Source organism: Nuphar pumila, chromosome 2 (genome assembly GCF_984573655.1).
Source record: "Nuphar pumila chromosome 2, dmNupPumi1.hap1.1, whole genome shotgun sequence".
Classification (NCBI taxonomy): Eukaryota; Viridiplantae; Streptophyta; class Magnoliopsida; order Nymphaeales; family Nymphaeaceae; genus Nuphar; species Nuphar pumila.
Window position 1 is genome coordinate 136552425 of NC_143250.1, and position 72089 is coordinate 136624513.

Here is a 72089-nt window from a genome sequence, read left to right on the forward strand (position 1 = left end):
TAGATATCCATTAAATTCAATTATTTTTCAGATTCTATAGCAAAAAAAAAAATATCCACATCGAATCATAAATGGATATCATTTTGGCTTACCAGATCTGACTAAATAGAGTCGGATTAGGTAGATATATATCAATAAAATCCTATCCACTGACAACACTAGTGCAACCCTACGTAGTTCCCACTCATACAGTACCTAAATACGATGATTCAAACCTTGAACAGGGTTCACAAGAAATTTATCCAAACTATGATATCTAAAAAAATATTAAATTCTAGGAAAAAAACAAAAAGTTGTTGAAATTAAATAAATTAAAAAATAACTCATAATTATCCCAATTTTTAAATGAACTGCCTAGCTCTCTAGACCTCTCATTTATTTATAATGAGAAATTCCTAATGTTGATAAACCTAACTTCCAGTAAACTCTAATTATGATAATTTTATGTTCGTGATTAACTTCACAAATATAAATCAATTATTTGGATCCAATATGAATTACAAGCTATAAAAGCAACCCAAAATCGAACTAAAGGTGACTGTGGATCCAAATAGATTCTGAGAATTGGGTATCATCCCACTCCGACTCCTTCAACATGGGGCCTTAGGAGACGTGTCACATGGTTATAGTTATGGACATATTTTTTAACTTTCAACATGATTAATACATAATGAAACATTATACGGGAGATCCATGTGACTTAGCTTAGGTGGTACTGACTGGTTTGGTGTCTTAAATAAGAGTGAAATAGCTCCTATTACCATATCGTGAACAAATTGAAACAGGTCAGATCCATGAAGCACTAGGGGTGGGCATCAGGCCGGGTCCAGCCTAACCTGTTTTGGTCTGACCCAATCTTAAAATACATAAATGCTTGACTGAAACTATGTGTTAACGAGAGAATAACAGGTTTCCATGCAACTAATTTCTAATTAGTGCGGTAAATAGTAATAATTAACAAATAACAAGTTCTCATGCAACTAATTAGGTAAATAATAATAGTTATTCAAATTACTATGTAATAGTTAATTTTTAAAAGTTTTATATTGTTAAAAAAATTTAATAAATAACTTTGGCCTATCGGGCTAGCCCAGTAACCTGGAGGCCGGGCTCAGTAACCCACAGGCTGGCCTGGGCCTAAAATCATGGCCATGATCGGTCGGGTTCTGGCTGCCAGGCCGGTTGCCCACCCCTACGTAACACTTTAGTGGTGATTCAAAAATTTCAGAATTTTGGAAGGACTATTTTCGGAATAACCATGTTCATTGAGCCAACTTAAACAATTGCTCGTACAACACCAAGTTGTGAACTCAAATTAACACAAGCATCAAGCTCCCCAATCACATTTATCCTGTCGAGAGGCCAGAAGATGGTGAAGGTAAGAACAGTTCAGGAACTTGGATGCATCGCCCAAACAGGACCACCAACCCGCACTAACAAGAGAGTGTCAGCTGGAGGTGGGACCGGTTCTCCTGCTCCAGGACATCCAGCAGGAGTGGGTCCACCTTGATGCGGCCATGGACATCGATATGGAATCGGTGGGCCCACATGAGGAGGTCAGTGGACCCCTGAATCCCGACGGAGGCGGTGAGCTCCATCTCGTGGCAGGCGACGTCGGCGAAGTGGTGGGCAATCTCGATGTCGTTGAGCCTCGCTGGGAGGTGGAGGATCCGGCACGAGTTTCGTCGCTGCTCGCCAGCGCACACGTGCGCCTCGTCAAGGAGGGAGCCGCGGTAGGAGATGGCCATGGTGGAGGGGGAGTATCGGACGGACACGACGTTTGGGTTCGTGGCGTGGATGTAAAATTTATTTTTTATTAACTTCCTATTAATTGTGGCACATGTGTTTATTAGGTTGATAAGAATAGAGTTAGTTATTAACTCTAATTGGTTAAGAGAAACAGCTTTTTCTTCTTCATCTCTATTTTGATGGAAAGTGGAAATCACGTAACCAATGAAGAAGCGGTCTTTTCTCTACCCTATAAAAGTAGATAACTTCCATCAGTTATGTACGTATGAAATTAAAGAGGGTGAAGAAAGAGAAACCACTTCTCGATTTTAATTTGTTGCAAGAGCATCATCATTGCATTGGAATGCATTGGTAATCCTTGAAGATTCTCGATCATTTTTCTCTTCCACAAACATGGATCGAGGTATTTATAAATTATTTGTAAAGATCATGAGATTCCAAGATCCTAAAGATCAAATATTCATTTCAATATAAGATTTGAAGTCTTACATGTGGTATCAAAGCTCCGTTTTGAGGACTCATGATTTTTCAATAAATGAAAATTTTATATATATGAAACTCATATATAATATATGTTGAATAAAATTCTTTATGTATGTGCATGAAAGAAGTTATTTTGATGTTCTTCATGCTTCAACGCAATCATGTGAATATATACTATTTCATGTGTTTCATATGCAATCATGCAATAATGCAATCACGTAGATGCATGTGTATGTTTCATAATGAAAGTGCACTAGGATCGGGGCAACGAGCACTAGACGGGGGGTGAATAGTGCTTTTAAAAAATTGTCTGCGGAATATTTTATGATTTTGCAAATCTCAAAGCAAACACACAAAGAACACAAGATTTTATCCTGGTTTGGTCTACCCCGACCTACATCCAGTCCCCAAGCAAAACCCGCTTGAGATATTCACTATCAACCTTATAAACTACAAGATCACACAGACCATAATTGGTCTCACTTTCAGTAACAACCCTACTGAAAGCAAACAACTCCTTTACACCAAGGAGTCCTTCTTTTTAAAGAAAATAAGTAACAACTTACAAAACAACCTATGAGCCTTTCTTTTGAATGCAAATGAGATGCAATTGGCTTTTGAGGTTGTTGAAATACTCTACTCACAAATTCACTATCTCTCAAAGTGATTTGAGTGAAAAACTGAAGTGAAAATATCACGTGAGTGAGAAAACAAATACTTGAATGAATAGGAGTGAAAAGCAATAAGTAAATGATTCAAATCGATTGAATTCTTATTTTTTTTTTTTTGTAAAATGCACTCATATTTATAGTTCAAAGATTCCATACGTTGAGAGTATGAAAGGGTGTCAAAACTGTCCATTTCGAACGATCAAAACGTTTGAAAAATGAAAAGACACGCCTTTTTTGAAGTTTCAGGAAAACGACAAAATTAGTCGACTGAAACATCAGTTAGTCGACTAATAGTTAGTTATTAGTAGACTGGCAGTTATCGTCGGTCGACTGATCTGTTAATCGAGCCGTTTGAAAATCTGAACTTTTAAAACTTAGTAGACTTGAGAAAAGTTAGTCGACTGATAATATCATCAGTAGACTGAAAAACCTTTTAGTCGACTGCTGCTAAAATCTTCTGAAAAACAAATATTCTGTTTGGTCGACTGATAAAAAGCATTAGTCGACTGCTGCTAAATTTTTCAGAAAACACATGTTCTGTTCAGTCGACTGATAAAACCATTAGTCGACTGCTGCTAATTTTCCAGAAAACAGACATTCTGTCCAGTCGACTGATAAAACCTTCGGTCGACTAATTTGACAAAAATGACTTTTTTAGAAAATATGGCGCGAAAGGATTAGTCGACTGGTAAGTCTATTGGTCGACTAATAAACATGAAAATTTAAGAAAAGAGTTTTATAAAAAGATTTTCATGAGGGTTCTTTTTAGAAAAGTTTTTCTAAAGACTTTTAAGGTGAAATGCAACCTAAATATGCACTCTAAGTAAGGCTCTTACAAGAATCTAAGACTTTTAATGAATTAAACATTTGCACACTAGTCTTCAAAGATTCTTTATCGAATTCTTCAATTTCTTCATAGCCTTGGCTGAAATGCAGTTGATTCCACTTGCTTATCATCAAAACCTTGTACTTGAAGTATCATGTATGGCTTCATTGTCGTAACAATCTCCCCCTTTTTTATGATGACAAACTTAATCAAAGATGAAGCATTTAGATGCATAGATGGAGATTTTACTCCCCCTATCAATATGCTACAAAACATTAAAAGTTAGCACATTTAAAGCACATATATCACATATTGATTGGTTTGCATTTTCATTCATCATTTCTTCATGCATTTAGAAATACATTAAATACATTCATTCAAAGCTTTCTTTTTCTCTTAATTTTGCATTTCTCACGCAAGATCTCCTGTAATGTAATTGCTATCATCTTTTTCTCCCCCTTTGTCAGAATAAAAAAGAGTAAGGGCAGAAATAGCATAAGCAAAATAGAGATACAAGTTTAAAATGTTACAACCCATAAAGTATGAAAGTTCAGACAACAAAGATTAGAAAAGTGAGTTAAGCAAATCCTTGATTGAAGTAATCTCTTTCTGAATCGAAGATAGTTGTTGAGTTACATCTTCACGAAAAGTGTGTTGATGCAGCTCCAAAGCTTCCAATCTCTGCATAACTTCATCATGGTCTTGATTTGTCGAAAATTTCTTTATTTTTGCATGAGATGAAGGTGTCGCAGAAGGTGAAGGTTCAAAAAATGATGGTTCATTAGGATCAGATGGTTCAGTTTGATCAACATTTAAAGGAGGCAGATATTTAATTTTCATTCTTTTAAAAATTGTTTGATCAAAGAACTCTTTTTGCTCAATGTATTTTTCATTTGTTAAAGGAACTTTGAAATGTCTAAAAATACAGGTTAAAAGACAACCATAAGGAAGAAATGGTTTTTGTTTCCACAAGTTTGTAAAATACACATTGGTCCAGTTGACAGAAATATTTCCAAATAAAACATAAAGAGCCGTAGATAGATCTGTGGAATAATAATCAAAATAACCAGTTTTGGGTAGAACATTGTGGGCAAGGATTCGTCCAGCAATGCGTGCACGAGTTTGAAGATTAGTATTTTTGAAAGGAGGGCATTGAGGTGCTCCTGGAAGAAGAATTTGTTCAAAAACTCTTTCATCATTTAATTCAATAGTGTTGAAAAGAGTGTCTGAAGATGGAATTTCAAGAATTTCTCCAAGTAATTTCGAATCAAACTTGATTTCAACATCACGAACAAGAGAGGACAAAACTCCAGTTTCATGATCCATTTGTAAATTCGTGTAAAATAAGTGAATAAGAAACAGATAGTGAAGGGTATCTGCACAAGCATCAAAAAGATGTGAAATTCCAGGAAATAATTCTCTTATTTTGTAACGAGAAAACAAGTGAAATAGAACATTTCGGCCTGGTAAAATAGGTAGTGCAGAAATTGATCCAAAAGTATCATAGAGAAGAGGATTGCGAAGTAATCTTAGTGAAAAACCATGTCTTGAAGAAGGTGTAGGAGGAGGAGAACCTAAACCTTTTGCAAATGCAGACTTCGTACGAGGCATGGTTAAAAAAAATAGAGTTACCAAAAACAATGACGGCTTCCAAATGATTTCCGGCAGAAGTAGAACGCTGTCTGGCGATGTGAAACAGAACCAGAGGAGGATATAATGGCTGACGGTGAGTGAGAAGTCGGCCACAAGGGGATTCCGGCAATGCACTGTCACACAAGAGGGTTCCGGCGTGTTTTGAAGATGCACCAGTTACTGCAGGAGGATTCCGGCGTTTCAAGATCATGACCAGAAGACTCTGGCGTCTCTTTGTTACGGTAAGAAAATCCCAGCGAAAATGGGATCGAACGGCACTCCGAGGGTTTTTCGGAAGAAAGAGAGGCAAAAGAGAAAGAGGGTTTTCGTTTTTAACGGTTTCGTTTTTAAGAAAAATGAAAAGATACGAAAACGAAGTGAAACGATGCTTATTTTAAAAAGAACGGGTGTTTTAAAAATCCAAGGGGTATCGGGTCCCTTCATTTAAAAATTTTAAAAAATTTTAGTCGACTAAATCTTTATCGGTTGACTAAGAATGTGCGACTCATTCTAAAAATATCATCAGTCGACTAGAAATATATCAGTCGACTAATATGGTATGATACATTCCAAAATTTAAAATACCAGTCGACTAGAATTTTATCGGTCGACTAATATAGTGCGATTTTGAGATTTTGTTCAAAAATCAGCATTTTTATAAATCCAAAAATGAGCAAATACCTAGTTCTCTCCTAATTCTCATAAAATCTTCATTTTTAAGAGGTTTAGTGAAGATATCGGCATGTTGTTCTTTAGTGGAAATAAAATTTAACGAAATATCTCCTTTTAACACATGATCTCTTAAAAAATGATGTCTAACTTCAATATGCTTAGTTCTTGAGTGCTGAATAGGATTTTTCGAAAGATTTATAGCACTAGTGTTATCACAATAAATAGTTGTTGTGGAGTAATTCAAACCAAAATCTTTTAAGGTCTGTTTCATCCAAAGTACTTGTGAACATGCTAAACTAGCCGCTATATATTCTGCTTCAGTTGTTGAGAGTGATACTGAATTTTGCTTTTTACTAAACCAAGAGACTAAGGAATTTCCTAAGAAATGAAAAGTTCCACTAGTACTCTTGCGATCAGATTTACTTCCTACAAAATCTGTATCACTATATGAAACTAAATTAAAGGAATATGATTTTGGGTAAAACAATCCAAAATCTGAAGTATCTTTCAAATAACGAAAAAATTGTTTTACTGCAGTTAAATGTGATTCCTTTGGATTAGCTTGAAATCTTGCACACATACAAACACTAAACATAATATCAGGTCGACTAGCAGTTAAGTATAATAGAGATCCGATCATACCTCTCTAGAGCTTAGTATCTACACTTTTACCATTTTCATCTTTATCAAGAGAAGTAGTTGTACTCATAGGATTCCTTCTTGATTTCGATGAGTCCATTTCAAATCTCTTGAGAAGTTTTTTTGTATACTTAACCTGATTGATGAAGATTCCTTCTTCAGTTTGCTTTATTTGAAGTCTAAGGAAGTAGTTTAATTCGCCCATCAAGCTCATTTCAAACTCTTCCTGCATAGCTTTAGCAAATTCTTTACAAAGAGAATCATTAGTAGAACCAAATATTATGTCATCAACATAAATTTGTACAATAAGAATATCTTAATTAAGATTTTTAATAAATAAAGTGGAGTCTACCCGACCAATGGAAAAACCAGATTGTTCTAGAAAATTTCGTAGTCTTTCATACCACGCTCTTGGTGCTTGTTTGAGTCCATACAAAGCTCTTTTCAATTTGTAGACTTTTTCTGGATATTTCTCATTTTCAAAGCCTGGAGGTTGCTCTACATAAACTTCTTCATTGATGTGTCCATTTAAGAATGCACTCTTAACATCAATTTTATATAACTTAAAGTTCATGTAACTAGCAAAAGCAAGCATCATTCGAATTAACTCTAATCGAGCCACTGGTGCATAGGTTTCATCAAAATCTATGCCTTCTTCTTGATTATAGCCTTGTGCCACTAGCCTTGCTTTGTTACGAATGACTTCACCATTTTCATCCAGCTTATTTCGGAAGACCCATCTTGTTCCAATTACCGGATGATCCTTTGGTCTATCAACTAGATCCCAAACATCATTCCTAGTAAATTGGTTAAGTTCTTCAGACATGGCCAAAAGCCAAAATTCATCAACACAAGCCTCATTGATATTCTTTGGTTCTAATTTAGATATGAAAGCAGCATTTGCAATATATTTCTCTAACTGCCTTCTAGTTTGGACACCACTCTTTATTTCACCAATAACTTGTTCATGTGGATGATTAGGAACTTTTTTCCAAACCGGTTGAAGAGGAATATTTTCTTCAGAAGTACTCTCTATCAAGGGTTCTTCTTGAAGTATTACTTCTTCTCCTTCGCTTAGAGGTATAACCTGCTCACAATTCTCATCAAATGCAACATGTAAAGATTCTTCAATACAAGATGTTCTTTTATTGAAAATACGATATGCTTTACTTCTAGAAGAATATCCAAAAAATATTGATTTATCTGATTTTGAATCAAACTTATCAAGATTATCTTTGGTATTTAACAAGAAACATTTACTACCAAAAATTTTGAAATATGAGATCTTTGGTATACGATCATAATACAATTCAAAACATGTTTTATGTAAAATTGGTCGAATAAGAACACGATTTAAGACATAACATGTTGTATTAATTGCTTCAGCCCAAAAGTATTTTGGTAAATTTTTATCTTGAAGCATGGTTCTAGCACATTCTTGCAAAGTTCTATTCTTTCTTTCAACAACTCCATTTTGTGGAGCCGCTCTAGGAAAAGCAAAGTTGTGAGATATACCATGTAAATCACAAAACTTTAGAAAAGATTCATTTTCAAATTCACCACCATGATCACTACGAATTTTAATAATAGATGTAGATTTTTCATTTGTAATTCTTCTATAAAGTTTAGAAAATTTTGAAAAAGCATCATTTTTGCTTTTTAGAAAAATCACCCATGTAAACCGAGAATAATCATCTACTATAACAAAAGCATACTTGCTACCATTCAAACTTTGAATTCTAGATGGTCCAAATAGATCTAAATGTAAAAGTTCAGGAGGACGTTTTGTTGAAACTATATCTTTTGATTTAAAAGAACTCTTGATTTGTTTACCCCTTTGACAAGCATCACATAAGTGATCCTTTTTATATGGTATTCTAGGTAGGCCTCTTACAAGATCATTCTTGGATAACTTTGAAATAATTTTAAAGTTAACATGTCCAAGTCTCTTGTGCCATAACCATTGAATTTCATTTGAAACAATAAGACATTTTTCATTAAAAGAGGGTAATTCATCTAGATATAGTTCATACACATTGTTTCTTCTTTTACCTTTAAAAATGATCTTTTTAGATTAAAAATCAGAAATTAAGCATAAATCATTTTCAAAAGAAACATGAAAACCTTTATCACATAATTGACTGATAGATATTAAATTATGCATTAAACCATCTACTAAAAGAACATTTTCTATCAAGGGAAATTTTGGATTACCAATATTACCAATACCTATCACTTTTCCCTTGTTATTGTCACCAAAGGTGACGGTTCCTCCATCCTTATTTTGGAGGGTGGAAAATAACTTCGGCCTTCCAGTCATATGTTTGGAACAGCCGCTGTCCAATATCCATTTGCTCCTTATGTTGTGTACCTACAACAAAATCAGAAAACAGAGCATTTGACCCCTTTCTATTTTCGGGTCCATGAGAGTTAGTCTTAGGAACCCATATCCATTTGGATTTTGGTTTCCTTTGATAATAAATATTCTTTCTATAAAAGGATTTAGAATAAACATGTCTAGAATAATCATATCTAGATGCATTTCTATTAGAACTAGAAAGTTTAGTTTTATGAACAAAAGGTTGAGAATAATGTCTTTGATTTTTCACCACATAGTTTGGTCTATTTTGAGTATCAAAGAAGCTATATCCCAATCCGGTTTTATTAACCGAGCATCTTTGAGAACCAAGAAGTTTTTCTAGATTCTCTTGACCATTTGTGAATTTGGTCACTATAGAAAGAAGATCATTTGACTTTTCTTTAAGACTAGATTTTTTTTTTTGTAAGAGATTGGTTCTAACTCCAATTTCTTTTATCTCAAGTGCTTGGCAAGAATTTTCCTTCTTGAGATCTTCTATTTCTTGAAGTAACACTTTATTTTGAGAGTCAAGAGTTAAATTTTCAGTTTTTAACTCTTTATTTTTAGAACTAAGACTCTTAAATTTAGCATATAAATCATTAAATGCTTCAAATAACTCATCATAGTCAAATTGACTTACCGAATCTTCTTGTGCTACAAAACACATGTTGGCGACTTCTTCATTTGATTCTTCATCGGAAGAGGAGTCACTATCATCCCAACATGCTTGAAATGCCTTTTTCTTCTTGAATTGGTCCTTGGGCTTGAATTTGAGAAGAGGACAATCTTTCTTGATATGTCCTGCCTTTTTGCAGTTAAAGCATTTTACTTCATTGGGAATGGAAGAATCTGCTTTCCTTGCCTTTCTTTGAAATCTTCCCTTTTTGATGAATCTTCTGAATTACCTTGTGATGAGGGCAATATCTTCATCTTCATCTTTATCTTCTTCTGAATTTTCTGAGTCAGAAGTAGCCTTAAAAGCAAGAGATTTCTTCTTAGGCTCTTCTTCTTGTCTGTCTTGAAGTTGGACCTCATATGCCATTAGGTTACCAACTAAGTCTTCAAGAGTGAGAGTATTGAGATCATTTGCTTCTTCAATAGCAATGGTTTTTCTCTCCCATTCAGGAGTTAAACACCTTAGAATCTTTCTTACTAAATCCACTTGTGAATATTCTTTTCCAAGGGATTTCAAAGTGTTAGTTATATCGGTCATTCTAGTTACCATGTCCGATATAGATTCATTTTGCTTCATTTTGAACAATTCAAATTTATGAACTAAAGAAGCAATTTTAGATTCCTTTACCTTTGACGTACTTTCGTGTGTCATGAGAAAAGTATGTCAGATTTCATTAGCTGTAGAGCATTGAGAGATGTGATTGAACTATACCTTGTCAATGCCACAATATAATGCATTCATTGCCTTGGCATTAAGTGAAGCAGTCTTCTTTTCTTCATCGGTCCATCGGCTGAAATCAGTTGATGGAGTTTGGTACTTTTCTGAAACAACTCTCTAAATATCTAGATCCATGGATTGCAAGAATATTGTCATTCTTACTTTCCAGTATCCATAGTTTGTTCCGTCGAAGAGAGGAGGACGAACAGAGGAGCTTCCTTCTTTGTGCTGAGATGTTGTAGTTGCCATGCTAGATGATGGTCAAATCAAAGTAATAGCAAACCTGTGCTCTGATACCAAATGAAAGTGCACTAGGATCGAGGCAACGAGCACTAGAGGGGGGTGAATAGTGCTTTTAAAAAATTGTCTGCGGAATATTTAATGATTTTGCAAATCTCAAAGCAAACACACAAAGAACACAAGATTTTATCCTGGTTCGGTCTAACCCGACCTACATCCAGTCCCCAAGCAAAACCCGCTTGAGATATTCACTATCAACCTTGTAAACTACAAGATCACACAGACCATAACTGGTCCCACTTTCAGTAACAACCCTACTGAAAGCAAACAACTCCTTTACACCAAAGAGTCCTTCTTTTTACAGAAAATAAGTAACAACTTACAAAACAACCTATGATCCTTCCTTTTGAATGCAAATGAGATGCAATTGGCTTTTGAGGTTGTTGAAATACTCTACTCAAAAATTCACTATCTCTCAAAGTGATTTGAGTGAAAAACTGAAGTGAAAATATCACGTGAGTGAGAAAACAAATACTTGAATGAATAGGAGTGAAAAGCAATAAGTAAATGATTCAAATCGATTGAATTCTTATTTTTTTTTAGTGTAAAATGCACTCATATTTATAGTTCAAAGATTCTATACGTTGAGAGTATGAAAGGGTGTCAAAACTGTCCATTTCGAACGATCAAAACGTTTGAAAAATGAAAAGACACGCCTTTTTTGAAGTTTCAGGAAAACGACAAAATTAGTCGACTGAAACATCAGTTAGTCGACTAATAGTTAGTTATTAGTAGACTGGCAGTTATCGTCGGTCGACTGATCTGTTAATCGAGCTGTTTGAAAATCTGAACTTTTAAAACTTAGTAGACTTGAGAAAAGTTAGTCGACTGATAATATCATCAGTAGACTGAAAAACCTTTTAGTCGACTGCTGCTAAAATCTTCTGAAAAACAAATATTCTGTTTGGTCGACTGATAAAAAGCATTAGTCGACTGCTGCTAAATTTTTCAGAAAACACATGTTCTGTTCAGTCGACTGATAAAACCATTAGTCGACTGCTGCTAATTTTCCAGAAAACAGACATTCTGTCCAGTCGACTGATAAAACCTTCGGTCGACTAATTTGACAAAAATGACTTTTTTAGAAAATATGGCGCGAAAGGATTAGTCGACTGGTAAGTCTATTGGTCGACTAATAAACATGAAAATTTAAGAAAAGAGTTTTATAAAAAGATTTTCATGAGGGTTCTTTTTAGAAAAGTTTTTCTAAAGACTTTTAAGGTGAAATGCAACCTAAATATGCACTCTAAGTAAGGCTCTTACAAGAATCTAAGACTTTTAATGAATTAAACATTTGCACACTAGTCTTCAAAGATTCTTCATCGAATTCTTCAATTTCTTCATAGCCTTGGCTGAAATGCAGTTGATTCCACTTGCTCATCATCAAAACCTTGTACTTGAAGTATCATGTATGGATTCATTGTCGTAACACATAATACATATTATTTGATTATTCTTTTATGCACTCACGTATATGCATAAGAAGGGAGCTTATTTAATGATTTTGATGCGGGATTTGTTGGCCATTTGCTAGCTGCTTTGGGTTCCATGGCCTGAGGACGAGATTCTTAGTTTCATGAGCTTTTTCCCCTTAAAGCTTTAAATGGTGGAAGAAATGAGAAATACTTGTGAATGAGCCTCATAATCTTGATGTTATTATTTTAGGGCTTTTATGTCATGATAATATAAATTGCAAAATATTTTTTATGTCAAAAAAATTATTTATTCTGTTCAATAATTGGAGACATGAAACAGTAAAATTTATTTTGATTTAGACCCTGACTGAATTACAGATAGGTTATCTGTCTGAGTAAAATTATGTGACAGATCATGCAGATTACAGATTATTTATTTATGGATCCTTACAGAACTGTTATTATGTACCAATAAAATTCAGAATATAATTTTTATCCTTGTGACTTGTTCAGCTACTTTGTTCAACATTCATATTAAGTTATGGTTTGGTAGCTGCCAAAGTGGCCCAACCAGAATGTTAAGTAAATGTTGAATTTGGTATTAAACTAATGACAATGACTCATAATGATATCATGAATATCATCTAAATTCATGATGAGTCATTGAGTTTAATTAATCATGTGAAGCTTATGATTCCCTAAAGGTAAATTAGTTTTCAATGATTATGTAGACATTAAGGGGTTAACTATGTTTTACAATTAAATAGACATAAGATATCCAAAGATAATATGTTTATTTAATCATAGAACATATGACCTAATAAAGATTACTTATGCAAATACATGTAGGCATCGTAATTAGTATATCATGGTTACTATCCAAAGGAGAACCATTGTTATACTTGTATTTGTATTCTTAAGTTGTAAAATATGTTGTTAACTCAAAGCATTAATTGTGTGAGCATTTTATTTTATTATATTTGTTCTATAACAGCATCTTTTCCTGTGTCTTAATTCGCATGTTGCATCTGTCCCTATTCTCAACGAAATTAACTTGTCATATTGGATTGAGCAAATTTAGTTCACTTTAGGTGTGTTTGACCTTGATATGATACTCCTAGTTAAGAAACCTGCATCTATTACTGAAGAAAGTAGTGTGAAGAAAAAGACTCTCTTTAAAGCTTGGGAGAGATCTAATAGATTGAGCATTAATTGTTATTTTTGTAAGTGTTATTTTAAAATATTATTTTATCGTTAAAAATGTTTTGGAAAATCACCAATCAAATAATAAAACTGATTTTCCACGTAAGTGGTGAGTCGGATCGATCCACAGGGAACAGGATACACTCAAATTAAATCTAAACTTTGCATTTTATTGATATAGAACTTGTTCAATTACAGAGAATATTACAAAAAAATCAACTTGAACAAGTTATGAAAAAGAGAAACAACGAGATGAATCCAAAGCTTTACGGAGTATGCGAAGAGCTGCAGCTTGGTATCATCTGTAAAACACAAAAAAACACAGTTAGTAAAACTATTTAGAGAAACCAAAATAACTATTTCTAGATTAATGCTAAAATTAATTGCTACCCTAATTTTACGTAAAACAAGAAATTACCAGAGCTCATTTTCTAACTAATTATCCTAACACTATAATTAACTCTAGACTAATATTAGGAACCTAGAAAGACACTAAAAATCACAATTAGAAAAACTACGTAAAATGGCAAATGACTATTTTGCCCCCACGCTATGCGAAAATAAATCCTAAAACACTAATTATCGAGCAAACATACATACAGACTAATTATAAACCTATATAAACTATATAAAGAAATCAAAACATAGAAAGATAATATGAACGAAATGAAACGACAAATTCAAATGAAATCTAATGACAAATAAAACTATATTAAACCTACAATGTGAATATCACCACAACAAAGCAGTGGATTAGCGACGACCACATTCCGTCGCTAATCCGTCACTAACCGACTTAGCAACGGTATGCTTACGTCGCGAATTTTTCGACGCTAACTGGCGACGGAATAAATTCGTCGTTAGGTCTGTCGCTAATTGCGACGGAATAACGAGCGATGTATTCCGTCGCCAATCCGCCGGTACTAAACGGCGACCTCGGCTTGGTGACGGATTTACGTCCGTCGGTAAGCCATCGCTAGATTTATATGCATAGCGACGGATGTTTTCGTCGCTAATCCGTCACAAACACGAAAAAAAAATAAAAAAAATTTATTTGAAAATTAAATACCGAGAATGGTACAATTTATATTTCTTGTACAATTTATTTTTCTTGTAAATAAAAAACAAACTACAAAAAAAATTCATATAAAAGGAATCTACAACAATTAATCGTTCCACCTTAAAATTAACAAGTTTAATTATTTACAATTCAACAATTACAATTAGGAAACAAAAAAAATAGAACTTCTTCAACACAGTTCTCTAATCATCGCCAAGATTTTGTGTGTCTTCTTGTTCATTGCCTTTATTTGTTCCTTCAGCTTCGCTACGCTGATTATCGCTAGCAGCCTACACAAGAAAAGAACAGTCAGTATTGATAAACAAAATATAATGAAATAAATTACACACTATATGTGATTCTATCATGTGCTCATATATGTTCTAAGGCAATAAAAAAACTTTATATATGATTCTATCATGCTCATATGTGCTCTAAGGCAGGCAAAAACTCTATATGTGGTTCTATCATGAATTATATGTGTTTTAAGGCATTAAAAATTTTTTATATGCGATTATATCATGCTCAGATGAGTTCTAAGGCAGCTAGAAAAACTCTATATGTGATTCTACCATGCTCATATGTGCTTTAAGGCAGGCAAAAAGTTATATATGTGATTTGATCATGCTCGTATGTGTGCTAAGGCAGTCAAAAAATTAAATATGTGATTATAGCATGCTCATATGTGTTCTAAGGCATTCAAAAAACTCTATATGTGATTCTATCATGCTCATATGTGCTCTAAGGCAGGCAAAGCAAAAAACTTTATATGTGATTCTATCATGAATGATATATGTTCTAAGGCAGTAAAAAAACTCTATATGTGATTTTGGCATGCTCATATGTGTTTTAAGGTAGTCAAAAAACTGAATATGTGATTATAACATGCTCATATGTGTTCTCAAGCAGTCAAAAAACTGAATATGTGATTATAGCATGCCCATATGTGTTCTAAGGCAGTCAAAAAAACTTTATATGTGATTCTATCATGCTTATATGTGCTCTAAGGCAGGCAAAAAACTTTATATGTGATTATAGCATGCTCATATGTGCTCTAAGGCAGGCAAAAAACTCTATATGTGATTCTATCATACTCATATGTGTTCTAAGGCAGGCAAAAAGTTATATATGTGATTCGATTATTCTCATATGTGTTCTAAGGCAGACAAAAAACTGAATATGTGATTATACCTGAGAGAGACCTGCAATCGAAGATCCCCTGTTCAACACAAGATTGTTGATCTCATCTCGGAAAAAGGGGGCGACGGTGTCATGGAAGTAGTCATTCAGTGTGTCCTTAATGATCTGGCGTACATCATCACCTGAAAGAATACGCTGCTACTTGGAGCTTATGTCGGCGGAAGAAGTCTGTGAGTCATAACTAGAAGAAGCAATAATTGGTGAAGTGTTCATATTACTCTCAAACCCGAACACGCGACCTTTTTTGGTCTCACCTGCTGCAGTCACCCATGTTGCAGGATCAAATGATGGATGCTGAGTAGTGTCATCGCCATATCGCTCTACCATCTGTTGCTCATATGTCTCCTACAAAATAATGTTTAAAGTATGCATTAATAATTAATGATAACATTATGATAACTTGCATATTGCAATGGTTATTAATAGAATAAATACATATCGTTGTCGTTCTCGCCTTCTCTGATACGAAGACTCTCGTGGTATTCCGTTTATATGTTTCAATAAACACATCCTTATATGGTACAATGTCTTCTTTTTCTGCTTCCTGCGAAGTTAAAGGACAAAAGATTTAGTTCACAAGTTTGCAACAATACTTATAAAATTAATATTATATATTAATGAGTTACCATTTTCTTCGGGTGGCTCCCAAATGTCTTAGATCCACCTGTGTGTAGATGGGCTTCAGGCATTTTTGCTCAATTTTGTGCAGCCTTTGCAGAGCGATTTCGAAATGCATCTTCTGCCTACTTATCGCACGTTCCATCCCAATAATCTCTCCTGATAGTAATAGGGTCATGGTCCTTCCACTGTAGTGGATCATCTATTCCGCCAGATGTTTTTTTTGCTGCAGTCTTCATATTGTGCAGCATGTCTGCAAATTGATTGGCAGTCACCTTCTGCCACACCTTCCTTGCATCATTTTCTTCCACCGTAGTTGCAAAGCGATTCGAAGCCTACAAATATTTTCAAAAAGTTAGTAGACATTACTTAAAAAAATTAAATATGAAACACATTAACTATGCGGAACAACTGTATACCGTGAATGAGGACCACAATCTGTCTAACACCTCCTTTGGGTACTCTTTCCATTGAGCAATCGGTCCTGGTAGATGTTGAAGAAGTGAATTCCTAATCTCCCGTACTACTTCTTGTGGCTCAAACCTCGTGCTGCACATGAATTGGTACACAGTAAATATCAATATAAAATATTTATAAGATATGCAATAATTGAAAATGAAATACTTACAGTCGATTATCGATATACACTATTCGAATGAGTCTTCTTGTGCCAGACTGAGAAGACCCTGCTTCCTGTGTTGGCTCATGACTTGTGTGATCAACTGGTGTAGGTGGGTCGTGTACAGGCGAAACATCATCTGTAAAAAAATATGTTAGAAATTCTCAGAATGCGCACTTGAACTAATCAAGCATCCAATTAGTTAAATGATATACCTATCACAGGAGCCTGTGAAGATGAAGGCTGAGCCTGACTACTACTGGATGAGCGACCACTGTAACCTCTATGAACCATATTCTAACAAATAACATATGTCATACAATACATTCAAATAATTCACATCAAGTATTACAATACATTCAAGTCATTTGCATCAAGTATTACAACAATTCAAATGATTCGCATCAAGTATTGCAATACATTCAAATGATTCGCAACAAGTATTACAATACATTCATATCAGGTACTGCAATGCATTCAAGTCATTCACATCAAGCATTGCAATGCATTCAAATCATTCGCATCAAGTATTACAATGCATTCAAATAATTCAAATCATTCACATCAAGTATTGCAATAATTCAAATCATTCGTTGCATAAATTACAATACATTTAAATAATTCAAATCATTCACATCAAGTATTGCAATGCATTCGAATCATTCGTATCAAGTATTACAATACATTCAAATAATTCAAATAATTCAAATCATTCACATCAAGTATTACAATATATTTAAATAATTTGTATCAAGTATTACAATACATTCAAATAAAATTTTTAATCATTTGCATCAAGTATTGCAATACAACTCATTCATTCGCATCAAGTATTACAATACATTCAAATCATTCACATCAAGTATTGTAATGCATTCGAATCATTCGTATCAAGTATTACAATACATTCAAATAATTCAAATCATTTACATCAAGTATTGTAATATAACTCATTCATTCGCAACAAGTATTACAATACATTCAAATCATTCACATCAAGTATTACAATGCATTCGAATAATTCGTATCAAGTATTATAATATATTCAAATAAAATTTTTAATCATTCACATCAAGTATTGCAATACAACTCATTCATTCGCATCAAGTATTACAATATATTCAAATAATTCAAATCATTCACATCAAGTATTGCAATGCATTTAATTAGAGGTTTGTATTACAAGATTTGGCTCACTAGCTTGAGAATTTTTCCTCGTCACTTGTTTGACTTTCTTCTTTTTCTTTTTCTTCTTCTTCTTTTTCTTCTTCTTCTTCTTCTTATTCTTCTTCTTCATTGTTTACCCATCCACATGGTACATCATTTGGATCACATTCCTCTATGAATGTTTCATCGGCCAATGGAGATATGACATGCATATCATGCGTAACATCGTGACCATAAGCGAAGTCATAGACATCATCTAATTGATAGTAATCGTTGTCTTTAGCTAACTCATCTTCCTGTAATTGATCATACTCAGGGTATAGTTTGGACTTCACCTTGCAAACTGCCCACCATTCATTTCTATCTGACTTTTTTATACTCGGATATGAAGTATAATAAACTTGTCGAGCTTGCGAGGCTAATATGAATGGTTCATATGTTCCAAACCTGGATTTATGATTCACCTCCATAATGCCTGAAGCTTTGTCGAGTCTTGTTGCAGTTGGATCAAACCAATGACACTTGAATAAAGTTACCCTGTTATTTATGCCTAAGTAAGTCAACTTCATTATTTCCTCTATAACACCATAGTAATCATAGTCATTTTCACCGTAGCTGCTACCCTTGACACACACGCCACTATTCATCGTTGATTTGTTTATACCGTAATCTTTTGTATGGAATCGATAACCATTTACGATGTACCCGTTGTAGTATTGCATAACTTTGATCGGACCATTTTCTAAATCACATATTTCTTGATCTTTAACATCACCATGGCGGACCTACGCACAAACATAAACAATGATTGTGATCACGATCAATTAAGTAACTTAGTGTTGTTTATAAGTACAAAATTTATGTTAGCTTCTTTACCAACTGTTTCAACCACTCTATAAACTTAGTTTCACGTTCTTTTTGTACTTCTGCATCAGTGAGATGTGAAACTTCTCTTTGCAACTCCAGATCAAATCGTCTGCAAACCACAAATACTTATATTACCGAGTCATGTATCCACATATAGAACATAAAAGGATTTATAATTGTGTTGCGTCTACATATACTTACTCGATGTATGGGTCGATCATTGAGCAATTAAAAAGAATATAGATGTATGTTGCGTCTTGCTCTCGATCTGTCAAGAGCCTTGATCGGCAACTACCAAATGCATGCCCAAGTGGTTGAAATATCGACAGCTTGTCAGCTACAGTTACTTGTTCTCCATCATCGTTACGGGGCGGGCATGTGTAACGTGTTGGAATATGAGGTTCGAAGTACATATATGAGAAATTTGAAATCTCTTCTAAAGTGTACGCCTCACAAATAGAGCCTTCTACTCTTGCTTTATTATGAACCTTTTTTTTTAGGTCGAACATGCATCTGGCAAAAATATACATTTTAAATTTTAAATATCTGTCATTAAATAGACAAATATAAAAAAACATATATCTTTCAAATAGGTACATCCATCGATATTGCACAGGGCCACCAACCCTTAGTTCATATGGTAAATGTATGATCAAATGTTCCATAACATCGAAAAATGCTGACGGAAATATCTTTTCTAGCAGACAAACTGTGGTGATAACCAAGTCATCGAGATTCTTTACATCTGATACTATGACCTCTGATGCGCACAATGTTTTGAAAAATCCGCTCAACTCAGACAATGCCCCTCATATAGGTTTGTCTAACATATCATGGAATGCTGGGGGTTTCAATCGTTGCATAAAGATATGACAATCATGGCTTTTCAACCCATATAATTGTCCATCGTCAATCTTCATAGCCCGAGCAATGTTAGAGACATATTCATCTCGAAATCTCAATTGTCTCAATCATTGACATACATGTTTTATTTGATCAGGTCCGAGCACGTACTTTGCCATTATACTCTTTGAGTTCCAATTCTGGTCTTTTACATATTAATTTTAAATTCATATGGGCCTTCAGATTATCCTTCATTTTTCCTTTAACATTCATTACTGTATTGAACACATTATCAAACACATTTTTCTCCACATGCATCACATCCAAATTATGTTGTATTAATAGGGTCGGCCAATACGGTAGTTCCCAAAAAATAGATTTCTTCGTCTAATTGTGATCCTTCCCAAATCCACGGAAGGGTGTAGGACTGCGGGCATCTGTTAATACATCTGGAAAGTATCGCAATCTTCTTAGAATCTCTATGTCAGACAATCTTGAGGATGGACCTTCCGTTTCAGTTGTGTCTACTTTAAACGCATTCTTTTGTCGTCGGAACGGATGGTCGTTGGGTAGAAATCGACGATGGCACTCAAACCAGCAAGGCTTTCTTCCATGCCTCAATCTAAAAGCTTTGGAATCCTCCATGAAGTACGGACATGCCAACCTCCCATGTGTGCTCCAACCAGATAGCATATCATATGCAGGGAAGTCACTGATTGTCCATAGAACAGCGGCCTTCATATTAAAATTTTGTTTTTTGTGGGCATCATACGTGGTAACACTGTCATCTCACAATACTTTTAGTTCATTAATCAATGGCCTTAAATATACATCAAGATTTTGGCCAGGTGAGGTCAGACCAGGGATCAACAGAGACAAGAAAAGATTTGGACGTTTCATACACAAGCTTGGTGGAAGGTTGTATGGAGTTACAAATACTGGCCAGCATGAGTATGGAGTTGATCTACCCCCAAATGGATTAAACCCATCTGTACATAGACCGAGTCTAACATTTCACACTTCCATTGCGAAGTTCTGATGAGTACGATCAAAGTGCTTCCAAGCTTCAGCGTCAATAGGATGTGCGATCTTGTTTTCATCGTGTCGAACTTTATTTGCATGCCATCTCATGTGTTTAGTTGTCCTTGAAGACATATATAATCGCTGCAATCTAGGAGTGATAGGAAAGTAGCGGAGCGACTTGTATGAAACTTCCTTTGATCTTGTGCTACCATTGCCTCTTGTCTTTGGCTTGAACCGAGGATGCCCACATGACGGGCATGATATGTTGTTTTTATGCTCCTTGAAATACAACATCAGTGATTTGGACAAACATCAATCTTTTTGTAACCCATACCTAGAGCGTTGACCATAACTTTTGCATGATAAAAATTTTGTGGCAGTTTCTCATCTTTGAGCAACATACTCTTCACAATCATGCACAAATGGTCAAAACATGATTGACTCAAATTATACTCGGACTTCAAATTCATTAGTTGAAGAACTGCAGACAAGATAGTGTGACTCTCGCAACCGTTCCAAAGTGGCTCATCAGCATCTCTAAGTAAATCATAAAATCTACTAGCTGCATCGTTTGGTGATTCTTCATCTACGACAGTTCTTACATCACTAGAACTCATAGCAGAACCCAATTCTGTTCGTGTGGCATCAAATATCAAATCCGTATATGGATTATCGTGCACCACATTCACTCGTGCATCAAAATCGTTTCTAAATTCTTCTCCATGAAACGTCCAGTTCTGATAATCACTCACAAAACCCTTCCTGTATAGGTGATGTCTAACGCTATGAGGTTCTACAAATCGATTATTCTTACAAATCTTGCAGGGACACCCAATCTGACTTGTGGGATCCACTGTACTGACATTTGTCGTTGCAAATTCAATAAAACTTTCAACACCATCCATATATTCATGCGAAAACTCATTGTCCACTATCCTACGGTACATCCATTCACGGTTTGCAGTCAGTTTCTTATGATGTTACGAATAATAGCCTAACGAATTAAAAGAGAACAATCAGAATGCTACGATGAAGAAAATATCAAATTTATCATGCAATATATGATGTCATACAATAACAAGAATTTTGATGCATGCATTGATAACTTAATATTTTCAAGTGCAAACTATTAATGACACGATATAATCATTTGAAGTATGCTTTCATTATACAATTTCACATGGAAGTCATAATCAAATTGAAAGTAACTACATGCAAGCATGGATACAATTACATCAAACATTGCAATACATCGTAATCATTCATATCAAACAAATGGAAAACATGTACCTGCAGCAAACACACTTTAATATCTCACTAACTACTACCATGCCTAGCATGGACTCCGTACTCTAAAAATAAGAACACTTTCATATTCATACATTAAAATCATGCTCAGCATGATCTCCGAACTCCAACAAAGCAACCCTAAATATCAACAACTAAGTGAGTGTGTGAACAATCAAGTGTTATATCTAATAAATTAAATAACATGTGATACGCTTGCATCGCTTACTCACCACGGGTATTTACCCGATTTGCATTATTTTTGTCACTTACTTACCACAGGTGGTTGAGCACGAGTTGGCTCCGTTGAAAAATCTGCACAAAAAACGTTGTTTTAAAATGAAGTCACCACAAAAAAAAAGAAGTTGTTCCGGCAAGGGGTCGACTCTCCTGCTGTTCCGGCAGGGGGTCGACCCCCTTATGGAACATAGGGGGTTAACTGACCCCCTGTTCGGGCAAGGGGTCGACCCCCAGCCTTTCTGCCAGTGAGTCGACCCCCTGCCTGCCTGAGCAGGCAGGGGGTCGACCCCCTACCAAAAAACGCAGGGGGTCGACCCCCTGCCGAAAAACGCAGAGGGGCGTCGTTTACCTGTCTTCGGGCGGCGGGGCCTGCGAACGGTGGGACCGGCGGGAGTAGGACCGGTGAACGGCGAACGACGGGAGTGGGCGAACGGCGGGAGCGGCGAACGGCGGGAGCAACAAAAGAAGAAAACGAAAAGCTGTCTTGGATTAGGGTTATTCGAAAATTAGCGACGGCGTAGCGACGGATTAATTCCGTCGCTAAGCCAACGTAAATCAAATTTATGAACCGAGCGACGGATTGTATTTCGTCACCAAGTTCATCGCTAATTAGCGACAGAACAGCTTTTGTCGCAAACGTCGTCGCCAAATGGTGCGGCCGTAATGACAAAACAATATGTCGCAAAAGTCGTCGCTAATTAGCGACGGACGTGGCGACGGACTATATTCCGTCGCTATTTTCGTAAGCTTCGATCATTATAGAGACAAATGTTTTTCGCTCGTTAATCCATCGCTAACTAGCGACGAAAATATTCTGTCACTAAAGTTTGTCGCTAACAACGTATTTTCTTGTAGTGTATATGCAAACTAACTATGAACTATATAAACCTAATGACAATTCACTAAGTAATTTTAAGAGCTAAATGGAATATCAAAAACAACTAATAGCAATTTGCAACTAAGTAAAACTAATTACAAATTAACTAAGTATTTCTAACTACAAAACAATTATGTAATTTAATTACAAAACACTAAATTTAGTATCAAAATACTACATTCCTCTAATTACAAAGATGTTAATTAAGTGTAACTACTAACTAACTACTAACTAATGACAAAGCACTTAACAATACAAATTAATTCTCTTAACAACTAACTAATTGCTTAATTAATCACTAACTGTTCATGAACTAACACTAACTAATCGATTAACTAATACTAACTAATGATATAACACTAAGATCTAATACTATTATTCACTCAAAATACTTAGTAAAAATCATTTAACAAGTAATACTCAAAACATTAAAATCAAGTGTGAAGACTAATCAATGAAACAGGAAACATCAAATAAAACTAAAGTAAAGACATTATAGTGAAACTCGGTTTCCTTCAAACAGTGGAACTTAGCAATTAGGAGCAGTTAACAGCAGTAAACATTTTTCAGTGAAGTTCAGCTAATTCCAACAGTGAAGTTCAGAAAAGAGTTTCAATAATACTGAAATCAGTAACATTGACACATTGAAAATCGCAGCAAAACATATACTAAAAATCGCAGCCACATTCATAAAAACAAACACTAAAACAGAAAAAAACTAAAGAAGAGTAAAGCAAACACTAAAACATGAATCACTATGCTTAAACAACAGTAAAAAAAAGAAAAACAATGCGTAACATGAAAACACTAAGTAACTCAGAAAAAAAACAAACACACACACAACTACTATACTTACTCTCTGCTTAACACACTATTATCACACACACAGCACTCTGAACCATACGCACACACACAGCTGCTATGCACACTCACACAGCACTGGTCATATTCACCCAGCACTGCTCACATTCACTCTCTACTTAACACTCACACTGCACTATACTTAATACACACACTTAACACTAACTCACACCGCTACTACACTCTCACACACACAACACTAACTCACTCACCGCACCAGTAAGCAACCAGTAGACACAGTAAAACACTAAAACTCAGCAAAAACCGTAAAAACAATAACAAGTAAAAACAGACAGTAAAAACAATCAGTAAAAACTTATCAAAAACTTAGCGATACTTTCAAGCAATCAGTAAAAACAAACATAAAACAGTAAAGCAATCAGTAAAACAAGAAAGAACAGGAAACGAAAATGGAAAATGAACTCAGTAATAGGAAAATAAAAATTGTTTATCAACTGTAATAGAAATGCTAAAAGAACGATGCAAATTGTGATGGAAATGCGAATTAGAAACAGATGCTAACTAGAAAGTTAGAATCCAACTACAGGAATCAGAAAGAAACGTACGATTTCAATCTACTATCATAAAGAAACTATCAAATGTTATACGAATGCACAAACAGGAAAGAAAGGCTTCAATCAACAACAGGAAACAGAAATCTGAAACGAAAATAAAAACAGGAATCAAAATAAAAACAAAATTCATAGAAATCAAAGACAAATAGAATTAAAAACAGAACAAACATCAAAATCAAAAAAAAAAAAAAACAAGAAAGAAATCGAACCAAACACAGGAATCAAACTAAAATAGAACAACCATCTCACCCTTTATCCTTTTTGTAACTAATCGAAACAAAAACAGAAATATGACTGAACTAAAATCCCTCTACGATGTTGTTTGACACACTTTCTAGGACACTAAGGTTAAAAATTCATTAAAAATGCAGCATACAAATAGAAAATAACCACAACAAACAGGTTTTACACTAAAAAAGAATAAGAGAGAGAGAGACGTACCTAGTGAGGCCATCCGACGAGGGTTGGGGTAGACGAGAGCGGACTGAGCTAAGGGAGATACATCCAATCGGTTTTCAATGATGCTGCTACAATACTTTTGCTGTTGTCTCTTGCTACGGTGAGGAGTGAAATACGCCGAGTAGTGGGGGTGTGAACCGGTTGAACCAGATGGAAAAGAGAACCGAAGGGGGTGGAAGTCGGTTTACCGTAGAGGGGCAGACGATACCCCAGCCATGGTGAACGCTTTCTACCTCTTCTTCACCTGCAAAACACAACCACAAAGCATTAATACACAACAATGAGGAAGAAAAGGGGAAGGGATGAAAGGGAAAGAAGGAAAATGGAGAGAAAGGGGGCGACTATAGGTGAATGCATGTAATCCTCATGCCAAAACCCAAAAGAGAAGGCATAGGGGCATGGTGGCTGGAAGAGGGAGTGGGGGAATGAGACTCAAACTCAGCTGGTGCAAATCCCAAAGCAAATACACACATTAGGGTTTGAAAACTCAGTTTTAAGGCTAAGGGTCCTCTTTTTGGTATTTCCAAAAAGAGGATTAAAAGGTTTTTATTTGCTAGGCGCCTAGTTTTTTATGGGTTTTTAACAAAATGTTTCAAAAAATGGGTTTGGGTCTGATTTAGGTTAGATTTGATGAGTTTGGAACTGATCCAAGATCTATCTTGGACAGTTGGATCCAGATTTGACTCAGTTTACTCTGAGATCTGAACCCGTGTACTGAAAATGCCATAACTTTCTCGTTTTAACTCTGATTCGAACGAGATTCAAACCATAACTCATTCATGTTCAATTGCATCTAAATGTGGGTTCTAAACCTCAAAATGATGCTTTAATGCATGACTCTAATGTAATCTTTGATACACAATTCATGCTTTATCAAGTATCATTTTATGTGAATGATAATAGCAAATAACATCAAAACTACTCGCCCTAAATGTGACAATGCTAAAGAATACATGCAAAACATTAAGGAGCATTTTTGCACCGCGGACAAGTCCCTTGCAGGAAAGCTGATGGCAGAACTCACTACTATGCATTTTAATGGTACTTGTACCATGTATGAACATGTTCTTGAGATGACTAACATTTCAGCTAAGCTAAAGAGTTTGGGAATGAACGTGGATGAGACTTTTCTTGTCCAATTTATCCTAAACTCCTTGCCTACACAGTATGTGCCATTTCAAATTCACTATAACACTATTAAGGAGAAGTGGAATATGAATGAATTGACCAATATGTTAGTTCAAGAGGAGGCAAGGCTAAAGCAGCAAGGTGCTCATGTTGCTAATCTCATGACTCAAGGAGCAAAAAGAAAATTTGGGAGGAATCTTGGAAAAGAAAATAAACGCACACCACCTAAATGAAAAAATCTACTCCACCTAATCAAAAGAAGGAACGCAGAAATGATAAGTGCATTTTTTGTAAGAAAATTGGGCATTTTCAGAAAGACTGTACGAAACGTCGTCAATGATTTGAAAAGAAGGGTAAGCCTTCGATTAATGTATGTTTTGAATCAAATTTGACTGAAGTTCCCTCTAATACTTGGTGGATCGATACTGGTGCTAATTCTCATGTTTCCAACACGATGCAGGGATTCCTTTCAATCCAGACCACAAGCCCAACCAATTTTTTTTTTATTCATGGAGAATCGAGTTAAAGCTCCTATTGAAGCTATTGGGACTTTTCGTCTAATATTAGATAGTGGTTTTCATTTGGACTTGCCTCAAACACTTTATGTTCCTTTTATTTCTCGCAATTTAGTTTCTCTATCTAGACTTGTCCATGATGGTTTTTCTTTTAAGTTTGGGAATGGATGCTTTAGTTTATTTAAAAATTCCCTTCTTCTTGGTTCTGGGATTATGATTGATGGTTTATACCAATTCAAGCTTGATAATCATTTTGTTGAAACTCTTTTGACCTTACATCAGAAAGTGAAAACCAAATGTGGCTTGATGAATTAAAAATCATCTTTCTTATGGCATAAAAGACTGGGTCATATATCCAGTGAAAGGTTAAAAAGAATAGTAAAAGATGGTATTCTTCCGAACCTAGATTTTGCTGATTTTGGTGTGTGTGTGGATTGTACTAAAGGTAAAACAGCCAAACACACAAAGAAAGGTTCCCCAAGAAGTACAAAGCTTCTTGAAATCATACATACAGATATTTGTGGACCATTTGATGTTCCATCTTTTGGTGGAGAAAAATATTTTATTACCTTTATTGATCATTTTTCACGTTATGGCTATATTTATATGTTGCAAGAAAAATCTCAATCAGTAGATGTTCTTGATATTTACATAACTGAGGTTGAGAGGCAACTAGATAGAAAAGTGAAAATTGTAAGGTCTGATAGAGGTAGTATGTTTTATGGAAAATATGATCTAGAAGAAGGCATTTACATGATGCAGTCAGAAGGGTTTACTGTGTAGGATAAAGAAGAGCTTGTGTTCAAGTTAAATAAAAGCTTGTATGGTTTGAAGCAAGCCCTCAGAAAGTGGTATAAGAAGTTTGATGAATTCATGTGTAACCATGGATTCATAAGATGTTAGATGGACAATTGTTATTACCTTAAGAGGTTTGATAATTGCTAATGTAGATGATATATGTTATTGCATGATTTAACATTTAAGATATCAACAAGTTGAAACAACAATTATCAAAGGAGTTTTCAGTTAAGGATCTAAGAGCTGCAAGAAAAATACTTGGGATTAGAATTTCTCGAGATCGAAAAACTCTCTTTGAAGTTGTCTCAGGCATATTATATTGAAAAGATGTTCAGTAGGTTTCGTATGCAGGATGCAAAACTCGTAAGTACTCCTTTGGAAAGTCATTTCAAATTATCGAAAGAGTAGTTATCCAAGTCAGACAAGGACTATGAGTATATGTCCAAAGTTTCATATGCTTCAGCAGTTGGCAACTTGATGTATGCTATGGTTTGTACCAAGCCAGACATATCTCAAGCAGTGGGAGTTGTTAGCAAGTACATGAAATATTAAGGGAAGCAACATTAGAAAGCTATGAAGTGGATCCTTCGATACTTGAGAGGTACCACAGACATGATACTTTGCTTTGACAAAGGTGACATGATTTTGCAAGGCTTTGTTGATGCAAATTTAGGTGGTGATTTTGATAATCGTAAAGCACCACAGGTTATGTCTACACCTTGGGTGGCATTGCTATAAGCTGGGTCTCTCGATTGCATAAGTTTATGGCTTTCTCCACCAATGAAGTTGAATATATTGTTGTTACTAAAGCCAGCAAGAAGATTGTCTAATTGAAGAATTTTTTGAAAGAGTTTGGAAGAAAGCAGAGCAATTATGTAATTTTTTGTGACAGTCAAAATGCAATTCATCTGGCAAAGAATTCAGCATTTCATGTCAGAACGAAACACATTCAGATAATGTATCACTTTATTCGTGATTTCTTGGTTGATGGGGCACTCTCACTTGAGAAGATACGTGGATCAGAAAACCCGACAGATATGTTGACCAAGACAATTACTGCAAAGAAGTTGAGGTTGTACACAACCTCAGTTGGCCTTCATGGATAGTAGTTGGAGGTGTTGCATTGATTCTCTGGATTGTATGGGCAGAGAAATCACAAGGTATGATTGTTGAAAGTAAATTAGTCTCCAAGTGAGAGATTGTTAGAGGAGTGTGGAGCGTGTTTCCTACCTGGATGTAAATCCTTAATTTCTGCAGTTTCAACTTTGCGATAAGTTGGTGGGGGGTTGCAGGGGGATCAGCCCCTGCCTGTAAGGTGGGGGTTCAAGAGTGATAGTGTTCGAGGCTAACTTTTTGAAAGGTAATTCTATAATTTTACCCTACACTAGTAAACTCCTTGTAAAATTCATAGACTGCTATTTAAGGAGACATCCTCCTCTATATTGTGTATCTCAATCAAATAAAAAAGAAGGCTCGGTGTGGTCGTGAACGTAGGCAGTTTTTGCCGAACCACGTAACATCTTTGTTTTCATGTGTAGTTATTTTCTCTTTTTGCTTTTTCCATGCTTGTTTCTTCAATCCATCGGTAGGTCAAAGGGTCGTTCCCTAACAACCTTGTTGAGACACTTGAAATGAGTGTGTCATGGTTTTACCTGATGGAGGATTTTGGTATCATGCTATCTGCATTTTGTACCCACTGCATTATCATTTGGAGGAGCTGCAGATCAGCCTGAACTAAAGTTGGAAACCTGCTTAATATGTTCTGCAATTTCATATACACAAATGTCTGTAGATCAGGAAGACTCAAGATAGGGTCAATGCCACATATGAGGCTGATAGACGGGGATGAAAGACCTGCCAGTTGCACACAGGAGACTAGAGTTGTGCTTGATTTGAAGAAATCTATGTGATGCTTCAGATATTGTAAGAAAGATGGAAATAACTTTGTAAAACTTATAGGATGATGGAAAACTTAAGACTGGCCTGTTGTGCAGTCAAGGGTCAGTAAGGTAGTTGCAAGCAGTTTATTCTTTCTCTGGTATTGTAAACAGTTCAAGATATTTAGCCACTGCCAGAGTTCTGATCTCCTAAAGTAATTCAATAGAACTTCTATTGAGGCAGAGGTAGTTATTTAGTCTATAATGGTGATTTTGTGTACTCGGGTATTATTTTGGTTGCCTGGTGAAGTCAGCATTGTAACCTATGTCTTTGAAAGGAAAAAGTAGCAGCTAACAAAAATGGAAAATTTTGAGTTCAGTAGTAAGAGTGATTTCTAGGAGAAATGTTGCTCCGCATAGGAGAGGATTTCTTCAGAAGAGACTGAGATTTCTTTTTATTAGTTTATAGATTCTCTCCATGCACTGAGATTCATGCCTATAATAAATAATTGCCTCGAAGTAAAACCTCATAACCTAGTTAAATTGATCTTACCCACAAAAGTAAATCAAAACACCCTTTGCATTCTAATGTAAGACCATTGTTTCGTTACTTTTGTTTAGCTTCAATTTGTAGTCAGAAACATCGAACTCTTGGAAAAACTCATGGTGATTGTTGTCAAGGGTTTCAAAAGATATCTTCAAACAAATTATAGATGAAGCAAAACATAGTTAAAGGTATATAGCTTCACCCCATGTTTGAAAAGCTCCAGTCTTAGGTATTCTTGAGCTGGTTTTTGTTTTGGTTCTTTTGATTTTTCCTATGCTTCTTTAGGCTCTCTTTTCAAACTTCTAGCAGCTCAGTGCATAAACATTTAGTCCTATTTCATGAAACTACATTTGTCAATTTTCATCACAATCATTTGTTTAGAATCTCCATTGCATTTCAAAATTTTCTTGAGGTGATCTATTATATATTCTTGGGATGGTCTTCATGTCATGAAGCGTAAAATAGATTCAATCTACCAGCTTTTAGGACATTCTTTATATTTCACTTTTGGGATATTCTCAGTTTGGCTTCTTAAGCTCCATCTCTTCTTTTATATCCTTTCTCTTTGAGACGTCCAATATAAATTTTGTATCCAAATCTTTCTGAAATCCTAGTTTTTGAGCTATTCCTTGTCTAACCAGTATTTTTTTCGTCATGTTTATCACCCTAGAACTTCAAGATAATTAAATCAGGATCCTACATTGACAGCCTTCATGCTGAACCAATCAGCTTCTGATCCAGTATCTCATTGCATATCTACTCATCAGCAAATGTATCAGTTGATCAAACCTATGTGTTCTGTATCTTGCTTTTTTATCATTACATCGGTCTGACATGGGAAAATACAAGCCAAAAGAGCTCCTTTTCTTTGGCTCTTTAACTGGCAGACTCAAGTCATATAATTGGCACCTAAACTCAGCTTCCTCTTAGCAGCCTTTGACCTGTAACACCACACTTCAAATGCTTCACTCAGGTCAGGGAACTTAGCCTCCTCTATCTTTAGCCAGTCAGCCAAGATATTGGCCTGATCCGCTGATGGCAACGCAAGCACCAGCGAGACGAATGCTGATTCCACAGTCTCACATAGATCTTCCCTCATCCTGAACCTTGATCCAACCTTCTCGCCACAGTCCAACTTGGGCTTTGTTTTCCTAACAAATGGAAGCCAAATTTGGATCAGCTCAAGTCGCTTGTCGGCTGGAAGCACCACCACTCCATACCCAACTGCCTCCAACACCTTTGCCATGACCTCAATCACCTTCAGCTTGGTCTCAAGCACACTAGGCTCTGAACCTCTCATGATCTCAATAGCCTCCACAATCCTGTTTGAGGTATTCAACCAAGTGTCAACAAAATACTTCATTAAATCCAACCTTGGTAGGATGTTACAAATCCATGCAAGATCGGACAGCGTCTTGATCAACCGCTTCTCAGTCTCAGTTTCCTCATGTAAAGGCTGCAAGGATGGCTTCTCAATATCTGCTTCCAACCAGGAAAACAGACTCTGGAGGCAATTACACACTTCATTCTTTATGTGTTCATCTGCTGTCAACAGTGGAGCATCATCATCCTCTGTGACCATATATTCAAGCTGTTCTTGAGCTGTGGTTTTTGGTTGATCCATTGATGAAGGTAAAAAAGCAGTGGCTAGATGCAGTGCTGCAAGAAAGACTTTGTGAATGACAGCAGGATCAACAGGCTGCAACCGAGCAATGACAGGTTCAGCTTGTGGACCAAGCTTTGGGAGGACTCTCAGGATTTCCTCCTCTTCTGCCTCTTCCCATGGCACTGCTTCCAGGTATTCAACACAACCACACACTATCCGCTTCCCACCCAGTACGATTGCCACTTGAAGGATGCCAAGTGTGCCCCTGACACTGTGGAATGCGTTTTCTGATGGATTCGGATGGTACAGCAACCGTAGAAAATTGACATAGTGGTCAACATCAGACTCATCACAGTATACATCAACACAGTTCCGTGAGTCAATGATTTGCAATGTAGGCCAATCATCTGAAAGTCGTTCAGCAAAATACTGGCATTCTTCTGTGATGATCTCAGTGTGACAGTAGAACCAGTCATCTCTACCATTTCTAGTCCGAAGTCGGACAACAACATCACTGGTTGACCGATCACCAAACTTTTTAACAGACATTGTTTCTTTGATATTGGCGATTCAATCAAGAAGACCATAATCAGTAGCAAGAAGACTCCATAAAAACAGTGCCAAAAGGACGCGCCTACAAATTCAAAAATACTTGAGTGAATATTTTTTTAAGATATCAAATTTTAGTTGCATTGAAGTTGCAACCAGAAATTCTCACAGAAATCAATGGAGTAAGATGCAAAAAGTTGCAGTTATCTTCAGTGGAATCAAAACATACCAGATAAAATAGTAACATTATACATGTTCCTGTCATCCCCTAAATAATAAAATTTCAATGTTGTGAAAATGGGAGTCAGTGTGGCTTGTCCACTTTTGAACGTCCTAAACAGGGTTACCGAAAACGCTATAGCACTCAAGGAAGCAGGCTTTGCCAAAACGCGTTTCAGAAGCGCATTGCTTCCAAAATGCACGGAGAAGCGACCCTTATAAATGGAAAGCATGCTTCCCATTAGAGGGAAGTGCGCTTTTCATTTCGCTTCTCACTCACTTCCCCCGATCGCTTCCCACTCACTTCCTAATCGCTTTCCCACTCGCTTCTCACTTACTTCCCAACCAATCGCTTCCCCGCTTGCTTCTCACTTGCTTCCCAATATCAGGAAGTGAGTTGTCTTTTTTTTGAGGGCTTGGAGCTTTTAACATTTTTTTTGCCCAATATCGGAAAAACTCGAATCTTATTCGCTTCCCACTTGAATCCTAAGACGCTTATTCCCTCTTTATTTCCTCTTCACTTCTAGTTCGCTTCCTAGGTCGTTTCCCTTCTCACTTCTGAGACGATTTCAGGTTTGCTTCTAAATCGCCATGCAATTCACTTCCTAAAATTTTAAAAGTGCATTGCTTCTCAAATCGCTTCCCGCTCCCACTTGCTCGACTGGCAACTCTGGTCCTAACAGAGTATCATAGATCCAATCAATCCATGCTTGGCCAGAACAAGAAAAGGAGAAAGGAAAGCATATGCTTCTGGAGTTGATAGTCAATGCTTAGGCATGAAGACAGCTTACACTGAGTATGTCTCACACAATTTTGAAACAAAGCAAGTTGAATGGAAGTGGCATCGACCAGACAAGCTCATTAAAGGATTGAACAATATGAATTTGCTTGTGGCATGTAGGCAGACATCACTGCTTCATTTGAGAAATGACTTCCACAAGATTTCTCAAATGCTTGATTAAAAAAACAATTTTCAAACATTCTGTTTTTTTATTTCCTTAAATTTGTCCAATATAGCCAAGAAAAAACAAATTCTTCGAAAATATAGAGGTATTCACTTACCGGAACGTCTGCCAGGGAGGAAGACCTTACCATCATATGCGGACAGTTTGATATAGAAATATCTCCTTGAACAAGAACTTCCACTTCGCCATCTAATACATTTGCATGGTTTGACTTTGAAACACTTATTCAAGCACATTGATTCATATCTACCTAGCCTTTCCTGTTACATTTTACTTATAGTTATAAGAAGCACCACGGAAGCACACTATAGCATCAACATTACATGCTTCTGAAGTGATAGGGGAAGCACAAGGAGACATGCTTCACATTTTTCAGAAGGTGCATCAAGAAATAGGAAAGCTCGCATGCCCAATGTGGGAACCTCAAGCTTCCTTATGCATGTGTGATTCCGTTACAAACCCAGCATCTATGAGTGGTACATATTCTGTGAAGAAAAGCTGACAAAAGCACTTTTAAGAAAAAAGCTTCATCTCTGTTGCTGCTTCCATGTCGCTTCCAACTCAATTCTGCTGCTGGTACTCCCATGTCATTAGCTACTCTCTTTCCCGAAATACTTGTGAACTTTTTCACACTAAACCCATTAAGACATCTTCAGAACACTTTCATCTAGCTTCATGCTTTGTGCATTGCTTCTCATTGACTTCATGCACTGATTATTTAATAGAAAGCATCAGTAACTCATACTGATTTCAAGCACTGGTCATTTACTAGAAAATGTGAGTATTTGGAACAGCATCAGGGCTGTACTCCACAGTTGATGCCCACGACCTTGAATTCCTTCCACATTAACTTTTGGATCCAATCATGTGCATAGCTGTTGTTGTCTTCTTCTCTCAACCATTATTGTTTCAAAATTTGAGTTACATTTTGATTTAACCATGCTTTCATATTGCTACAAGCTGTTGGATATACCAAATGCAACTGCTGCACATCAGATTCCTAAATGCACATTCACAGTTTCTATGGGCCCAAAAAGTGTTGAACAAATTAGCAATGTCTAGATTTCAACCTTGTTCCAGATGGAAATTAGTCACAGCCTAAAATGTTGGAAAATCCAGAACGCAGTAACTATCATTTTTGTAAAAAAATAAAGTATATTATGTGCTTTACACTGGCCTATAAAGCAACCTGGATCCAGTATGTGCAAGCATGGAGTCCCTCTGGTCCTGTTGCCTCACAGTAAGCTGGGTACTCACTGCTTGTGGATTGCAGTGAGAGAAGAAACCAGTAACTATGGTCAGGTACACGCGGTCCACAGTGCAGATGTCTTGAACAAATTCCTCCTTCAATGCCCAAAATAACTTGTTCATTCAAATCTCTCATATCAGACCAGTGAAAGCCATTCCTTTTTCCAAAAGGCAAATATTTCCAAATGAATTGCTCATGAGATATGCCGAACAAAATCAAATGCAAGCAGACATTTCATGGTAACTAGTGTTCAAGAATTAAAATGTTGGAGTTGTTTGGGGTACACTGCATGCCACTTACCAAGGTGTTTCAGTAGTCTGGGAGAGGGAGATAAGCACCCTATGGTTAGAATTTGACTGCACAATCCTTGCAGATATTCTCTATAGTCAAACCATGGGAACTCTCCACAACCATTCATCAAATAAACAATCAAGAAAAGGTTTCTGCATGCCAAGAACCTCCACATCCTAACAAAGGAGCTCAATATCAGATCAATTAGCAAAAGCAATCTTGCTCATAGGGTGGAGGATTCTTAGACCCATAGACTGCTGCATTTTGATGAATGCTATCCTCAAGGCTCAAGAAAAGTGAAGATTATGTACCTCAAAACTTAATTACTGACTGAAGTGATCAAACATTTCAAGAAGGATGAGGAGAAAAAAGGATGAATTAAAATTGTTGCATAAATGGTTAAATAGGCATAAGTGCTTTTAAAACCATAAATGCTGAATTTGGTGCATAATGGGGACATAAACAAGATTTTTCGAGCAAGTTCAGCATTCAAATCCCAAAATTATAAATAACTAAACTTGTGGGATATGCAATTTCTACAATGATGGTATTAATCAATTGAATTTACAACTTACTAATCATAGTCATAGGACGTGTGCTGTGGTTTATGCACGCATGTGTGAATTTCTGCTTGTGTGTGTTGATATAAAACTGTGAACAAAAGAGCAAAAGATCATTCTGATTGGATAACATTTTATACGGATATAGTGTACATGTTTAACTCATGGATCACGCTGCTTGATATAGAGAGCTAGTGCACAACACATCCATGACCAAGTACGTGGATCATGGATTGCAGAGTGACCTAAAACAGAGATAATATGGTAACCAGGTGCAACCACAAAACAACTGATTCTCACAAAAATGATTGAATTTTACCTTGATAAAACTGGTGCAACTTCAAGACTGGTGATCAGAAAGAAAATTCCACAATTGACATTCAGTTAATAGAACATACATAGAACTAAGTACACGTCATTATAGCAAATTATATAAGCACAAATCCAGTGACCAACAATATTAGATAAGAAAACAATATAAAATGAATAGCAGAAAAAGGAGGAAACCAGACCATTTTCAGCACTAGCATTTGGAAACCATACATGTACTAAAATTCAATTTAATACAATACTACAATAAATACGTCAATGTTGTCAAAAATGAAATCTAGCATTTACTGACAACGAATGAAGAGAAAGAAAGTTACAGCACCGCGAGTGAGCATTTTTTTTTTGTCACAAACAACATCAATGTAAAGTATCCACATCAAAAGGTTTACAACCTTTGAACAAATAAATTCAATCCTCCACAAAAAAAAAAAAAAAATCCAAGATATCCCTGAATCGTGTATAAGCTCTTATGATCGAAATTAACGAATCAAATGTACAAACCATGCCAATCGAATTACGAAGAACAGGAAGCAAGATCGAACCGTATACGAAGAAAAATAGTTTTACTGGAATGGGAAAACAACTCCAATACTTCTTATCAATTAAAACATTAACCAACAACAATCTAAGCATGAACGCAAGAATCCACTTGTGCACAAAACAACTAAAAATGGCAATCAAAATCAAGCTAGATTTTTTCATGGGAAACTTATATTCCACTGCTCCTCTCGTTTGCGCACGCACGCACGCACGACAAAATTTCAACTAATTCTAGCAAAAAAAACTAGAATTTGCACTGTAAATCGGAACAGGAAAAGATGAGAATGAAATGAAGCCTTGGAAAATATGGGGAGAAAAGAATGAGGAAAAAGGCGGTGTGAAAGTAGAAACTAGGGAAAAAGAAACCAAGAGAATCATGCCACAAACGCAATGAGAGAGAGGGAAAAGAACCACCAAACAGAAGAGATTCGAAGGAACGCACCATTGAACGAAGATTTGGAGAAGATGGGGAAACCCTGAACGATGCAGTTGCCAGTTGAAGCTTTCAATAGTGCTAGGCGACTCTCTCTCTCTCTCTCTCTCTCTCGTCCAGTAATCGGAATGATCACAGACCAAGAGGAGAGAAAACAATGATTTAAACAGAAAGGGCTTCAATTTGGTTTTCCGGCCCGTGAATTTTGCTTTCTCAAGTTAAGTCACAGGGACACGCCTAAACGGATAGGAGATACGCCATTTCTTTTTAGCTCCCCATTAAGAATATTTTATCTGAGGATACGATTCTAGACAGCGGAGGAGTACGTAGTACATACGAAGTTAAATAAATAAAAAGTTCATTTTCAATTATAATTTGATTGTCTAGCTAGTGAGTTTTGAGGACGTAAACTTGTAACATGGACGCTATCAACTACTTTGAAATCAAGCTGTTTTTTTTTCCTCTCGAAAAAACCCTACCGGTATATTTAATAAAAAATATATATCTCTACAATTTGGTATTTGGATATAATTAGGAAGAATCCTCAAGAAACAAGGGTAAGCCCACTGAGTTTACGACATGACAGTGATAGTAAGTACAGCAGGTAGAGCCAGTACGGCTAGGTTTCTGATGGGCGGTTTTTCCATGTAAATATTAAAAAAAAATATCCAAGAAATCTCAAAAAGAAAATATTTACTTGGAGTTCCAAATTTGGTCTCTTTTTTTATGCCATTCTATTGAGAATTCTACTAGTACATTATTAAGCACAAGAGAGAGAGATAAGAAGTTTTGATACGATAATTTTTTTAAAATAAAATTTTTTCACTTGTTTGGGTAGCATGAGAAAAATAAATTAAAAAGTCTTAAAAAAAATGAAAGAGAGGGAGAGGAGGTGGTGGTGGTGCTTTTTCCGCACCGTTTTTTGAGAGGTAAGTGATGGTGGGGAGGATGATTTTCCCAGATGGTAGGTGGTGAGATGGATGGTAGCGGTGGTGGAAAATGATTGTGGGAGTGGTGATGGTATAACTTCTCGAGCCTAGTTTTTTTAGAGGCGAGTGATGGTGGGTGGTAGTGATGGTGGTGATGGATTGTGGAAAATCATCGAGGTGATGGCAACGGTGAGATGGTGTGTGGTGGTGGTGAGATGGGCGGAAGAGAGTATAAATTTTTGTTTTTTTTAGTATGAAACATTTCTTCACCCCTATATGAAGAATGCTTCTTATCAAAAAAATATATTTTTTAGGAAAACTCTCTTAAAGAAAAAGACTCGTGTTTGAAAGGGTTCGAAAAAATGTATGGTTTTCTCACCTTGTATCACTTTTTCTACATATTTGAAAGTGCCCTAAGGTTCTCATGAAAGAAAATAGGGAAAAAATGAGAGAGAGAAAGACTCACATCCCTCCTTGTTTACTTTTGCTGGGTCAAAAACTTCAATGGACGAGCCCGATTGCTGGAAATTACAATTACCACCTGTATATGTGGGAAATTAAAATAGAGAATTTGGGTGATTGAGAATTCTAAAAACAAATTCTCAAAATGTTTTTTTTTAAGGCAAGCTGGGGTTAGGCAGACCCCTACCAATCATACAACTGTACCATTGGGTTTTGAACCTACGTACAACGTCCCAACACAAGCTGCTCGTTGGTAAATTCTGAAAATGTTACCAAACAAAAAAATAATTATTCTTACTTGGCAAAACCAATGGGGGCTCCACGTGGTTGGTAGGAGCTGTGAGTGCACGCTTCCTTGTGGTAGGACGTTGCATGTTCAAAACCCTAGCGGTACGTTGAATAATAACTGGTCGGGGTCTGCCTAAACCCAGCTTGCCTTTAGAAAAAAAAAGATGGTTGAGAAACTTAAATTCTCTCCCAAAGTTTCCCACACTATCCAAATACATCCAGATGAGTCATTTGTAAGGCTGTAAACGCGTCATACCTTAACTGGACCTAGGTGAGTTCTATACCAAATCTTTCTCCAAGGCTTGGCACTAATTTAAGCATAACAAAACCAAACTCAGTCTCATGTGGATAACATATATTAGACCCGTGAAACAATAATTTGTGATAGCTTTTATATTGAAAATTTGCAGATCATATGAGAGGCAAAGCCAGAGCAGCTAGGTCTCTGACCTTGGGAGTGGTTTCTCCATGTAAATAAAAAAAAAAACAGATAAGTCTGGGCATTGGATTTCAAAAGCCATACTCAGGCCGCATGGTACTCGAACCCTAGGGTCTGCCTGAATATCTAATCCGACTTATTTTGGATCCAATTTGGGTTAGAGTTCGGTTGTACCTGAATTTGATATATATATATATACATATATATATGTGTGTGTGTGTGTGTGTGTGTGTGTTGTATCAGATTGGATTTCATTTGTTAATATTCCCACCTCTATCAGGAATCACATCAATAGGTGAATTTATCAATGGGTATCAACTGATTCAGTTTGATTCAATTGGTGACCATCATCTGAAGAATTCGATCAAAATTCATAGGCTGACTTTGGAAGCTAGGTTTGAGCCAATTAACAAAACCAAGACTAGACATCAATCATAATGTAAGATATAAATGACCATCTTGCCTAAAAAGGGTAAACAAAGCATTTGCCCATTAATCATATTTTCTGTTTAACGTCTCGAGTGTACCTTTAAGGGTCATCTAGTCTTTAGTCCAACAACATGAAGTCATGAGCAGTGTTGTCAGTTCGGTGCGATATCGATACGAGACTGACCTGAATCGGCTATTTTTAATAAATTTATAAAATAACTTAAAATTAATTATTTTAATGATTTTAACATGTGTCACGTTCTGATTGACAAGTAATATTTTAAACCATGTTCTTTTTTTTTTAATCTATTTGCAGAACTCTTAAATGCTTTTTGATATATTTATTTCTATTCATACACCTCTGCGACTCTAAGAGATCATTACACAAATTACAAGTCGTTTCGAGTTTGAATACAAAATTGAAGATTCGATTCCTTTAGCACATGCATTCAAATGCCTCGCTTTCATCACTGCCTATAGATTTTATAATGCATGGAGTTTTGCCTCTTTGGAGGTTGAAGCAATCCTCATTGTTTAAAATGGCTTTAGACCTCCACTGCTATTAAGTAGGACCCTTTTACCATTCAAGTTTGAAAAAATGCATTTCCAATTTGATTTTCACGTACGATAGCACGATATACAGAGGGGAAGACTAGGACATGAGGACACATTTTTTTATATTTTTAATTGATAGAAATATTTTTCATATATATATATATATATATATATAATCATATTATTGAAAATTTTATCAAAAATATTAAGTGTCACGGAGCCTAAAACGTGTCTAGTATGACATAGTTATCGTCCTTAATTGCATGGAAGCCTGACAAAAAAATTTCATTGCCTCTGTAGGTTAGCAGGTAAAGGGAGTTTTATATCACTTGCTTGCTTTCGTAATAGGCTGGACCAGGAGTCGCTCTGAATCTTTGAAGGATCCAACCTCTCAATGAAGCAACCTAGAGGGCGTCCAGGTAGCCCACAATGAAGTGAAAAAGAATAACCATACCCTGTTTGAGAGCAGGAGATGAAAGGGGAAATAAAGATTCAGTCAATCCCACATTGCTGTTTGGAAGTCAGATTCAGAAAATGAAAGTGGCGATGTAAATTGAGAGAGAAGTGCAAATGACCTTCCATCTCTCCATTTCAACTATATCCTCACAACATAGTTGACAAGTTTAGTCTCATCATTCATTTTCTTCTCCACTTCCATCACCCTCTCATCTCCTCTTCAATACCAGCTCTCAAGCAGAACCTTAAGTCAGTCCTGTTTTACAAGCATAATCCCTCAGCTTCGCAGCAATAATGCGGAATGATTTTGATCGTAATGGTTGAGATCAACAAGAGATGTAGCCGCTGGACTGGTTGGAGCAGTTAGTGCACGTCACCTTGTGTTGGGACGTTGCAACTTGCAAGTTCGAATCCCAATGGTATCGTTGTATAACTGGTAAGGGTCTAGATAACCCCAGCTCGCCTTTCAAAAAAAAAAAAAAGATGTTCCGTCTCACTAAGATTATATTTGAATGAACAGCAGAACAATCTTAGTGAACGAGTTATAGACACGGGAGCTCTGAACAGCAAATAAAATACATCACAATCCTAAAGAGGCATTGTGTTGTAATTGTGATCTGGTAAAGAAGAGGAAGGCTAAGAGTATCCGGCTGATAAAGCCTCCTAAAACAGAATTTCTTATTAAGAAAAAAGAATTTCAAGAAGACTTTTTGAGAGATCAAATTTTTTTTATAAGGCCAAGAAAAAAACCGCCCATCAACACCCCCACATTGGCTGGTTTTCCATTAGTAAAACCCTTGAGATCTCCCCTGACAACAAAGGGGTAAATCCAGTTTACCCTGTGGATTTCAAACTCATGAAGAGGCATTGAGTTGTTCCGTCTCCCTAAGATTTTATTTGAATGAACAGCAGAACTAAATCTTAGGGAACGAGTTATAGATACGGGAGCTAAGAACAGCAAATAAAATCCATCACAATCCTACGCAGCAAAAGAGGCATTGAGTTGTAATTGTGATCAGGTAAAGAAGGAAGCCAAGAGTATCCGGCTGATAAAGCCACCTAAAACAGAATTTCTTAATAAGAAAAAAAGAATTTCCAGAATGTCTTTTTGAGAGAACAATTTTTTTTTGTTAGGCCAAGAAAAAACCGCCCATCAACAACCCACATTGGCTGGTTTTCCATTTGTAAAACCCTTGAGATCTCTTGACAACCAAAGGGTAAATCCAGTTTACCCTGTGGATTTCAAACTCATGAAGTCTTGGTGGTATTCACAAGTCACCCACTTACCAGATGACTGGAGCCCTTGTTCTGAAAAAATAGCAATATCCTTATTCAAAGCCTCTAAATTCGAACCCTCTTTAATTTTGTCCACCCTTGCCTCCATTCCTTCCACAACCCTTTCTATTCCCAAACCATTAATCCATCATGTAGAGGCAGTAAAATCAAGGGGAAACCAGACATGGTGGAAACTCGACCTCCACGATTGACTGGCTCATCCTGCAATTTTTTAGCCACCATATGCTGAAGAACTTCGCAATTAACATTCTCCAACTACAAGATTGCCAAACACATACAGATACGAGCACTCCACTTACCATATATGACATAACCTATGGCATTGATCTCGTAATACAACTAGGGGTGGGCATCCAACCAGGCAGGCCCCTGAACCGGCCTGGCCCAGCCATGGGCCTATAAATTAGGCCCAAGCTCAGCCCGAACAAGGCTTTTGGCCCAGCCAGTGTGTGTATATCATATAATATAATATTATAATAGGACCCACCCTGCCCAATTAGGCCCCACCAGCCTAACGAGAAGGATGTGGTCAGGGTTTTTCCAACAGGCTGCTGTTGACCGGGGGGCAGCCCAGTCCACTAGCGGGCCAGGTAGATGCCCACCCCTAAACACAACCCTCCAAGGTACAGAAAAACATTTCCAAGGAAAACTCATGGTTCAATGCTAAAAGTTTCAAGAATTAAAGACCCCCCCCCCCTCACATACATAACAAGCAAGAAAATCTGCAACAGCAATTCATAGTCTATGCAAAGCACCGAGATTTCCAGAAAGCAAAATTTGAGCGACAAGTAAATTGAATGTACTTCCAAGTCTTAACAATGTAAAGGGTCATCTCTGTAACACTATAACCAGGAGAGCAAGCGTCTCACTTGATCTTCTTCTTAGGCCTCAGCTGTAAGAGAAATCATAAAGTTTCAACTTCAATAACAGAAAACACAGAATTTCACGAGAACAGAAATGAACAAAGAAGACTTAAGCACCTGATTGCTGTGGCCACATTTCTTTTTCCGGCAATTCACAGCTCTTGGATGCAAACGAGCATAACACCTGAAAATAGTGAAATGATGAGACAGCCTGAGCTGTGTATTCAACACAATCCATGGCAAAGACGTAGGATCAAGTTGACAAGGACAAAAAAGAATAACTCATGAAAGTCCCACGCACAATTCCATTTTCTAGAATAAATAGGATCTTCCTAACCCCCAAGCCTTGATTATATATGTGCGTATGTCAAAATCTCTCTCTCCCTCTCTCTCTCTCTCTCTGAGGAGTCTTCTGGCAGAGACACTGTATATCAAAGTTTGTGCAATGCCTTATATGGGATAGATTTGAACCAGAATGTGCACTATATCCTAGACAAGCCCAAAACAGTCTTCATTAGCTTTTTTTTTTCAAAATGAGACGCTATAAAAATATCCTTTTTATATTAGAGTTTCTGTATGAAAATGTGTTTGCTCTAACAAGTGCATGCTAGTGTCCTCTGAAGTCAAAATCATGATCTGGCTACATGCATCAAGCCAGTCAGATTTGATGGCACATGAAGAGTAGCCATATAATCAATTATTTTCCTTAAGATTGGTATTACTAGTCAGGACACACACTAATCAAATCCAGACAACATTCAAAATAATTATCTGTGATGCCAACACCTTCCCTTTGCATTTACATATCCATTATCCAACTATCATTGTTAAGTCACTTCCAGACACAGCATATGATAAGCTTATAATAAATTGGCATCCCCAATCAATGCATAAATATAACCAATAACAATATTCAAGCATTAAAAAATTGCATCTTTTCATCAAAAATACATGATCCAATGGTTGGTTCCTAGCAAATTCACCATGACAAGCACATCCACATTGTTGGATTTGCAAAAAAAGTGTTGGAAATGCCCAGATTTCTAGTTCTCATGTGAACTATAATACCATATACAACAACTACGCCTTCATTCCAAAACAATTGGGGTTGGCGATATGAATCAAAAAAGAAAATCATTCTGGGTCTTCCACATGAATCCTTATCCTCCAATCATTTCTATCCAATGCCATGTCCTGGGTGAGGTTCAAAGCATTCATATCCTTTCCTATCATCTCCATCCAAGTCTTCCTAGGCCTACCCCGACCTCTTTTGACTAATATATTTTCCCATTTCTCCATCATTCTAACATTAGGCCTTCGCCGAATATGTCCAAACCACCGTAAACGATTCTCTCTCATCTTATTTTCAATGGGTGCAACGCCTACCTTCTTACGTATCTCCTCGTTCCGAATCTTATCTTTTATTGTATTTACACACATCCATCTAAGCATACACATCTCAACTACACTCATTTTTTGAATATGATGTCTCTTGGCAGCCCAACATTCCGTACCATATAGTAAAGCGGGCCTAATAGTCGTCCTATAAAACTTTCCCTTCAGCCACAATGGCATTCTACCATCGCACAACACTCGGGTTGCACTTTTTCATTTCATCCACCCAACCTTTATCCTATGATTTACATCTCCATCAATTTCTCCATACTTTTGAATGATAGATCTCAAATATTTGAAACAATCATCCACCGGTATTTCTTGCTCAACAAGCTTCACTACACTCTCATCACTACTTTGTTGCTTACTAAATCGACATTCCATGTATTATGTCTGACTCTTACTCAACTTAAAACCTCTTGCTTCCAATGTCTGTCTCCATAATTCCAACTTAGCATTAACCCCAACTCTAGACTCATCAATCAAAACAATATCATCAGCAAACAACATACACCACGGCACATTTTCTTGAATTGATCTCGTAAACTCATTCATCACTATAGCAAATAGGAAAGGGCTTAAAGCAAATCCTTGATGTAACCCAACCGTTATAGGAAAATTGGTTGTCACCCCACCACAAGTGTAGACATTGGTTACTACTCCTTCATACATATCTTTAATTATACTAATGTACTTGAGAGAAACACCTTTCTTCATCAAAGTCCACCAGAGAACGTCCCTAGGTACTCAATCGTATGCCTTCTCCAAATCAATAAAAACCATATGCAAATCTTTGTTCCTCTCTCTCTGTATCTCTCAATAAGTTGTCTAAGAAGATGTATAGCTTCCATAGTTGATCTTCCAGGCATAAAACCAAATTGATTCTCCGATATCATGACAACCTTCCTCAACCTAGACTCAATCACCCTCTCCCAAAGTTTCATAGTATGACTTATGAGTTTTATACCACGATAGTTTGTGCAATCTTGTATATCACCCTTATTCTTATATAGAGGCACCAAAATACTCTTCCTCCACTCATTAGGCATCTTAAAAAGATTTCTCAATCATTCTAAACCTTTCTCTCCCAAGCATTTCCAAGCCTCGATAGGTATACCATTTGGGCCAACTGTCCTTCTTGATTTCATTTTCTTCAAAGCCTCTGCAATTTCTTTCTTTTGAATCTTGAGCATGAAGTCACGATTCATCTCATGAAAAGGAATGGAGAAGTCTCCAAGATCCTGAGCATGACTTTCATTAAATAGCTTATTAAAATAATATTTTCATCCGTCCTTAATCTTCTCATCTTTGACTAAAACCCTTTGCGTTTCATCTTTGATACATCTAACCATACTCAGATCCCTCGATTTCCTATCTCTCATCTTTGCAAGCCTATAAATATCCTTCTCGCCCTCTTTGGTATCCAACTTGTCATAAACCTCCTTTTATATACCTTATCCCTCGCGTTCCGAACTACTTTTTTAGCTTCGTTCTTTGCTATCATATACTTCTCCAAATTCTCGTTATCACAACTCTTAGATTTCTATAACACTGTCTTTTAACCTTAATAGCTAATTTGACATCCTTGTTCCACCATGATGTATCCTTACCTGTCGGTGAACCGCCTTTACACTCAACCAATACCTCCTTAGCCACCTTTCTCATGCCACCCGCTATCTTACTCCACATTGATTTTGAATCATCCTCGAGACACCAATCAGTTTCCTTAACTACCTGCTCTACAAACATTCCTTGTTTAGCTCCTTTCAGTGCCCACCACTTAATTCTAGGATCTATCCTATGTCTATCCCTTTTGTGGCATTGTCTAATTCTAAGATCTAAAATTAAGACTCTATGTTGTGTAGCTACACTTTCTCCCAGTATAACCTTACAATCTATGTCACAGGGATTCAGCTAGCAGGGTGTCGCACCCGCGTTGACGCAACTCGACGCGGATGCGGGTGCGGCACCGGGTGCGGTCAACCCGATCCTGGGTGCGTTGACCACACCCAAGATCATTTCGGTCCATTTTTTTTTTGAATTTTTTTTAAAAAAATTTGCCTTGTGAAATGGGCTGCAGAATTTTAAAAAAAAAATCTGCTGACGACTGCTTGTTGCTGCTGCTCTTGTTTTATAAAGGGGCACTTTTAAAACCATCCAAATCCTTCTTTTTCGTAAAGGATTTTCTCTCTCCATAATAAATGATAATGATGGTGGTAGCCTTACTGGCTATTAGTATTCACTGTTCTCCTGACGAGATGTAGCCTTGTGTAGAATAAAAACTATTAGTATCTCAGTGCTCGAGCTGTAGCCTTGTATAGACATCTCTTTTTCACATGTCAAATCCAATAAATTTCTTTTAGCTGTCATCTTTGTGCAGCTGTATATAAAATGAAATTTGAAAAATCGGCAGTGGAGTCGTAGGCCTCATGAAGACTCTCTCCAACAAACCGCATCAAACCTTGCGCTTATATTTTTTGTGATAGGGAGTTTCAAACATGATTGAATCATGACAATCAGCAGAACGCAACAGGCTGGGATTGCCAATCCTTTCGTTTCATCAATTTTGTCTTCTTGCCTCAAAGTACACAACAAGGAGAACGTGGGTAATGAGTCTTCAAACAAACACACACACCAGCAAAAAAATTTGGACTCCCGACCCGTGCCGAGGGAACCCCCGGACCCCGTTATATATATATATATATATATATATATATATATATATATATATATATATATATATATATATATATATATATACATACATTTTTGGCCCTGCCGCACCCCCCCGCACCTGGGTTTTTTGGAAGTGCCGAATCCCCACACTCGCACCCATGTGACATAGCTTACAATCAATACAACAACCCCTATCTCTATTTCTAAGTAAGAAAAATCTATTTGACTCGTATTAACCACACTTTTAAATGTTACTAGGTGAGACTCCCTCTTCCTAAACCAAGTGTTTGCTAAGATCATATCATAGGACAAACCAAAATCTAAAATCCTTTCTCCACTTTTGTTTCTTTCTCCTATACCATAGCCTCCATGGATACTCTCAAATCCATCCCTACTAATGCTTACATGTCCATTAAGGTCATCGCCGATGAAAAGCTTTTCTCCATAAGATATCCCTTGTACTACTCCATCTAAATCTTTCCAAAACCGACGCTTAATGGAATCATCTAAACCTACTTGAAGTGCATTTACACTAATAGTATTAATAATATTCGTACCTAATAATAATTTAATAAGTAAAATCCTATCACGCTTCCTCCGGACCTCAACTACATTATCTATAAACTCACGACTCATAACAATCCCTACTCCATTCCTATTCCTATTTATTCATGTATACCAAATCTTATATCCCCAAGGTTCTTGAACTATAATACCATATAATTGAAAAAATTAATTTTTCACGTAAACCAACTAAATGAATTATTTGCACAATTGAAACAATCACCACAAACAACAACCTTTCATAGCCTCAATTCCAAACTTCGTCCAACACATCTGCAATATCTTTAACATTTCTATGGGCACGAACCGTCAACATTGGCACCTTAAAAATCAATACACCAGTCTTACACATTCTAGAACTGGTTTCTAAAGAACCCATGTAACAACCTTGATTTGACATCGATATAGGCTTTCTTCAAATTGTTATGTCTTACATCAAAATACCATTATCCATAAATAACCAATTTGGTAAAACAATCTTTATTGTCTTCACCATCAACTAAACTATCTAGTGCTCAACCAATTCTGTGATATATCAGTGCTTTTATAGCTCAAACTTGAGCTCCTAGTCCAACACATCAACCGTTGCATTCAGCTCATGCATAAATTCCTTGAAGCTAAAGAGTACAACATCAAACAAAATTGTCCTACTTTTTACGGGGAAATTAGAAAGGCCCTCATGTAACCATTGTCCTCAATTTTCTTATGTCAACCCCGATATACTTGGAGAAGATTTAAAACCAATCCCTTGACAATAGCCTATGTATGATTTTCTACAAAAACACCCTCAGGTTTTTATTAATTCCAATAAACACCCCTCAGTTTTGTACAACTGGCGCAGCAATACCATGGACTGGAATTTTAGTTATTAAACTCTATCATCCATCACAGTTCAACATTAACAGTAACATCCAAACCAGAATCAATAATAACAGAAGGAACATCCACTCAGACAAATGATATAAATTGTGCCACCCATGAAAACCAACTATAGATTAACTAATAAGCTGGCAAAGTTAAAGAGTGAATTCACTTTTGGGGCATCATTGCAGCCTGCCAGCCATTCATCGACTGGCATTGAAAAACTGAATGCCCCACAACTTGCAGGAACATTTACTAACAGAAGGAACATCCACTCAGACAAATGATATAAATTGTGCCACCCATGAAAACCAACTATAGATTAACTAATAAGCTGGCAAAGTTAAAGAGTGAATTCACTTTTGGGGCATCATTGCAGCCTGCCAGCCATTCATCGACTGGCATTGAAAAACTGAATGCCCCACAACTTGCAGGAACATTTACTAACAAAGTTATTAATATGAAGTAATTTTCTTCCAAGGAGATGCAGTAATATAACAACAAATTACACTAGTTATCCTTTTAGGCATCTTTAGAAACAAAAACAAATATTTACACCATGAAACTGAAAATTAATTAAATGGAAAATAAAATCAAAGACTGCATTTGCTGGACCTTGAAGATGAGACCAAAAAAATGAAAAACTCACTTTCTTAGGTTTCTTTAATAAACGAACTCCAAGACAAGATTAAAGTCATTGTAAATTCATCCTCAGGGTTCTTTAACAAAAACCATGCACAACTCCTCGAACATAGACATTGCCATCCAATAGTATCATATTTTTGTAAACTTGCTCAGTTGTTCATAGTCTTCATACAGTAACCAAATACATTTTCTACAGTTTTGAATGGTACAATAACAAAAGGGAAACTTACTTTCTGCAGATCATTTTTTCCTGATTGTACTTCCTAGCCAAAGCCATCAAAGAAGGCTCTATAATCCCACCGCGAAGCCTCAGAACAAGATGCAGTGTTGATTCTGAAAGTAGACCATCAACAAAGGCAACCAGGAAAAACAAGGACAATAATGAATACTCTAGATACAAAATCAACGGCGCTTACCTTTCTGAATATTGTAGTCAGCTAGGGTGCGGCCATCTTCAAGCTGCTTCCCAGCAAAAATAAGACGCTGCTGGTCCGGAGGAATGCCTAACAAAAAAAAGACAGGACAATTTTCCACCAACCATGGATCAAAAATTCAATTAAAATTAGTGGCTACCATGGAACACATATTACACTTATTCTGCAATCTTCCAAAACTGATAGCTAGCAAACTATGCATAAGGAAAAAACCGAGGCTTCAAGCAATCAATGATAAGAGATGCATATGGATTTCAAACAAACTATGCATCTCTAAAGGACAAAACTCATGATTCAAGCAATTTTCATAAGAGATGGGTATGGATTTTAAAAATAAAACTACACGTCTCTAAAATATAAAACCGAAAATGGCTATTGATTTCAAACGAACGACACACCCCTTAAAGGACAAAAGTGAGGATTCAACAAATGAAATAAGATCCGACCAAGAATAAAGACAGGTTTCCTCTCAAATTAAGCATCCAAATTGAGTCTACCTTTTAGTTAAAACCGTTATGAAAAAGAATTAGGGTTGTTCTCGTATCGGAATCATGAATGATTATACGGCTCCGAGTAAAACAATCAGTACAGCTCAAAAAACTAGTGCTTTCATCGCATCCAAAACTTAGCGTAGAAAGAAAATACAGGGTTTTCGTCGCTTCCGAAACTTTAGCCTCTGAAAAAAACGGAAAAAAGAATAACTAGGATTCCGATGACCATAAAAAAGAGAGAGATTTCAAGCTTACAGCACAAGATCAGGGTATCTGCACTTTATAGAAAAGAAAATAAAAAATCAGGTTATTAGAGAATAACGATTCAGGGAACGAGAAAAAACCTAGTTCCCTCAGGATTTACTGAGAAATGAAACCCAAACCAAAAAAATGATAGGATTTCTCCGCCGAAGAAGAAGACATTCTCACCTTCCTTGTCCTGGATCTTGGCCTTGACATTGTCGATGGTATCGCTGCTCTCGACCTCGAGGGTGATTGTCTTCCCCGTTAGGGTTTTCACGAAGATCTGCATCTCTTACCCCTCTTTTCCTTGACCTCTCCTCTTCTGCCTGTAATGAACAAACTAGGGTTTCTATCTCGCCCCCATCTTTTCGCTTTTATAGGTACTCTCTAGGGTTTTGCGTTGGCTTCTTTTTCGGACTCCGTCTCAACTCATCGTTTCGGATGGACCAATTAGACTCGGGAACTTTCCTCGACTCGGATCGGATGGGAAACATGGATTCTTGGTCGCCAAGGGCCCGTTTGTTTCACAAGGGAAATGCAGAGGTGGTGGGAAAGTTCAGTCTTTTGCCACTGTTAATGAATCGAGCAAACAGGGAAAAGTCCAAGCTGGCAGATGTGGGCCCCAGCTTTTCTCGCATGCTCATGAGAATTCTCGGTCACACTTCGCACCTTGTAAAAGCCACTTCTCATCCATCGTACCATGTTAAGACAGCCACAAATCTTACTCTCGAGAAATCTCATGATATTTTGAAAATTTTGTATTTTCTTGAAAATGCTTTGGCATATGCAAAATACATCAAATTATATATATATGAATAAAAGATATAAATAATATAAGAAACTTTATATCATGATCATGTTTCAATAAAACGTGATATTTTCAAAACAAGTAATATTTCAAAAAATATCATGATATTTTGAAAATATCACATTTTCCTTGGCATTATATCGGTCTTGAAATTCTTTCGATAAAAATGTGTTATTTTAAAAAAATATTCTGATATTTGTGATTATGTGTTAGCATGCCTTCTTAGAAGGTCAAGACAATCTTGTGTAAACTTATTTCCTTTTCATTCATTCCAACAAGCAAACCCAAGTATAACAAATATCAATTTCAAGAAAATCTTTAATAGAATAAAATGTTGTTGCCCTTTGCAAAAGTTTGGAGAAAACATCACCTTACACAACAAATAAATTATTTAAAATTTATATATAAGAACAATATGGAAAATAAGAAGACAAAAATATATAACAGGTGTTTTTATCACAGTGATATCACAATTGCAACATGCATTATTTTTCGTAGATCTTTGGGCTTTTGAAAGTCACAATATTTTCAAAATGTCATTAAAATATGATACATGCAATGAAACCCTTACTCATAAAGAATGGAAAATAGTTGTGAAACATATTAGATGTAGATATATGCATATCCACGCTTGTTGTGGCAGGTCTAGTTTAGTTCTGAAATAAAATTTGGAGTAGAGATGTAAATGGTTTGGATTGGAGTCATTGTAGACATATTATTAAATCTCTATATTTGGATATATGTTATTTGTTTTGGATTCAAATATTGATTAATATGAAAAAAAAACTTTTAATTAACAGGGATTCAAATAGTTGTTTATTCTAATCAAATGCAGATTTACTTGTCAATAGGTTGGGTTTTAAAAGACCTAAGTTCATATACAAATTTGATGTACATATGATAGAGATTCATGCTTGTTGTGGCAGGCCTTGTTTAGTTATGGAATAAAATTGGACTAGTGATGTAAATGGATTGTTGTAAACAAATTATCAAATCTGCATAGTTGGATATATGTTATTAGTTTTGGATTTAATTGTAGGTAGATGTGAAAAAAAGGAAAGTTTGTTATGTAAGCTGAATTCAAAAAGTTGTTTATTCTAATCTGATGCAAATTTACTTGTCAACGGGTTGGGTTTTAACAAACCTAAGTTCATATACAAATGTTTGGATTTCAATGTAAATTTATTTGATTGTAAATTAGATCAGGATATCTTTGGCAAATATTAATAAATGAATTAGGCTTGATTAGATATCCAACTCAAATCCAAACTATTGATATACCTAGATCAAATTCAAAGCATTTCATCATTAGATAACATTGTTTGAAGTGAGCTTTTAACATTAGAGTGGACTAGGTAGGGTTCAGGTTAGACCTATTAGAACTCAATAAATAAGTTAAGTTGAGCCTGTAAAACCTGAGACTTTTTTTTATCAATTAAAGTGAATAAATGATGAATTTTTGATGCATTTATGATATAGTGTAAATTCTTAAAATTTTTATTTTTTTATTTTATTTTTATTTTTATTTCAAATTATTATGAAATTAAGTCTCAAGTTATGAAGAACGGTGTAAGAATAATTATAAAATTTAAAATGTGGACTAACCAACAAATAAAATGAATTTAGATTATGAACATTAGATTTGGATCTAAATCCTAGCATTTGGATCCAATATGGATCTGAGGTAAAATTTAGATCGGATCTAGTTTAAAATATTAATTAGATCCAATTGTAATAGATTGGACCCTCATATGGGACGTCTTATGTGCACCCCATTTGGATCCAAGAGTCCATGTAGTTTAAAATCTCATATAGTTTAAATTGAAATAAATAAAAGAAATAATTAAAACTTTATTTGAGAATTTAGATTTTTCTAAAAACCTAATTAAATTATCAATTATGAAAATAAAGAGGGTGGGATGTCTCACACCTCTTGGATTAATTAAATAAGTTGGATACCGTTAGTGGTTAGCTTGTGAAAAAGTCAAACATGAAGAATCTAAGAAAATTGATTAACTATTAAGGAAAGGAAACTAGAAGATAGAGGTTAGACTAGGTCACACTCCTCCCTCCTTTCACACGATTTTAGAGAGGAGAGTTTTAACCACATTAGAACTTTTTGGTCCAAGTGAGAGGGCTATAGAAACCTCTTCTCATACGCCCCTCTCATTCTAGAGTGTTAAAATGAAGAAGAAGAAAAGAGAAAATTAGTCTTCGCTTTTCCTTTTCTTGCTTCTTCTTCTTGCTCCTCTCTTATCCATGCCTGGGAGGTCTAGAGTGTGTGGTGAGGAATCATTTACCTTGTAAAACCTTTGGTGGTAGTAGTGGTGATGGTGAAGAGATCGGATCACCTGATTTTCTTTCGGTTTAGCAAATCTATCAATTTTTTAAGTAAAATTTACATAGTATATGCTTTGTACATACACCAAGCATGCATATATGTATAATATATTATTTTAATTATGTATTTGCCTTATTAGGACAGTCATACATGTTTTCTTTTGTGAAAATTTTGCTTATTTGGATTTATAAAACATAAATCATGGGTTTTCATCAAAATGTTTTTAAAAGACATATCTAAATAGGGTTTCATTGTTGATTCAGATTAGATTCAGCCATAATGTATTTCTTTTGGGTGATAATCATAAGTTAGTCTTTTTGAGATCTGGTTGAATCTAAAATACTGAGATTTCAAAGGTTGTATGGATTCAAGAAAGTTTTTAGCAAAAATGTTTTCTCATAAACTTTTAATTGAGATGACTGATATATTTTTTCTAACCAGTTTCAAAATAATTTTGTATCTTCTAAAATGCCAATCTAAAAAGTCTAAATAAAAATATTGGGCTGACCTTAACATCTTGGGATTAATTTCATCATCTTTTTTTACCTTATTTGGATTCGTATCAAGAAAAAAATGACCATCCTAATAGAGCTTCAGATTCTGGTTATAGGACTATTTCGACCTATCTTTTTTGAAAAGTATGAAAGGCCAAGAAAAATCATTTCGAATAAATTATAAAAAAATTAGGTGGAGTTCAACATATAAATGAAATATTTTATAAAAAGGGTTTTGCCAAAAACATTTTATATAAATCTCAAGAAATTCATCAATCTGATAAAAATACTATAGTTTACATAATCTAGGTTATAACTCTATCAGAATAGGGTTTTGTAGAAGAATTTTAATTATTTTTATACTCATTATTTTAAAGATTTGTTTGTTGGATTGTATTATTGACAGGTAAAGGCAGCTATAATAAAAATATAATGGTTTTATATGAGATCTATAATTTTTGGTGGATTTTATAAAAACAGATTATCAAGGATCCAAATTTTTCTGATGACTTGTACTTGTGATTAGATAGTAACGTATTTGAATCTTGTTGTTTCATTATTTTTTTGAAATGAACCGCATATTACCAGTGTAAAGACATCTTATTGAATCATAAACAAAGAACCAAACACTAGGGAAGATCTAAATTTGAATTTATACAAGTTGTATTCGGAAGATATTGCAAAAGTTTAACTGTTGTGTGAATTAATTATTTTGGTTGATTCCAAAGAAGAGTATTTGCATATATATATGATTGTGTTTATCATGTGTAGCTTGTTAAATAACTGAAATCATGCTTGACTTAATGAAAATCGAATGGTTTGTATTTGAGAGAATCAAAACCTTGATTTCTTAGAAATCGATTTAGGGTTTTAGCCTCATTCTTGGATTTTGATTCCTATAAATGCATATACTGTTAGGACTTGATTTTTCTAAGTTATTTGCAGCATGAACTGAATCAAATTATGACTATAACTAAACATAATAAAAAACATATGAGCCTTTCGATTTGGGCTTATGGGGGACTTAACCGAAAAACTGATTTGTGTGTTTTTTGTTATGAGTTAGTTGTAATAAACTCATTGATTCAATCTGTTATCATTGATGTTTTAATTAGGTCTTATATAATTTGAAGTACTGAAGATCAATACATTAACCAGAGTAATGTTGATTTGCTCGATAAGGGTTTATGGGAGCTCTTATCAGAAAAGTCAGGTTTTGTGACTCTAATTATGTTTTGATATTTTCTTTAAATTTTTTATAAATTCAATTTTGAATTACATCAGATCTGATATAAATATTTATGATAGAGATAAAGGTGAGTTAGATCATAATAGATAAATTATGGTTTTGGTGTAAGGATGCCCTATTTTGGAGAAATAGGCTCCTACTTAAATTATGATTGATATTAATGATTAATTCCATGCATGATAGCTTGAGTATATTTATTTTCATGATAAATTGAGCCTGATCATAATCTTATTTGCTATAATGCTCCAAAATTTTAACCCAAATTTTTGAGATTTTTTTTAACAGCGAAAATAATTAATACTATGAGGTTAGGCATTCTGGAACATTACAGTAGAGAGCAAGCAACATCACTTATTTTATTTCATTATCAGATAAATAACGACATCAGAGTTTCAATGACATGAACTGATAAATAAATAAAAAATCAAATTATCCCAGAAAGAGTAAATCAAATCTTGATCAAAGCCTCATCCAGCATCCACTCATGAACTTTATTCTATTTTTCACCTGAAAAATGGTAAATTGAATAAAATTAGACTACAACTATCTAAGTAGGAAATATTGTAATCTTTCTTGCAGGTATATCATGTTTCAAGTATGTGATGTGAGTGTCGTGTGTGATTTGCAGCATATATAAGAACAAGTAAAGAATCTACACTTATGACAACAATAATTTATGAACACTAACTAACAGGTAACAGTATTAGCAGATATTAAAACATCTCATAACCGCATATTCCATTGCATGCTAAAAGTAAATGCCCACATGTCAAAAGTGATTGTTTATGTGTATAATTATAAATCTGTCACTACCTACTTAGATGTGATACCTAAGATGATCTAATTTAAATATTTATTTTTAATTATCTCACAGGTACACGTGGGCCAAAGGAACTATTTCAGAAGAGAACATTCAGAGGTTCATTATTCATTGGTGTTTTATTAACCGGAACATTCTAACTGAAACTGTAAATCCTGAGAGAGCGGTCAGTGACCGAGAGAACCTCCCAAAGGCCCAAAACCAAAACAGAATGCATCTCTAACTTCTGCAGAAGAACAAAGAGCTACCACATAGGACACATTGGTAGTCTGGGTCCCCCAACTCTGAAGACTGGGGACCAACGAGTCATTTTAGCTCGAAACAAGAAACACAAGTCCCCAAAGTTTCGTACCACCTACCCTCTCCAAGGTAAGCCTAAATCTGAGTGGGTTGATCTTTTATTTAATTATTTTCCCAAAATTCTGGGGAATTCTCCAAAAATTATTTCACTACTACTTTAGTAGTAGATCTTCAACCTTCATTATATTACAAAGGTATACAAGCCAATTTTTGTCTATTTGATTGCACAGACCCACTCAAAGTATTTCAGTACCTTTAAATCAGTCAAGCACGAATGCCCTGGTACCTTTAAACTAGTCAGGCTCAAAATTTTAAATTTAAGTTTCTCACCAATGTTATTGACATTGCATGCAAGCTCATCAACCTAAGTACCCACATCAGGTATCCATTTAGTTATGTAGACCCAATTGATTCATTTAGGGATCACGCCATGTAATCTCAAGAGTGTTATAACCGAATTGAGGATTTGTGATTCATTAACCTCGATTATTTAGGTGAAAGATTAGAAGCGTATACAAAACTCGAGCTGGGTTTATACTTTGATTTAAAATGAATCGAATGAAAACACTAGATTTAAGCATGCATCTATATTTATCAATCTGTTAACCAAAATGTCAGATTATCAAATGCACACAGAAGTTCGTGAGTGTATTTAACTTCTTGATACACATACTGCCCAGATCCCAGTCGTCGATGTGTTATGAAGAAACCAGAAACAGAGTTTTACACGGCAAGATAGATGCTGAATTTCAGTGCTATTTTGATAATCAACAAACTAAATACATTAACTTTTCTGGAACACATATATTTATACCCACGGTTCAGCCTGTGCCTTGATCCAATATGCAGATTCAGAGATTTTTCGATTATCTATCTTCAGTATATATATGTATTATAAATCAGAAATAAATACATTAAAGAACACATTGTACATGACTCAATTATGTAGGTTCAGGGAAATTATGCATGGTAAAATAAAGGCAGACTTCATATATTGCAGAAAAACTAAACATACCTAGTGCAGTTGAATACTTGAGAGAATACATTATATATGTTTTAAATATGCAGGTTCACTGAAATTATGTATGTTAAAAATAAAGACAGACTTCTCATATTGCCAAAATATACATAAACACCCATAGATTCCACGTTCAAAAATTGCCATTATATTCAGTTTATAACCCCCCCCCCTAAACTGTAAATCTACATTTGACTTAGGCAAATAACTAACCAAACACCCTAGCACAAAATTCCAAAATAGATAGCCAACTCAGTCATAATGATACAGGGTAGTCAATGATACAACTGAAGACCCAATCAATACAGACTTATAGAATTAGGAAATAATTAACTTTGAGTCGTGTCAACTGTGATAAAGTCAGTTGCAATTTTTGATCTAACATTTTCCCCAAACCATGCTTCATTTTCTGCTAATCAAATATCCACCAGATCAACACAAGACCATTGCCCTCAATAATATTAAGCAGTTTTATATTGTGTTTGGTCTCTACACAGAGAAGGAAGAATAGTTGAACAGTAAAGAACGATACTATATACCTGATCAAACTACATCGTATGATGGAAAGGAAAAAAAACATAAATATTAAGACGGAATCTTCTTAATGTGTATCATGGGTCCCATACGTGCAACTATATTGCTTAGCGATGATATGAAGTGGAGGCAGGCTAATTTGAAACAGGTATGCTAACAAACAAATTTCATCATTCGTTTACTATGAAGCATCAAAATGATAGCTAACACAACCGTAATGTGAAGAGAGGAAAAAAAAATAGTGAGGTACCCTTGCATCTTTGAACATACAAATTTACAGATCTCTACTATCGGTGATCTGAAATCCACATATTTGGGGTTTCTAGTACCTCAAACCCCCCAAACCCTCTTTTCATTAAGGATTTGCGGAAACCCCACACAACATGCCCAACATGTGGTACACCTGAAAAAGAAAACAGTAAACCCTACCTGCCCAGTGTTTCTCCTCTGAGATGCCATCGTTGGAGGTGTAGTTGATCACTCCTGCTCCACTGAAAGTTTGCCAGTGATGGCAGTGGTGGCGGTGGTCGAATGTAGGGAGCGAGAGGAAAGGTCGGACGACAGGGAGAGAGGGAGAGAGAGAGAACGAGAGTGGTAGAGAGCACGAGAGGGAAAAAGAGAGAGCACAAGAGGAAGAGGGTGTGAGAGGAGAGTTAAGTAGGAGGGTGGCCCCCCGAAAAGTAAGGGAATCAATTACCTTCCCCCCCTTCCCCCAGCGGTTGCACAATCCCCCGCCCCCAGCCTTCTCTCTCAACGTGTTAGGGTTCAAAATGAACCCTAACACACGACTTATCGGGTATGTTTTTTTTTTTTTTTAAACTTTATATGGAGCGCGGACCGGATCCGGATCTGGAATCCAACTGCGTGTTGGATCTGCGTCTTTCTCGCGATGTGGATCTGCAAGTTGGGTCCATATGGATCCAACTGTGGATCCATAAGTTAGATTTTTTTTCTACTAGATATATCTATCTATCTTATACGGGCATATGGACCCTTTATGGATCCTGGATCCGAAACGCGGATCCCTGGCCCGATACAGAAAATTATATATTATTTTGAGATAATTTCAAGTAAATCAGAAAAATTTGAGGTTATTACATTTGCAATGAATGTGAATTATGAATCTGGTCATGTTTGATTGCATTGTGATTTGCAAAACATATTTTGGTTGTGTGGTTTCGAGCTACTCTAGATACTGGACCTAAACAACTTAACAATGATTTAAAACTGTGATTCATAGAATGATATATGTTTATGATAATGATGCATGTTGATTTCTATTTATTAAAATTATTTGATACTGCATCAAAATTTATTGAATAGCATATTTATATGATTCATTGTTTTTGAAAATTAATGTAATGCTTTGAGATATAGTATTTGTAAAATGCATGCTGGGTGATAGAAATCTCATAGGGTTGCATGGGCATATAGGTGCTCAATAAAATGTTGAATTAAGGTTTCAAAGAGGAAACAATGAGATGACAATGCATTAGCCTAAATGGTAGATATATTTACCTATTGTCTAATTAATAAGATAACCCTAAGTAGGAGTCTGAGTATGTTTTTACCGATGTATGATTAACAGGAATGGTCTTTGGTCTACCTTAGAGAAGGTAGGCGGTATGAAACTCTCTAAGCCTTTTCTTTCTATACTTTGAGGGGCATTATCCCGACAATCCCTCAGCCTAGACAATTTAGAGGGGGGCAAGACTGCCCTTTTTGTCTTAGGTGGGTATGTCGTTGAGTCTTCTGTAGAAGTGAGTGATCGATCACCATATAACGTGAAGCCATTCTCCAAGCAATGTCTCTTTGTGCACGCCGCTACGTCTCACAGCCTGATTTCGCTCTTAGGGGATAACTCTGTTAGTTACTCAGAAAATTAAAATACATAACATAATAAGCACTCAAGTAGTCTATTCTATTTCGTAGAGGGCTTACACATACCCAATATACTTTTTGGTAATCAAGTGGAAACTTAAAATACCTGTTCACTTTACATTTCTGTACTTTTATATGTTCATATGATTATGTGAATGCATGCATATGATTAAATGTCTTGATTTGAATCATATTATTGTTGTGCATGCCTGAAATTATAATATCATGCTTTGTGTATATTTTGAAAATTATGGATTCATGATCTTTGTTGTTTAGTAATTCATCTGCATATTAAATATTGAATTTTATATAATGTGATTGATACATGTTATGTAAGCTTAATGTGTTGTATATTTGGTTTATCTGTGTGAATCTTACTAAGACCCTTCAAAGTCTCATATTTTTAAAATAAAATATTTTTCAGGTAACATATGATCTGATGAAGCAAATGCATGATGTTGTAAGTGTTATGTGTGAGACTGATGATTTCGAGATCCTGAGGCTATCTGACAAACTTTAATTTGATATTATTTGATTATTTAATTGTCGACATTTGGACAGATGCATGAATGATTTTTAAATTAGATAGATTGTTCAATATTTCAATTAATTTCTTTTATATATGGTTGAATGAGTGTGTTTCAGAATGTAATGCGTCTGAGAGGTTTAACCAAAAATTCAGAATATTTAATTGATTTCAAATCAATATTTTCTGTTGTGTTTTCTCAACATAAAATAAAGATATTTGGGTTTTGTCATTTTGATATTTTTAGCACTTTCAACATCAACATGGTTTGTATATTTGTTTTACATTACTTATTTTATAAATTTTATCCTTTGTTATTTAAATAGTGTGATACTTCTATGCTAAAATTACTTAATTAGCTGGAGATGGTTAAATGTTAGCCACATTTAAATTGATAAAAACTAACCTAAGCATCTATATTTGTAATTTCTAAATACTTTAGGCATTTATCTATAATTTTAATAGTGCATGCAATAAATATGTAAGATTTAGATGGCTATATGTAAATATTTTTATATCTTTCATCTTGAGAAAATGTCTATTTTTTTCCAACTCAATGTATATATCATCAATTCTTTCCCTTATTATGTTAATAAAGCCTTGGCAGTATGATTGACACATGATTATGTTATGAATTTTGATTGAATTAAAAGATTTATCTCAATAACTTGCACAAGCCTAGCCCCAAAGGGGTTTGGTGTAGTGGGATGAGACCTATACCGCTAGGTAGGTGGTCAAGGTTCAAATCCCATGGGCATCACCCCTTGCTCAAGTCCAAGTGCCGCAACTTCCTGGGGGCAAAGGGTAGCTAAGCCCAAGGAGTTTTACGTTGCTAGGACAATGACCATAAGTATGGCAGGCAAAGCCATCGTGGCTAGGTCTCTAATCCTGAGTGTCGTTTCTCTGTGTAAATATCAAAAAAAAACTTGCACAAGCCTAAAGATATTATGTTAGGACTCCTAATTATATAGAAGGCATATTAAAGAAATCCAAAAAATAATAATCATTTGATAATTGAAGGCAAAGATAGAAAGAATCTAATGAAAAATAATAAAAAGATATATTGCTTCTTAAATACCAATAGAAGGTAATGGTGAAACAATATATAACACTTTTCTGAAAAATCACAAATGACACGAATGGGATATTGGATTTCTTAGTATTTTTTTAAAATGTTATGCCCTTTATACAATTTGTAATGGTTTTTTATTGTTACGAAGGTATAATGCATCTGAGCATACATGTAACATATACACTAAGTCTGACTTGTTTGATTGTGTGCATGTTTTTAAAAAAAATGAAAAGATGAACATAGTATTCTGCCATGGTATCATGTGAGTTGTTTTTTCCCCCTAATTTTCATTGAAAGATTTAAGAATTGGGTGATGTGTATTGCGCATCCAATGAGTTGGTTGGGTATGCCTTTTTAAAAGATGACAACAACCGCATAGTATTTTGCCTTGGTATTTTTTGAGTTTTTTTTTTCACACTGATGTTCGTTGAAAGGTTTAAGAACTAGGGGATGTGTATTACACATTAAAGGTGCTGATTTTATTATGAGCATGTCTTACTAAAAAATGGCAATTACATTCTACTTGGTATTGTGAGTTTTTTTTTTAACCATGCATGTTAAACATATGTTGATTTAATTTTGGGCATGACTTTTTTAAACATGATAATACTAGGTATTTTTTTGTCTTGGTATTTATAATTTTCATAATGATTATGATTTACTACAGGAAATAAGATTGTGGCAATGAAGGAGTTGGTACATTCTTCCTCATTTCACCCTACTACACATTCAATGCAAAGGGCAAGAATAACTCTCTCTCATGGCATTTTTTGTGTTTTCCTCATCTTGCTCTTTAATTTTTTTTTTGTCTTGTGCCTCTCTGCAAAGGTTAGTCACATCTCAAGTGAGCTTTCTTACCCAAAGATTTTCCTGAGCTCATCATTTAGAGAGAGATATTGGTGGGTTTTGGTCTGAATGTGACTTCAAGGGAACCCAGAAATCAGATTTGAGGAGCACATGTGAGCTCTCATCGACGAAGGAACTCAACTAGCTCGACATCCTCCATAATTTTTCTCTCACCAAAACAAGTGTCATTCACATATTAGCTCTAGCTAACCCTTTGTTAGACACTACAAATTAATGTCCTTTGCAACTAATTTTGAAAACAACTGCTTTCTTGCTATCCATTGCAAGGCAATGTCTAGTAACTTTTGATCCTCAGTAATTAGTGAAATAAGAGCACAGGAGTGGGGTGGATGGAAATATGCATACCTACAATTACAACATCCACATAATGATGCTTCTCAGTGTTCAAAACTATTGAACCAATGCCATGAGCATCTCAAGGTTGATTCTTCTGCCTTTTCCTTTTCTCCTTCTATTGGAATTATGTGGTTTTTAAATTCCTTTTTGCTTCCGTTAGAACACTACTGCCATGAGCTCTCTCTCCCTCTCTCGTTTCTGTTTTTTTTTTTTTTTGCAGGGGAGGAGGTGCCTTCCATTTTAAGGAGGGTCATGAAGAAAGGAAGAAGGATGAGAATGATTCTATTATTTATGTGTGAAGGAGTGAGGAAGGTTTTGAGAAAAAGATTGTCATTCATGTGAACCTATGTTCATTCCCTAACATCACTTCAATGAAGGCAACTGACACATTCTTTGTGCTATGTTTAGTGCTGGGTTAAAAATTATATCATTGAGTACTTCAATATTTGTGTTTTTTAAGATAAATTGTGTCTAAGTATTATTATTGTTATTTTAGGATGCATTTTTTCATAGTCATATAGTTCTTTTATTTTAGTATAATTTTTAGGTTGTATAAAATGTCATGATTTGTTTGCATTTCGGACTTGGAAAGTATGATATAACAAATATATAGCTTGGATTAAGACTTATATGAACTTCTCAAGTATCTTTGTTTAAAAAGACTTAAACTACTTCTATGAAGAAGTTCTTTAGAGCATCTATAGGTTGGGCTAAGCTTTCTAATATGTTCAAGCTTATTTATTATACACGTAGAGGTTCTGAAATATTTGGCCATGATGTTTATGTATAAAATACATGGAATGGCTTAAGTTCTTTCTTCTATACACATTAGTTTCATTTTTTCATGTGATGGTTAGTATAAGATTTTGTGTTAGAATAACATCAGATAAGCTTGGTGGAAGCATAAATTTGAAGTGTATATCCTTGTAAGTATTACTATTTGTTTGAATCATATGCAACTCATTAGCATTGCCTTGTGGCCTTTTATTGGTTTTCAACTCTTTTTCTTTATTCTGTATTTATGTTTTTACTATTCATCATTTTTTAAAATAATTTCATTATAATGCAATATTGTAAGGGAAGCATCGGGAGGCAAAGGCTGAGCCCCCTGCCGAGAATCAAAAAAATGAGGCAGAGGGTCTCGCCCCCTGCCGAGGCAAAATTTTCGGCAGGGGGATCCGCCCCCTGCCAGAAAAATAGACAAGGGGCATGAGGGCTTCACCCTCTGTCAAAATTATCGAGGACATGGGGGGCGAAGCCACCCCTTGGCAGGGAAAACAAAAGGGTAGGGGGCTTCTCCCCCTGCCAATCATTCTCCAACAGCGGGGCGGAGCCCCACTGTAGAAGAAGTCAAGAGGACAGGGGGGCCCTTATCGGCATTCGAAAGGACAGGGGCAAAGCCCTCTGTCCTGCTAGAGATCGGGGCAAGGGGTTGGTCTGGCAGAGGCGATCGGGGCCTCTGCCAGCCCCCGCTGACTACGAAGAGGTGGGGAGAGTTCGACAGAGGTTGTCAGGCCTTTGCTGGCACTCCGGCAACCATAGGAGGAAGGAGGAGGCTCCAACATAGAGAAAAGGTGGTGGGTTACCTGCGAGCGAGCTGGGGTCATCGGTCTTCCAGCAACCAGAGGGGGAGCAACGAGATAGAGAACGGGAGAGGGAACGAGAGGGAAACGAAAGAGGAGGTCGTCGAACGGGGCTCACCAAAAAAAATAGAGGGGGAGCAACGAGAGAGAGAACGTGAGAGGGAACGAGAGAGGAGGTTGTCGGGCGGGCGGCGGGCAACATGCGACGAGAGGTGGGCGGGCGACAGATGAAACAAAAAGAGAAAAGGGGCTCGCATTAGGGATTTACGGGGAAAATTAGCGACAGAATAATTTTGTCGCTACTTGGCGATGGAGTAGCGACAAAAAAATTCTGTCGATGATCTGTCACTAAAGTGTGACGGAACATGAGACAGAATTTTTTCATTGCTACTCCGTCGCTAATTACACAAATGTTAGCAACAGATAATTTTCTCTAGCTAGTTCATCGCAAATTGGCGATAGATTATTTTCGTCGCAAATGTCCGTTGCTAATTAAAGTTTTTCTTATAGTGATAGCTTATGAATAATTTATATGTTTTATATAATGTTATTTTTCTGTGACTTTTCAGAGAAAAAATCACTTTAAATTATGGGTCGCATGACTTTTTTTTCTTTTTTGAGAAAGAACCCTCACCGAGAACCAGGTCACTTAATGGGTTTGCCTCTCTGTGAGGTAAAACTCAGGGTTGAGGGCACGGTCAGCCAGACTCACGTTCCCCAACCATGATAAAGCAACAGCAGCCCCATGCACCAGCGGGATTCAATCCTGGGACTTCAGCTTGACATGGGACCCCGCTGAACACATAGGTAACCACCGTGGTGGTTGGCGTCACTTTTTCTCGCAGAGATTCTGCCAAGAATGAGAGTTGTGGCTAGGGCTGATAAATGAGCCGAACAAACCAAACAGGACATGTTCGAGCTCGGCTAGTTTACTAATGGATTGAGCTCATGGATTGGCTCGTGTTCGTGTTTAACTGAACTGAGCTCTAGCTTGCCAAACACGCGCTGACTCATGTAAAAGCATTCCATGTTATTTATATATATTATATACATTTTTATATATTATACTTGAAAATATATATCTTTTTATAAATTACACTTAATAGTCCATATTTTATGTATAATTTTTTTATTCATCCTTTCTTTTTTATATATATTTTATGCATTCTACCTTTTATATATTACACAAAGTATATATTATTCATAAAAATATATATTATCTATACTAGCACTATCAAGCCAAGCCAAGCTGAACACCTTGTGTTCGGGCTCGACTCATTTAAGCTAAACAAGTCGCTTGTGATTCAGCTCCCCAACTATACGAATCAATCACAAACGAGTTCATGACGAGCCAAACCGAGCCGAGTCACCAGCTGCTCTGCTCGTTTACCAGCCCTAGTTGTGACGTTAATTCAAACAGCTAGAGAGTGAAAAGGTGCATATATATACTTTCAAATATTATTGGAAATTCAAATCAACAAACAAATCCCCTCCCCTCATATGAGTGACCCCTTGCTAATGGTAGGGTAGGATGCATCCATAGCAATACCACATAGGCCTTCAACCTGGTCTACATCACCTTTCATTCTAAATGTATCCATCCTCACCCGTCCGTGCCCCATGAGTTTTTCATTATCCAGTACTTGGTGCCACCCCCACTGACACCATAGCCTACAGCAGTAACTGCATGGTCAAGACTAGTGCCACATTTGCCTGTGAAGATGCCAGACTTGTAGAACTGGAAATCTTGCGATGAGGCATCAATGGCAACGGAGACCACCGGCTGGTTCGCCACAGCCCGGAGCAGCGCCTTCTCGTCATTCATTGGCACGGACTCGTGTCCAGATATAGTCCCATTGATCAACTTGACCTTGTTGCATGACTGACCACCCCCCACATAAGGATAGGTTTTTTCTGAGGCTAGACCGTGGTGTCCTGGATGAACTTGAAGGCTTGGTTCACTTCTCCACCAAGGCAGCCACCGTCATTGATGTCACAGTCCACCAGTTGCTGCTCTGATAGATCTACTAGTATACCACGCTTGATCTTGATGATCCCCTCCATGGATGCCACAGCAGAGAAGGCCCAGCAGCAACCTAATCACAACATGAATTTGTCAAGTTCTCAAGTAAATTATTTTAGCAGATATCTATCTATCTCACTGTACTAATCGGCTATCCAAATGATAGCTCATCATTTGGCATGCCTCATCTTTCTTCTACCTCTTTATCGACAATATTTTTCTTTAAAAAAAAAAGTTCATAGTTGCCAGAAATGAGTACGGGTACCTGAGTAGGGGTGTCAACGGGCCCGAACCAAACTTATAAGGTCTGGGTAGGTTTGGGTACGGTGATAAATAATAAGACCAGATTAAGAGCTGGGTCAGGACCAGAAAGTCCGATTAATACATGGACCCGGATATAGTTTGTAAAATTTTATACCAGACCTAGACCCGACCCGAGTTCCGATTAAGACCCACAAATTTTTAATGTAAAAATGATAAAAATATGGTTTTACCGGGTATGGTTTATGTAGTTCTTATCGCATCCGGGTGTAATTTTTCTTATAGTGGACCCGATTAGACCCGGATCCAGACCTAATATTATACCCGAAAACCGGGTCCAAGTCTGGTACCATGTGGGTCCGAACCAAACTCGACCCATAGCTTCAAAAGTTTCAGGCACGTTTTTATTTGAAACACATATTGATATAGTTTCTAATACACAGGAGTTTTTAAAAGGTTAATATGTAGTATATATTTTTAATATGAGTTTCTAATACAGATTGATACGAGGTGGTATCCCATGTGGTAAGCAGGGTAATGTGTCAAGCTGAAGGCCCAGGATCGAATCTCTCTGCCACATGGGGCGGCTGTTGTTCTGGTAGGAGTCCTACTAACCCCAGCTTGCCTTTCAAATATATATATATATTCCTTTTAAAAAAAAAGTTACTAAGATTACACCAAGCTTCAACCTTGGGTTTCTTAACATGGTTGTACTGTCAGGTAACCAACCACAATCGCCCATGGCCAAGAAGCCGGAGCCCTTGCAAAAATATGTGCGTATATTTTAATCCATATATATATATATTTATAGACAATATTGAAAACAACATATATCTGGTTTTTCTAACTCATTGAATGTATTAAGCATACTGAAAAATGTTTGAAACTGCAAAGTAACGCCAACCAATTTCTCATGAGAAATTAATTTTTGTTCCTGCAATTTATCAAAAAAATTATCAACATGAATGGATAAATAAATTTAAAATAATTCAGGAACAAAAATATGTAAAAAATGCAAATTATAAATACATAAAAGTACACAGCTCGTCTTTTACTAAGATGCTGAGTATTTAAACATAGTTAGATGTTATTCTCATGATATTTTGGTCATCTAAAATTGCGACTAAGATATGGTGCTTTTCACAATATTTTCAAAACATCACCAACACTTGTTACTATTGCAAGAAAAAATCATCGCATGCTAAACAATTTCTTGTTTTCATGCATTCCAATTCTAACTCCAAATGAGTAGCACCTTATGAATTGCAACCAAGATCATGACACTAATGATTTTAGAAGCAATGAGTTCATGGTCATGTTTATGTCTCCCAGTAACAAGCCATACTTAGATCTGCAGGTAGATATCAGATTTCTCATCGAGAGAGAGAGACTCACCACATTGACCTTGATCATGGACAGGGGTGACCACGCCCTTCTGCCTCCAATCGACACTCACAGACACATTTTCTACATTGGCATACATGAAGGATGCTGAAGCCGGCCTGGCTGCTTTGGAGGGTCGAAATCCACCATGTGAAGCCATGAACTCCTCAAGCGTCTGGTCAGCGAACCGGTTCACACTAAGCTTATACGACCGGTTCTGGCCATTAATGAAATCGATGTATTCGACGTTCTTCTTGAGGATTGGGAAGCGGCGCGCCACTTCTTTTGGGTTCTCATCTGTGTGATCGTACTTATTCAACCACTGGTGATACCTCTCAAGCATGGCATTGTCATCCATGGCAGTTGCATCAAGCAAGCGAGAGGTGACAAAGGGGACCCATAGAGCTACAAGGAAGAAAGCCATGAACAGCACCATGTAGCTTGAAGCCATTCTACTCTCTAGTGATCACAATGCTGAATTTGGGTGTGCCCTTTGAAACCTAAGCCTTGGTATTTACTTATAGGCTTTCATTGGGCCCCACCATGCTGTCATTGACACCTCCACTTGTCCCTAACCGGCAACACTAAGTGTAACCGTAGTGTAGTGTAACCAACCACTCATTACTTGCAAGAATAGGGCTATTTGCCTAATGTATATACAACAACAACAACAACTACGCCTTCATCCCAAAACAATTGGGGTCGGCGATATGAACAAAAAAAGAAAATTATTTTGGGTCTTCCACATGAATCCTTCTCCTCCAATCATTTCTATCCAATGTCATGTCCTTGGTGAGGTTCAAAGCATTCATATCCTTTTCTATCATCTCTATCCAAGTCTTCCTAGGCCTACCTCGACCTTTTTTAACTAATATATTTTCTCATTTCTCCATCCTTCTAACTGGAGCATCATTAGGCCTTCGCTGAATATGTCCAAACCACCGTAAACGATTCTCTCTCATCTTATTTTCAATGGGTGCAACGCTTACCTTCTTACGTATCTTTAATTATACTAATGTACTTGAGAGAAACACCTTTCTTCATCACTGTCCACCAGAGAATGTCCCTAGGTACTCTATCATATGCCTTCTCCAAATCAATAAAAACCATATGCAAATCTTTGTTCCTCTCTTTATATCTCTCAATAAGTTGTCTAAAAAGATGTATAGCTTTCATAGTTGATCTTTCAGGCATAAAACCAAATTGATTCTTCGATATCATGACAACCTTCCTCAACCTAGACTCAATCACCCTCTCCCAAAGTTTCATAGTATGACTCATGAGTTTTATACCACGATAGTTTGTGCAATCTTGTATATCATTCTTATTCTTATATAGAGGCACCAAAGTACTCTTCCTCCACTCATTAGGCATCTTATTTATCCGCCAAATCTTGTTAAAAAGATTTGTCAACCATTCTAAACCTTTCTCTCCCAAGCATTTTCAAGCCTCGATAGGTATACCATTTGGGCCAACTGCCCTTCTTGATTTTATTTTCTTCAAAGTCTTTGCAATTTCTTTCTTTTGAATCTTGCGTATGAAATCACGATTCATCTCATAAAAAGGAATAGAGAAGTCTCTAAGATCTTGTGCATGACTTCTATTAAATAGCTTATCAAAATAATCTTTTCATCTCTCCTTAATCTCCTCATCTTTGATTAAAACCTTTTGCGCTTCATCTTTGATACATCTAACCATACCTAGATCTCTTGATTTCTTATCTCTCATCTTTGCAAGCCTATAAATATCCTTCTCGCCCTCTTTGGTATTTAACTTGTCATAAACCTCCTTATATACCTTATTCCTCGCGTTTCGAACTACTTTTTTAGCTTCCTTCTTTGCTATCATATACTTTTCCAAATTCTCATTATCACGACTCCTACTTAGATTTCTATAACACTCTCTTTTAACCTTAATAGCTAATTTGACATCCTTGTTCCACCATGATGTATCCTTGCCTAGCGATGCACCACCTTTAGACTCATCCAATACCTCTTTAGTCACCTTTCTTATGCCACCCACTATCTTATTCCGCATTGATTCTGAATCATCCTCGAGACACCAATCAGCCTCCTTAACTACCTTCTCTACAAACATTTCTTGTTTAGCTCCTTTCAGTGCCCACCACTTAATTCCAGGATTTATCCTATGTCTATCCCTTTTGCGACATTGTCTAATTCTAAGATCTAAAATTAAGACTCTATGTTGTGTAACTACACTTTCTCCCGGTATAACCTTACACTCGATGCAATAACCCCTATCTGTCTTTCTAAGTAGGAAAAAATCTATCTGACTCGTATTAACCCCACTTTTAAATGTTACTAGGTGAGACTCCCTCTTCCTAAACCAAGTGTTTGCTAAGATCATATCATAGGACAAACCAAAATCTAAAATCCTTTCTCCACTTTCGTTTCTTTCTCCTATACCATAGCCTTCATAGATACTCTCAAATCCATCCCTATTAATGCCTACATGTCCATTAAGGTCACCGCCGATGAAAAGCTTTTCTCCATAAGATATCCCTTGTACTACTCCATCTAAATCTTTCCAAAATTGATGCTTAATGGAATCATCTAAACCTACTTGAAGTGCATAAACACTAATAATATTAATAATATTTATACCTAATACTAATTTAATAAGTAAAATCCTATCACTCTTTCTACAGACCTCAACTACATTATCTATAAACTCACGACTCATAACAATCCCTACTCCATTCCTATTCCTATTTATTCCTGTGTACCAAATCTTATATCCCCAAGGTTCTATCACTTTTGTTTTCTCACCTACCCATTTGGTCTCTTGTAGACATAAAATATCAAATTTTCTCCTACACATAACCTCTACTAACTCTACCAACTTACCAGTTAAAGACCTTATGTTCCAAGTGGCTAACCTAATTTTATGATCTTGGACTAACTTCTTTACCCCCACCCGTCCAACAAAGTGAGGGAACCCTTGTCTATTTGACACCACACCCGGGCGCCGGTGTGACGCGTCGCTTCTGGGCGACGACCTAGCAACCCTTGCCCATTTATCACTGCCTTCGGGCGTATAGAGTACAATGCGTTGCTCAATAAGGAACGCCCCCAACGAAATTCTCATATTGGTTCATATTCATAGGGTATGACTAAGTTTTTATGTTGGCTGTCACTGGCCTACCGCAACCCTCCTCCTTTATCCGGGCATGGGACCGGCAGTGTATAACTGAACAGTTATACATAGGCGGAGTTGCCTAATGTATATACAGTAAGTAATAATCCACAATTCCACATTCCACTTGTGGTTCCTTGCTAGCAGGTTTAGTTGGCTCTAGCTGTTTATTACTTGCAAGAACAGGTGTTTTTCTTCTGGTGTAACAATAGTTTGGAACAGTCCAACCAGTATGAATGTTGTAACCGTCCATGGTCAGGCCCCCAATAAATTGGGCAATATAAGAATTGTTGCTTCTGACACTTTCCCAAAGATTTTGACTGGCCGTTACATCCATAATGTAGGGCCAAATGGAGTTCAAAAGTGTTGAACAATAGCTGACTCCAAACTTGGAAGGGTTGTATTAGCTGGGTCTGTAAATGGGTAGAGCCCAGATCGACTAACATTTTTGCTTGTGGCACTTTCCTAAGGATTTTGCCTAGCTGTTGTATCCATAATGCAGGCCCAAATGGAGTTCAAACATGATAAAGAATATCCCTCAAGGGCTCTACCTTCCATACCCGGAGGGCATTATTTGTCAGAAAGACAAAACTGAGTGTACTCCCCAGTGGGTAGAGAGACCCCAAGGTAACTGGGATGACCTCAGCTTGATATGGGGTCAAGTCCAACTCTACTTTGGCTATTAATGTGACAAACCCTGCATGCACTTACTGTACCTAGGACGGAAATAATTTTCTGGTAGGTTAAAACAAACTATTCTAGAATTAATTGCAGCTACTACTAACACATCTTGTGTTAGCAGAAATATACCAATTTTTAACCCTCAAACAAAAATTAGGATGTACCCTTTGTTTATAAGCCAACCTTGGTTTGGGAGGCTAATGAATTTGTGAGCAGGTCTAGTGTTTGGGCCAAACACTTATATAAGTGGAGCCACTTACCTATCAGAAGTATGACACAAACAGGTCGGACATGGGCAAGGTAAAGTATGATCTAATGGTAAATCCAAATTTAAATAGTGATTCCGATTTTTTGGTGTGGTTCAGATACTAGGCTGTCTAGGTGGGACACATCCTGACCAAATACGACCAGACCTTTCTTTCAAAAACAAAAAGACCAGACCCTTATATCAAGTAGACTAGGGTACCGAGCTAATCTAGACCCAACTACCAAACTGGTGTGGGTTTATCAGATTCTAGATCCCTAACACCCATTCACAATTCTCTTGGACCCAATCACCTCATAACAAAGAGCTAAGAAAAGACGCCAGAAAGGGATTTGTTCCATCATCTCTTTTAGCAATGCCACGTTACAGAATCAAGAAAGAACCCTTACAACCCCAGAAAAAACCCTAAAACCAAAAAAAAAACTAGCAAAATAGTCCGCAATTTTGTCATAAGATTTTCTGCATTTGCATGTCTTTAGCAGAAACTTTTTCTGTTTTGAAAGAAATGGTAATTCAGTCATATAGTGCAAATAGATATAAGGGCAGGGTGATGAGAAGTCACCGCAGTCCATTTACAGATCAGCAAATATAGCAGTAAAGCAGAAGAAACAGGTATAATGATTAGTTGGCAATACGTGGAGGTGATGGCCAATCCAATTAATATTTAAACCAGTCCACTTGAGCTGTACACGTTTCAGCAGCAGCCCTCTAAAAATTTCGTTCCTTTCCAACCACACGAGAATCCATCTCCACGCGAACAGCCATTTTGATTTCCGGTCCCTGATTTCCATGGCAAGTCCTTGTCCCCCCAAGTATTACT

General features: G+C 36.3%; 3 protein-coding genes and 1 pseudogene across 3 annotated transcripts; all 4 read right to left on the reverse strand.

Moving 5' to 3' along the window:
- Positions 1 to 1433: 1433 nt before the first annotated feature.
- LOC149847244 (uncharacterized) lies at positions 1434 to 1918 on the reverse strand. The gene is made up of 2 exons (XM_089993736.1): positions 1902 to 1918; positions 1434 to 1824 (listed from the first exon to the last, which is right to left on the reverse strand). Exons 1-2 carry the CDS (start codon positions 1916 to 1918, stop codon positions 1434 to 1436), a joined length of 408 nt encoding a protein of 135 aa, XP_089849862.1.
- A 28793-nt stretch (positions 1919 to 30711) lies between these two features.
- LOC149847245 (BTB/POZ domain-containing protein At3g05675-like) lies at positions 30712 to 36779 on the reverse strand. The gene is made up of 2 exons (XM_089998352.1): positions 36655 to 36779; positions 30712 to 32143 (listed from the first exon to the last, which is right to left on the reverse strand). The coding sequence occupies exon 2, from the start codon at positions 32056 to 32058 to the stop codon at positions 30793 to 30795; it is 1266 nt and encodes a 421-aa protein (XP_089854478.1). The 5' UTR covers positions 32059 to 32143; positions 36655 to 36779; the 3' UTR covers positions 30712 to 30792.
- A 5375-nt stretch (positions 36780 to 42154) lies between these two features.
- UBQ1 (ubiquitin extension protein 1) lies at positions 42155 to 50024 on the reverse strand. Its single transcript, XM_089996879.1, has 5 exons — positions 49858 to 50024; positions 48920 to 49006; positions 48734 to 48836; positions 42480 to 42546; positions 42155 to 42391 (listed from the first exon to the last, which is right to left on the reverse strand). The coding sequence occupies exons 1-5, from the start codon at positions 49958 to 49960 to the stop codon at positions 42365 to 42367; spliced, it is 387 nt and encodes a 128-aa protein (XP_089853005.1). The 5' UTR covers positions 49961 to 50024; the 3' UTR covers positions 42155 to 42364.
- A 14972-nt stretch (positions 50025 to 64996) lies between these two features.
- On the reverse strand, positions 64997 to 67618 carry LOC149847247 (senescence-specific cysteine protease SAG39-like; annotated as a pseudogene).
- Between the last annotated feature and the right edge of the window lie 4471 nt (positions 67619 to 72089).

Excerpts from the sequence above, each read along its gene's own strand:
- LOC149847245 (XM_089998352.1), bottom strand. The coding sequence starts at position 32,058 with ATGTCTGTTAAAAAGTTTGGTGATCGGTCAACCAGTGATGTTGTTGTC.
- UBQ1 (XM_089996879.1), bottom strand. The coding sequence starts at position 49,960 with ATGCAGATCTTCGTGAAAACCCTAACGGGGAAGACAATCACCCTCGAG. Across the intron at positions 49,007-49,857 it reads CAAGATCCAGGACAAGGAAG|GCATTCCTCCGGACCAGCAG; the intron begins GTGAGAATGTCT and ends TTTTTTTGTTAG. Across the intron at positions 48,837-48,919 it reads TGACTACAATATTCAGAAAG|AATCAACACTGCATCTTGTT; the intron begins GTAAGCGCCGTT and ends GTCTACTTTCAG.